Source organism: Eubalaena glacialis, chromosome X (assembly GCF_028564815.1).
Source record: "Eubalaena glacialis isolate mEubGla1 chromosome X, mEubGla1.1.hap2.+ XY, whole genome shotgun sequence".
NCBI classification, from domain to species: domain Eukaryota; kingdom Metazoa; phylum Chordata; class Mammalia; order Artiodactyla; family Balaenidae; genus Eubalaena; species Eubalaena glacialis.
Window position 1 is genome coordinate 136,701,302 of NC_083736.1, and position 60,948 is coordinate 136,762,249.

Genomic DNA, 60,948 nt, shown 5'->3' on the forward strand with positions numbered 1-60,948 from the left:
ACCGTTTCCCTTTGTGGATTGGATATAGTGAGACGTAACAGGCAGCCGAGGGCAGTACCTCGCTACCCCACTTGCCCCTTCACTGGACAGACCCGGGCCGGGCAGCTCCAGGAAACGCTTCACAGCCAGACACGTCTACTTTTGAAAGAAGAAGCAAGAGAGCCCCCAGGAGAGCCAGTCACCCCTAACCCAGCGCAAAGCAATCCTTGGAAACACACCACAGAGACAGAAGGGCCGTCGGTGAACTGGTTTCAAAATGCTTAATTTTTTTTTAATTAGGCAAATTGATCATTAGAGAACTGATTAAGCTGGAGCCACTGTTAGAATAAAAGGTGGAAATAAGTTCCTTCATTTGAATTCCAAATTCAGGCTTGGAGGTGACCTGGTAATTAGGCGAAGTGGTGAACTGGTCGTTAGGTAAACTGGCTGTGGGCAGGGTGGCAAATGGATCCGGTGGGCGGAGGTAACCTTGACCCTTCCCTCCTCCCAGAGCAGGGGTGCTGGGCCCTTGCACAGCAGAGGCGGTTCCAATGTTCCTCGCACTCGACCTGGGGTGGGGGGCGCCCGGGCATGCGGGCCGGGCGAGAGCAGGGTCTCAGGGGGCCTTTGCTGGGCCTGGCACAAGCTCTAGTTACAGGATCAAGATGGGGGCAGGGAAGCAGCAGGCAGGGAGCATCTGAGCTACGGTTTACTGATGGGTGCAGCAGTCCTTCAGCACTTTAACCGCGGGTACCGCCTTACCCGGGGTTCCAGCTGCTGTGACCAGGACTGCAGGGTCAGAGCACCGGGCCCTCCTCCCTGGGAAGACGCCAGGGCCTGAGGGCGGCTTCTGAGGTTTCCAGCCAGGACAGGATCCCGGTGCCTCGCCAGAGGTAATTCAGCACAACTCTTAGTCTTTAAAATCATTTCTATTAGATGTAGAGAAGACACAAAAGAATATTGACAAAACGTGTGTGAGTAGGAAGAACGATGCCACCAGCCCCTGCGTACTCACTCTCTTGCGGGACTAACCTCCACCCGTTGCGTCCCATTGTCAGCTTAATGGACGGTGGGGTTGATTCCACCTTTCATGCTGTTACAAACAGGGCTGCTCTGCACATTTGTGGACAGGCGTCCTTATGCTCAGCACAGGTTTCTCTGGTGATCACATGCAGGTGGAGGCCCCTGGGCCACAGGCCACATGCGTCCTCCACTCTGCTAAGGAAGGACGAATCGCATTCCCAAGGCTTGCACCGATTGCCAGGCCGACCTGCAGTATCTGACTTTGCTCGTGGCTCCCCAGGCTTGCCAACGCCTGATGTTGTCAGACTTTATTCTCCACGTGGATAGCCAATTGTCCCAGGATTATTCATTGAAAAACATCTCCCCTCTCCACTGACCTGCAATGCCAGCTTTGTCATACATTGAATTTCTCCACGTGGCTCGTCTGCTTCCACTTTCTCTATTCTGCCCCCTTGGTCTGTTTGTCCCTCCTTTTGCTAACACCGCAGCGGCTTAAACGCTGTACCTTTAGAATCCGTCTCAGAATCTGCTAAGGCAGCTCCCTCCACCTCCTTCTTCGGGAGCGTCTCAGCTCTGCCTGGCCATTTGCTCTTAAGAACTACCTTGTCAAGCTCCATTTTAAAAATAGCATTTAGTTTTTATTTTTTTAATGGCATTTAGGTTACTACTGTATTCGATCTATAAATCAAATGGGAAAGGGCTGGCATACTCAAAACATTGATTTTTTTGGAGCATTCTGGGTAGCCAAGATAATGGCAGAGGAGTCCATATATCTGGAACTCTCAGCATAGCTTCCAAACAAAAATCAATTAAAAAAACAAGAACAAATAAAACCACACAAAACCCATGCCCTCAGCATAACTAGAAGACAGACAGCATCCAAACTTCAAATTACCTAAAATAAATAAAATCACAAGGACGGGGGGGAAATATCCTAAAAATGAAATACAAACAAAATCCAATGAACCAAACCATACATCAAACAACGTATAACCACACTGGAGGGGAAGAAACGAACTAAGCCAGGTAACCTTTGAACGGAGTCCTTGGCCTATCTGCCCTTAAGCTAAAGACAAAGAACTAGAAACAAATATTGAACTCCAGAGGGTAGTTTTCTTGTTTGCAGAGACATGAGTTGACGATTCTGAAACTGCTTTCTGAGTATTCGAGGGTTGAGCAAATACATAAATGAATTGTGGATGATGGGAGCCAGCTTTCTCAATGATAGAAAGAAGTTACAAGTAAGCATGTGGGAAGAAGGCTAGAATGAATCTGGAATTAGAGATGTCAGTATGAACTCGTGGAGAGAGAGAGAGAGAGAGAGACAGATAGGTAATTGATAGAGAGATAGACAGATAGATAGACATTAAATGATGATAGATGATAGATAATAAATACAGATGTGTGGAAGTGTACATATACCCATAGCTATACATCTACATATATGCATGAATGTGTGCATATATACTTATATGCACGTGGGGTATGTGTGTGTGTAATTTCCTAATAGGTTTCTAATTGCAATAATTATCCACTCAAAATGAAGTGAGGATCGTAGGATAAATGACTGATTGTAAGAATGGGCGCCAGGGAAGGTCTGGAAGAGCTTAGGACATCTTGTCCCTCCAGAAGGTAAGGAATCCATGAGTCCACGTTGATATAAATAAATAAGTAAATGGGGAGAAGGGAAGCTCTTCCTTGCAGTAGAAGCCAAAGAATAAATGTAGAAGGAATGATAGAACTGGAAAGGCACCATTTGGCAACCATCGTAGTAATGATTGATTCAAGCAAGAATGATCAATGACTGAAAAAACTAGTGGGTGAAAGCTTGACAAGGACCAGGATGTTTAAGTAGTCTCAAAATGTCCCCTCCACACACACACACAAATGGAAAATAATAGCAACTCACCAGGGGAGAAACCTGGCAGACACCACCTTAACGAAGTCATCAGAGTTACCTTCACCAGTAATGGGACAAACCACCACTGTGTGCCTCCAGATTTAGCAAAAGTGCAAAACCTAAATCTGACGACGAGGAAACATCAGACCAACCAAAACAGAGGATATTCTACCAAATACTTGACCTACGCCCTTGAAAAATGTCAATGCCGTAAAACACAAAGACCAAAGAACTGCTCCAGGGATATGGCAACCGAATGCAATTCGTGATCAGAGATGCTCCTTTTCTAGAAAAGGCATTATTGGGACAATTGGCAAACTCTGGACAAGGAAAAGATTATAGTGTTGTATCAATGTTAATTTCCTGATTTTTATAATTGTACTGTGCTTAGAGAATGTTCTTTGTTCTTAGGAAATACACACTGAAGTATTTAGAGATAAAGGACCATTGTGTCTTTTTTTTTTTTTTTTTTAATTTATTTATTTATGGCTGTGTTGGGTCTTCGTTTCTGTGCGAGGGCTTTCTCTAGTTGCAGCAAGTGGGGGCCACTCTTCATCGCGGTGCGCGGGCCTCTCACTATCGTGGCCTCTCTTGTTGTGGAGCACAGGCTCCAGATGCGCAGGCTCAGCAATTGTGGCTCACGGGCTTAGTCGCTCCGCGGCATGTGGGATCTTCCCAGACCAGGGCTCGAACCCGTGTGCCCTGCATTGGCAGGCAGATTCTCAACCACTGCGCCACCAGGGAAGCCCCGACCATCGTGTCTTAATTGATTTGAAAGATTCAGAAAATGTGTGTGTGTGGATGTGTGTGTATGTGTGTAGATGTAAGAGACAAGAATAAAGCAAAGAGAGTAAAATGTCAGCATTTGGGGAATCTACACAAAAGGTATAGAAGAAATCTCTCTACTATTCTTTGTTTGTTTGTTTGTTTGGCTGCGTTGGGTCTTCGTTGCTGACCGCAGGGCTTTCTCTCGTTGCGGTGAGCTAGGGCTACTCTTCGTTGCGGTGCGTGCACGGGCTTCTCATTGCAGTGGCTTCTCTTGTTGCAGAGCACGGGCTCTAGGCACGTGGGCTTCAGTAGTTGTGACACGCTGGCTCAGTAGTTGTGGCGCACGGGCTTAGTTGCTCCGCGGCATGCGGGATCTTCCCGGACAAGGGCTCAAACCCGTGTCCCCTGCATTGGCAGGCGGATTCTTAACTACTGTGCCACCAGGCAAGCCCTACTATTCTTTTTTTAACAGCTATAGTGAGATATAATTCACATGCCATACAAGTTACCTATTGGGACTATACTTTGGGGTAAAATTGCTGGGTCATATGGTAACTCTATGTTCAATATTTTGAGAAGCTGCCAAACTTCCAAAGCAGCTGCACAACTTTTACCTTTCCATCAGCAGTGCAATGTATGAGGGTTTCAATTTCTCCACTTTCTCACTAACATGTTTTGTTCGTCTTTTTTTCTTTTTTTTTTCTTTTGGCTGCACTGCGCGGCATGTGGGATCTTAGTTCTCTGACCAGGGATCGAACCTGTGCCCCCTGCATTGGAAACAAGGAATCTTAACCACTGGACCACCAAGGAAGCCCCTGTTCATCTTTTTGATTCCAGGCATTCTAGTGGGTATGGAGTGGTATCTCATGATAATTTTGATTTGCATTTCCCTGATGATTAATGATGTTGAGCATCTTTCATGTGCTCATTGGCCACTTGTACATCTTCTCTGGAGAAATATCTATTCAAATTCTTTGCCATTTTTAGATTTGAGTAATTTGTCTTTTTATTGTGGAGTTGTAAGATTTCTTTTTGTATTCTAGACACAAGTCCTTTATCTAATATATGCAGTCAAATGCTCTGCCCCTGAGCTATACCCCCTTTTATCCAATATATGATTTGCAAACATTTTCCCTCATTCTGTGGATTGTCTTTTCACTTTCTTGATAGTATCATTTGCAGCACACAACTATTTAAAAGAAGTTCAGTTTACGTATTTTATCTTTTGTCACTCCTGCTTTTGGTGTCATGTCTAAGGAACCATTGCCTGACCCAAGGTCATGAAGATTTACACCTATGTTTTCTTCTGAGTTTTATAGTCTTGGCTCTCATATTCAGGTCTCTGATCCATTTTGAGTTACTTTTTGTGTATGGTGTGAGGTAGGAATCCAACTTTATTTTTTGGCAGGTGGATATCCAGTTGTCCTAGCACCATTTGTTGTAAGCACATTTTTTTCTCCCATTGAATTGTCTTGGCTTCCTTGTCGAAAAATTAATTCACCATAAATGTAAGGGTTTATTTCTGGACTCTTGATTCTATTACATTAATTTATAAGTTTATCCCTATGCCAGTACCATACAGTCTTGATTCCTGAAGCTTTGTTAGAAGTTTTGAAATAAGGAAGTGTGAGTGTTCTAACTTTGTTCTTCTTTTTCAAGATGCTTGTTTTGGCTGTTCTGGATCCCTTGCATTTCCATGTGAGTTTTAGGGTCGGCTTGTCAATTTCTGCGACAATCCCAGCTGGAATTTTGATAAGCATTGTATTGAATCTGTAGATCAATTCGAAGAGTACTGCCACTTTAATATCAGTCCTTTGATCCATGAACATAGGATGTCTTTCTACTTATTTAGATATTCTTTAATGTCCTTCAACAAAATACTGTTGTACAAGCTTTGCCCTTGTGTTGTTAAATTTATTCCTAAGTATTTTATTCTTTTTTGTGATTTATAAATAAAACGTTTTCTTAATTTCATTTCCATTATTTATTGCTGTGTATAGAAACACAATTGATTTTTGTACCTTGACCTTGTATCCTACAACCTTGCTCAACTCATTTATTCGTTCTAACAGTTTTTTAGTGGATTCCTTAGGAGTCTTTAGGATACGAAATCATGTCATCTGTGACTAGAGATAGTTTTACTTCTTCCTTTCCAATCTGGATGCCTTGTATTTCTTTTTCTTGCATAATTTCCTTGGCTAGAACCTCCAGCACAATGTTGACTGGAAGTGACAAGAGCAGACAACTTTGTATTGTTCCTGATTTTAGGGGGAAAGTTTTCAGTATTTCACCATAAAGTATAATGTTAGCTCTGGGTTTTTCCTACATGCCCTTCATCAGGTTGAAGATGTTCCCCCTCCATTTATTTCTACTATTCTTGTAATCTTTCATAAATTTGAAATTACGTTTAAAAAAAAGTTAAAGGGAAAAAATTATGTGTTCTAATCCATGAACATAGCATATATTTCTATTGGTTTATTAAATCTTTCCTTCAATGTCTTTCAAATGATTGTAAATTTCTACATAATTTAGAAATTATTGCATGCCTTTTTTTATATTTATTCCTAGATAGATATTTTATGCTATTGTAAATGTTATGTTTCTTTTGTTTATAAATTCTGTCCCTGTTTATGTTTAGATATTAATTTTTGTATCCAGAAACTGTGCTAAATTTTCTTATTAATTTGAATAATTTATCTGTAGAATCTTCAGGTTTTTTACATAAACTATCACACCATCTGCAAATAATTTCTAAATCTTCTTTTTTTAAAATTTGGCTTGCCCTACTGCACTAGCCAGGAACTCAAGTACAATGTCAAATAGAATTAGCTGGTAATCTTATCTTGTACCTGATCTCAAACGTAATGCTTTCAACATTTCATAATTCAGTAATTTGGCTTTTAGCTATTTTACCCTGATATCCCTGAGTGTGCATTTCTCTTCGTATATTCTGCATGTAGTTTCTAAGCCCTCTTTAATTTGTGGTTTGACGTTCTCCCCGCCCCCCCCCCCATTTTTAGAAAGTTCTCAGCTATTATGCCTTTTAATACTGGTTATGCCCCCTTCGTCTCTCCTCTTCTAATTACACATATGTTGAGCTCTCACATATCCTGTCTCTTTCTCCCTCTTTTTAGTTTCCGTCCATTTGTCTCTCCCTGCTTTATTCTGCATAGTTCCTTCTCACTTATCTTCCAGTCCATTGATACTCTCTTTAGCTGTATTCTGCTATTATGCCCATCCATTTGTTTATTAATTTTGGTTAGTGTCATTTTTAGTTCTAGAATTTTTAAGTAGCTCCTTTTTATAGCTTCAGTTCTCTGCCATAATTATCAATGCTGTCATTTATATCTTTGAACAGCGTATGCTTAGTTATTTTAAAGTTTATATTTGATCATTCCAATATCTGGAGTCACAATCTATGAGACCATGAAAACTCAAGGTCAAGGTCAAGGTCACCAGGGTCCACAAATGCTCTCAAGATTGGCCTCAGTGTTCTGTTTACCTCTCTGGGTTTCTGTCTTGATTGAATTTTTGGAGTCTGGGATTCCTTACTTTTTCACCATCTAATTGGTTCATTTAAAAGGATGATTTTTAAATCTTTTATTCAGCAATTTTAGTTATTTTCATCAGAAAGGTCATGCAGAGCATCTAGTTTATAATGCTGAAAGAAACAGAAATAAATGTGTACGTTTTGAAAGGTCACAAACCTTGCATCCACACTGACATAAAAACGGCTTCCTTCTTGGTTTTCTGATTGCAAAAATCTGGATACATTCATCTAAGATGAATTTCTCTTTCTCTCATTGGTTTTTTGTTGAGAGGTGGCCTTGTGTTTTTCTTTAATAGATAGTTTTGCAATAATAATAATAATAATAATAATGTGCCATCAAATGGCTGTCCCCACAATAGATAATAACAGGGACCACATCTGTTTTGTTTTCTCCTCTGTCAGTTAGGATTAGGTTCAGCTACACTTATGAGAAAAAACTCATAATAATAGTGGCTTAACCAAGAGACATTTATTTGTCTCGTGTGTTAATGAAGTCCAGAGGTAAAACGCTCAGGACTAGTATGGTTATTCCAGAAAATCACTAGGGATCAAGAGTCCTTCCAGAGGGACTTCCCTGGTGGCGCAGTGGTTAAGAATCCGCCTGCCAATGCAGGGGACACAGGTTCGAGCCCTGGTCCGGGAAGATCCCACATGCCGCGGAGCAACTAAGCCCGTGCGCCACAACTACTGAGCCTGTGCTCTAGAGCCCACGAGCCACAACTACTGAGCCCGTGAGCCGCATCTACTGAAGTCCACGTGCTCTACAGCCCGTGCTCCACAACAAGAGAAGCCACCGCAATGAGAAGCCCACACACCGCAACAAAGAGTAGCCCCCGCTCGTTGCAACTAGAGAAAGCCCGCACGCAGCAACGAAGACCCAACACAGCCAAAAATAATAAATAAATAAAAATAAAATAAATTTTAAATAAAAAATATTCCTTCCAGGTCATTCCAACTCACTGCTCCATAATTCCTAGAGTGTGGCCTTCATTGCCTTGATCCAAGATGGCAGGCAGAGATCCAGCCATAGCACCAGAACGGAGATGAGGAAGAAAATAGGGGAAGGGGTGAACAAGGAGAATACCAGCATCTCTGAAAAGTGTCTCCCAGAAGGAGCTATACAAGACTCCCAGTTAATCTCACTGGCCAGAACTGGCCACGTGGCCACACCCAGTTGTAAAGGAGGCTCAGAAGTGTAGTCTTTACTCAGGCGGTCATGGGCCCAGCTAAGGATCTGTCAACAGAGAAGCAACCAGTGGTCTCCACCATAATCACTGCATCCAGAGAGCCAACTAGAAAATGCAGGAAGAATTATAGAATCAGAAAATCACTGTTCGTAACCCAAAATAATGGCCCTAGATGGAGATCATCAATGCCTACTAAAACTGCTAGGTGTACATTTGCTGTATCAGGCTGACCCCACGTGCACCTACCAATCCATCTTGACTTTGAAAGTGGGCAACTGGATGAGGTGTGTCTCCTGGCATAGGATGGGAAGCCCTCAGCCCCACCTGAGGAGTCGTCTTACCAACAAAATTTAACCTGAATCTGATCACGCCTCTCTCTCTAACTACCATTTTATAGGAAATGCAGGGGAAAAAGGAACATAGTAGACACCACAAGGATGCCATCAGCCACATCTAGGCTGTAGGGAATGCTTCAGGAAGGAGTTGGCTTCTTCAAGATTTTAAAAGACATGAGGGGCGAATCAACCCCAAGCTAAGTGGGCACCTTGCTAGCGTTCATACCTGAACAAACCAGCTATAAGAAGGCATCCTTGAGACAATCAAGGAAAGTGTGTATTAAGTGACATTAAGGACTATTTCTAATATCAGTCATTAGGTGTGATCACGATTTGTGGGGTTGTTTTTAGAAGCCCTTATCTGTTAGAAATCCATAGGTATGTCTTTATGTGTGAAATGACATGATGTCTACAATTTATTTTCTTTTTTCTTTTTTATAAATTTATTTATTTTATTTATTTATTTTTGGTTTCATTGGGTCTTCGTTGCTGCACACGGGCTTTCTCTAGTTGCAGCGAGCGGGGTCTACTCTTCTTCGTGGTGCGCAGGCTTCTCATTGCGGTGGCTTCTCTTGCTGCGGAGCACGGACTCTAGGTGTGCAGGTTTCAGTAGTTGTAGCACGCGGGCTCAGTAGTTGTGGCTCGCAAGCTCTAGAGTGCAGGCTCAGTAGTTGTGGCACACGGGCTTAGTTGCTCCGCGGCATGTGGGATCTTCCCGGACCAGGGCTCGAACCCTTGTCCCCTGCATTGGCAGGCGGATTCTTAACCCCTGGGCCACCAGGGAAGCCCTACAATTTATTTTCAAATGCTCCAGACTAAAAACAATGTGGGATCCTGGATGGGATCCTGGAACAGAAAAGGACATGAGTAGAAAAACTGGCGAAATCTAAATGAAGTCTGGAGTTTAGTTACTGGTATTGTACCAATGTTCATTTCTCAGTTTTGACAAACGTACCTTGGGAAGGCCAGGTGTTAACATTAAGGGAAGCCGAGTGCAGAGCACCCAGGAGCTTCTGTACTATCTTTGCAACTTTTGCGTAAAAGTAAAATTATTCCACAGTCAAAAGTTCACTTTAGGGGAACCCTCCTACACCTTTGGTGGGAATGTAAGTTGGTGCAACCACTATGGAGAACAGTATGGAGGTTCCTTGAAAAACTAAAAATAGAGCTACCATATGATGCAGCAATCCTACTCCTGGGTACATACTTGGAGAAAACTCTAATTCAAAAAGATACATGCACCCCAATGTTCATAGCATCAGTATTCACAATGACCAAGACATGGAAGCAACCTAAATGTCCATCGACAGATGAATGAATAAAGAAGACATGGTACATATATACAATGGAATATTATTCAGCCATAAAAAGAAGGAAATAACGCCATTTGCAGCAACGTGGATGCAACCAGAGATTATCATACTAAGTGAAGTAAGTCATAGAGAGAAAGACAAATACCATATGATATCACTTCTGTGTGGAATCTAAAATATGACACAAAGGACCTTATCGAGGAAACAAACAGACATAGAGAATAGACCTGTGGTTGCCAAAGGGGAGAGGGGTGGGGGAGGGATGGGGTGGCAGTTTGGGATTAGCAGATGCAAACTAGTATATACAGAATGGATAAACAACAAGGTCCTACTGTAGAGCACAGGGAGCTATATTCAATATCCTGTGATAAAGCATAATGGAAAAGAATATATATATATATATATATATATATATATATATATATATATACACACACATATAACTGAGTCACTTTGCTGTACAGCAGAAATCAACACAGAACTGGGGAGTGGGACACCGGCCTCCTGTCCGTTTCTTTGCAACTTCCTGTGAATCTAATTATTTCAAAATAATAAAGTCCCCATAATACTCCATGAAAAAAAGAAGGGTCTAAAGGAAAAATACAAGCCAGTTGATAACTGTTGACACTGGCTGGTCAGTCCCCAGGGCCTCATTAACGATTCTCTCCACCTTTGCTTAACGGCTGATATTTTCCGCAATAAACAGTTTTCTCAAGAGTCACTGCTAAACCAATGTCTGTTGAATGAATACATGAAGGATTAATGAATAACCACAGTCAAAACCTGCGGTTCTATAGATCATGGAAGCAAGACTCAGGGAGGCCTACTCAAGGCCACATGGGATCGCAGAGGGCAGGCCTCAAAGCCAGGGCTTCTGATCTCCAGTCTCACTCTTTTAAAATATATTTTTTAAACTTTACACAAGCAGTACATAAACACGCGCTTGTTATTAAAAAAAAAAAAAAAAAAGGAAGGTGGGGGGAATTGACCATAAACTGAGGACTGCAACATGGGGGGCTTCCCAGGAGACAGCAAAGGGAAACCCTGGGTGCTGTGCCGCAAGAGATTTTCTTTGAGATGAAATCACTTGAATGCATGGTGTGTTTGAACGTCTTGAGAGAACATTTACACACCAGGACGAGTCTAGGGTTGAATTAGTGATAAGTGCATGGGAAGCTAAGCAAACAGTCAGCCAGAGGACAATTATTAACTCCTGGGAAAACAAAATGCTGTGCAGAGAAGAAAAGTAACCATGGCTTGCTTGGCTTAACTGTGAATGGCATTTACGTGGCCGCATAATTTTCAAGGCTGGTGGGATTGGAGCGGGGGGGTGGGGGGGTGGGGGGGTGGAGAGCAGAACCCTCGTCCTGCAGAGAAGCCCTGAAGCAGGCAGGGGGTGCAAGGGCGCAGGGCCTCGGGATCGGGCGACCTCGTGAGCAAAGGTTTGGGGGCAGGACGGCGGGAAGCCTACGAGAAGGTTCTCAAGATGTAGCTGGCCCCTCTTCCAAAAGGCTTGCTCTTCCCCCACCCTGGCCATCTCCGTGACCCATATTGCCCTTCACTCCCTCCCGTGCCTCCAGATGGCCTGTCCTTGCTCCCATGCGAGGCCAGCCCCTCCGCGGGGCACCGGGCCCCTCCCCACTGGCCTTCCCTCAGTCACACGCTGAGACCGCTCCGACAGCAAACTGTGCACGTGCCCAGCTGCAGACACACCAGGCCCCTCTGGGGGCTGAACTCCCATCCGGCTACGTGCAGTGGCTAGGTGACAGCCCCCCATAGAGCGCAGCATAGCCTCACTGAGGCGCCTGCCCTCCAGCCCGGCTGGGGCCACCCGGGAGCCCCGCAAGCCGTTGTCCTCAGAAGGTGGGTGCCCGAGAGTGCGACACGCCATGGGTGTGGCGGGGTGAATGGTAGCCCCCAAAAGATAGGTCCACATCCTGGCCCCTGTGAATGTGCCCTTATTAGGACAAAGGGTCTTTGCAGATGTAATAAAGTTAAGGCTCTGGAGATGAGATCATTCTGGATTATGAGGGTGGGCCCACATCCAATGGCAAGAGTCCTTAGAAGTGACAGAAGAGAAATAGAAGGAAGGTCGTTACCCCGTCGTGGTGCCTGTGAGGGCAGCCCCAGGACACTCCTCCGGGGGAGACAGGGGTGTGAGAAAGAGCCCCTCGAAGCACCGGGGGGTGAGGGCTGCTGGCCCCGGCAAGCCCAGCAGGGCTTCACTCGGGGTGCTGCTCCCAACCAAAGGGCAAGGCCGGCGGCCTTCAAGCAGTGAGGGTCCTGGACCCAGCGCGGCACCCAGTACGCTCCCACGACCACGAGGCTGGGTGACTGGGAGTCAGCACCCGGGAACCCCTGCAGCCACCACCCCCTTGCTCCAAGGCTTCTGCCCATCCAATGGCCACCCACCCCTCTTCTGACACTGCTCTGGCCAAGGTCCTCCGTGTCACCAAACCCACTGGCCTCGGCCCTTTCCTTTCTTTCAGCAATGACCATCCTCCCTGCAGGCCTGATGGCCCATCTATCTGTCTGTCTGCAGCTTTAGCTCCATGGTCTCTGGCCTTGACAGGGGGCGGGGGGAGCAGTAGAGACCCAGGCCGGTTCTCTGAGGCATCCTTGGGTTTACGTGTCAAGACAGGGAGACTGGGGAGACCCGGGGACGGCACCGCAGGCAGGAGTGAACGTCGTACCCAAGTGAGGCAGAATGTTCATTCAACCAGAGGCAAAAGGAGGGGAGAGCCCCAGACGTTCCCCCGCGGGGGCGGCGTGCCAGCCTGAGCCCAGCCCCCTCCCTTCACAGCTGCTGGGCCACTGCCACCCAGGGCCCGCCAGTCACCAGAGGGGACCTGCCACAGGTACACCCTGAGCTTTGGGAAACGTGCCTTTCATGCGGGTAACCATCCGGCTGCCCTGCTTGAATGTCAGCGCCTTAACAACTGTCACCTGGCTTTGTTCCCTTTTCTACCAGCGCCTAGCACAGCACGTGACACGTCAGAGGTGCTTCACTAGTTTTTCAATGAATGAAGAGGCCCATCACTCCCTACCAGAGCAGGGAGCAGAGGGTGGTCTGGGCAGGCCTTGCCCTGGGCCACTGTCATCGGGAAGGGCTCCTGCGCCCTCTCCCTCCTTGAGGGGTGGCCTGGGGATCGGAGCCGTGGCTGACAGTACCCCCAGGGGCAAGGGGCCTCCTGCTCAAACCCACACAGCCTGGCCCCCGGGGACACATCACCAAAGCCCTGTGCCAGGTCCTCACTGCCCCTGGATCCAGGTCTCTTCCCCACAGGAGGGTCTCTGGCCACCTGCCAGGCCACTGGCCTCTGAGCTAATGCTCACCAGGCACGGAGGCCACGTGCCAAGGGGCCATGGCCCGACAGGCCGGCAGTCCCGAAGGAGGGGAAGGAGCTGGGGCAGGGAGAGGGGCAGGGGGAGGTTGCCCCTGGCCCCCCTGGCTGGCGCTGTCCCCATCCTGTCTCCCCGTGTCTGAGGCTGGCCCAGGACAGGCAGTCAAGGCAGTTGAGGCACGGGGGTGCGGGCGCTTGGGGCACTGGCTAGACCGGAGGCAGCTTCCTCCTGGGGGCAGGTCCCCGGGACCCCAGTGGGGAAGCAACCTAGAGAAAGGGTTCAGGGGGAAGCCAAGCCATCAGTGGGAAGTGAGCCAGCCCCTTGGGAAGGAGGGAGAGTCGGAGCCAGCAGTGGGAGGCCAGGCCCAAGGAGGCCATGGGCCGACTTTGCAGAGGGCAGGAAGTGGACGTCGGTGCCACGTGGGCTGGGCGGTAGAAAGAGAGTGGGGGTACTGCCGAAAGTCCGTGGATGCACCAGCCAGCTCCATGCAGGGCTGTCCTGTTCCATCTCTGCTCCGTCCGCCTCCCCTTATTGTGGCCTCTGAGAGAGGTGGCCTCACCCGCTGCAGGCAGGGACGGCACCCCCTGGGAACTTCGGCCCATGCCTTTGCCAGCCAGGGCAGGGGCCTGGCCCTCAGGGGTGCCCTAAGCTGGGCTCCGGCTGCCGAGTGGGGGGTGCCCAGGAACTCTGAGTTCACAAATCAGCCCCTGGTGCCCCATGGGTGGGACCAGATCAAAGCCGGTGAGGGTGGGAGGTGTCTGCCAGGGCTGCATGCGGAAAGCAGGGTCCTGGGATGGGAGTGGCCCAGACAGCAATCACCCCAGGCGTTTGCCCTCACAAGGAGGGAGAGTCAAGGGGAAACAGGTCATAACCAGAAGAGAGAGAATGTGCGTCAACTCAGTGCAAAGGTCAGGTGTGACCGGAGCCGGAGCCTCGAGGGGCGGGCAGGAAGGGGGCCAGGTGCACCGAGCCTGGGGTGCTCCCCCCACTGTCCACGACCTGCTGTGCCTGGCCCAGGCTTGCCACCAAGCCCCAGATCCGCGGGCCCAACCGCCCAGCCACCATGTCTGATGCAGCTCTAGGTGCAATCGCTTCTTCCTCCTGGATATCTTCCTGGCCTGTCCACCTCTCTTCCTTCCAGACCCGCCCACGAGCATACACGCAGGCCTCCTGCCTGGAGGCTGGGTGATGGCCATGGTGCCCCAAAGGCTCGCTCCCTTTAGTACAAATACAGGCTGTTTGGGGGTTCTGAAAGGCTCTGGCCCTTTCCCCTCCAGCAGTCCTCTGAGGGGCTGAGTGAAGGTTCACACACACACGCACGCACGCACGCACACCTGCCTTTGCCTTGCGCATACGGGTGAAAATCATTGGATCCCCCGGGCAGGCCAGCCAAGAGGCTGGGCCCTGCAGCCCCGAGGCTCTGCACAGCCAGATCTTGGAAGAGTAGCACATCAAGGGGTCTGTCCAGTGGTCACCTTTCTGTTGGCCCGGGAAGGTGGCTGGTCCCAGAGGTGAGCTTCCCAGGTGAGGACTCAGCTGGCAGGGCCGCAGCAGGCACTGCTGTGGGTCGGTGGAAGCCTCCCTCCCTCCCTCCATCCCCCAGTAGGCCCACCCCTGCCACTCCATCAAGACCAGGCCTGCTGGGTCTGCCCTGCCCCGCCCAGCCTCCCCTCTCCCACCACTGGGAGGGTACAGAGAACCAGGAGCTGGCATAAGAGGGGGAAGGGGAAGGCTCGGCTTGAGGCAGCTAGCTAAAAGGGGCACCTCCAAGGACAACCATGGCTGCTTTCCACTCAGCGGAGGCCAAGAGCTGTGTGTGTGTGTGTGTGTGTGTGTGTGTGTGTTTGTCCCAGGGGCTCTGGAAGACAAGCTGGCATCCGGGAAGCACCTCTGGGCTCTTGAACAAAGGGGGCAGCCTTGGCCATTGGCCTCCCCATAGCCCCCTTCCCTGATGAGGCAGCCGTGTGGCTGTGCACGTCCGGTTCTTCTACGCCTCCAGCTTCATTTTTATCCCAAATAGACAGACATGCATACGTGCCACAGGGAGTCTTTCTGGGTCCCTGAAGAGGTGAAGCATTTTCATGACTCCACGCTCTCACCCATGCTGTGCCCGCATGGTACCACTTTCTTCCCTGCTCCACCTGGTGAAGTCCTACTTCAAGACTCAGCTCCAGGGACTTCCCTGGTGGCGCAGTGGTTAAGAATCCACCTGCCAGTGCAGGGGACACGGGTTCGAGCCCTGGTCCGGGAAGATCCCACATGCTGTGGAGCAACTAAGCCCATGTGCCACAACTACTGAGCCTGCGCTCTAGAGCCCGTGAGCCACAACTACTGAGCCCGAGTGCCACAACCACTGAGCCTGCGCTCTAGAGCCCACGAGCCACAACTACTGAGCCCAAGTGCCACAACTACTGAGCCTGTGCTCTAGAGCCCGTGCTCTAGAGCCCATTCTCCGCAACAAGAGAAGCCACCGCGATGAGAAGCCCACACACCGTAACGAAGAGTAGCCCCCACTCGCTGTAACTAGAGAAAGCCCCCATGCAGCAACGAAGACCCAACGCAGCCATAAATAAATAAATAAATAAATTTATTAAAGAACAAAAAAAAGACTTAGCTCCAGGGCCCACCCTCTACAGAGCTTTCCCTGGTCCTCCGCAATCTGTGGATTTTGTTGGCCACCAGTTGAAGGCAGTCCACTTCCTCCTGGGTTCTCAGCTGCCATCTCAGTAACTACTACCAGACCTAGATTACTCCCGGAAACCAATCAAATTGGTTCATTCATTCATTCCACAGAGATTTGTTAGATGCCAACTAAATTATGCTTCCTCCCTAAAGATAAGCTCTTAGCTAACATAACTAATTATCAATTACTAGGTTGGGATGCATATTTAGGAAAAGCTATAATTTAGAGCAGGGTTTAAAGGAATGCCATTAATCAAGAATAAACTAAGGGGACTTCCCTGGCGCTCCAGTGGTTAACACTCCGCACTTCCACTGCAGGGGGCGCGGGTTCGATCCCTGGTCGGGGAACTAAGATCCCGCATGCTGCACAGCGTGGCCAATAACTAAATAAATGTCCCCTTTTCATAAGGACACCAGTCATAGTGAATCAGAGGCTCACCCCACTCCGGTATGACCTCATCTTAATTACATCTACAATGGCCCTATTTCCAGATAAGGTCACATTCACAAGTACAGGGAGGTTAGGACTTCAACATGTGAGTGGGGTGGCAGGTGGGGAAGACAATCCAACCCATAACCAGGTCTACACTAATCTTGTATTAGAATAGTTTGGTCTTTTTGATTTTTGTCCCTTTTGTTGGCTGCAGCTTATGTGGTCCAATGAAATCTTAGTTGGATATGCATGAGTGTGTGCATGTGTGCGTGTGTTTCAACCTTGGCAGACTCCCTGCCAACGTGCCTGGATGGCTGGAGAGGTGAATTTATGCCACGTGAAGGCTCGTGCACATTCACGTGTGGACACCACGTGACTACCCCAGGTCTGGATCTGCGCTGCCATAGCACTGCTGATGGAGCAAGTTTTAGCGCCGACGCAGGGAGCTAGCAGGTGCACCCAGCCTTCTCAGCCAGGCTCTCGGTGCACATCTTTGGGGCCGTCCAGTGGGATACTGTGCAGCCTCGTGGGCGCCCTGTCCCTCATCCCTTGATGGCGAGCACTCACACGAGGCTCTGGTTTCCACAGTAATCAAGGCCTGTGGCTGACTGGTCACGGAACCTGCAGCAGAGGTGCCCCAGGGATGCCAATGGGACGACATGGCAGCTCGTCCCCTTCCCGCCCTGCCCACCATTCCTCTTCAGTGTATGCCCAGCCAGCACCTCGGAGCGGGGCAGGGATGGCCAGCCCTGTCCTCGGAAAGCACCCACTCGGCCCTCTGAGGGATGGCTGGGCAGGTGAGGGGCAGTGGGAGAGAAGGCTGGGGGGCTCTCTGATGGTGCCTGCAGGCTGTGGGGTACACCTGAGCACACAGAAGGAATCGAGGCAGTCATCCAAGCTCAGCCCCAGGAATTCACAGTCCTCGTTTGGAGGCTGCGCGACGCATATGCCAAAAGTGAAGGACAACCCTGGGCAGGGAGGGGCCCTGGGGAGGAACAGCAGCCACAGGAGCCCGCCGCGTGCTCAGACGGCTGTGGGCCAGTGCGGGGGCGCCAGGATGCGCCTGGAGTCCCACACGTGGGCAGGGGTCTCCCAGAGGCTGGCCAGGGCCCTGTCCTCTCTGTGCCCTAACAGAGTGCGGTGCCTGGAAGGTCCATGCGGGGTTACACAGCTGCCCTGACTCGACATCGTTCACTCAGGAGACGTCGGTGGAGTGCCTGTGGTGCCCGGGCCCGATGCCAGGCGAGCTGGAGCCCAGAGGCATCCGCAGTGTTGCTGGGCTCGCCAGCTGCCGGGCACAGAAGGAGACGACAAACAGGGAAGCCCTGCAACGCATGAGGGCAGGCGGCTGACACCTGAGGGATGTGCTCTGAGTTGTATGCCCGAGCCAAGAAGCAGCTTGGGGCGGGTGCAGGTCATGTGGAGGCAGCGCCTCAGCGACAACACGCAGGGCCTGAGTGGCCCCCTCAGTGTGCCCCACACCACAGCCCATCAGGGACCCAGGCCGGCCCCTCCGCTGGGTCCCGAACCCTCTCCTTCATGGTGCCCCGCACCCCCTCCCTGGCCTGCTCACGACCAGATGCCCAGTGAGGCCAAGAGCCAGGAAGGGGGTGGGGGACGATGGGGGATAAGATGGGGGGCGGGCCTGCCACCACGTGCAACACGATGAAAGTGCTCCCCCCGTGCCACCCACAGGCGCAGCCACATGGGCCCTTCTGGGGGCCGCCAGGGCAGGGGTCCCGGGCAGCAGTCCCCAGGCCAGCCCCTTGCCCTCTGGCCGCACGGATGGATGGCAGGGTCGGAGGGGCTCCTGCTCCGCTCCGCTCCCCGGGACAGAGGTGTCTGTGAGAAAGAGCCCGGCCACGGGCCGTGGCGCTGTGGGCCGTGCAGCCAGGGGCCCAGGAGGGATGGATCAGGTGGGCGGGGGGAGGCACCCAGGATGGCCGGCGCCTGCGTCCCAGCCCCTCCCTCCGGGCCTGCTGCGGGCACTGGGCCACATCAGCCGGGAGCCTCCCTTGGCGGCAGGGCCGCCCGCTCGCAGGGCAGCGCTCGGGAACCCAGCACCGAGGGGCCCGGACTGCCGGGCCCCGGGCCACGTGCCTCCCTCCCAGGCCCCTGGCTCCAAACCAAGATGGGACGCTTTGCCCAGCTTCTTCCAGGAGGAACAGAGCTGAGGCCCGGAAGTGGGGAGGGGGTGCCAGGGAAGATTCCCCCGGGCCTGGCGTGGCAGGTGGAGTCCCGCTCACGGCGGGGAAACGGGCGCCTGGCCCTCCCCACGCTGTGCACCGCCGCCACCGAGGGCGCCCAGCGCTTGCGGTCGGGGGCTGGTCCTTTCGCGGAGAAGGGCCCTCCCTGCGCGGTGGCCACCATCGTGCCCAGTGATCGTGTGCATGGACGTTCGGCAGGGAGGCCACCACCGCTCCCCGGTCTGGGGTTTGTGTCAGGACGCAGGCGTGCCGGGATTCCCAGCGTCCTGTGGCCTGGGGGGCTGAGGGCGTTCCCAGGCCGGTCGGGAAGAAGTGCTCGCAGCGGCCCGGTGGCATCCACCTTCGTTCAGGGCCGGCCAGAGAGGTGACCCCAAAGCACAGCACGAGGACCAAAGCCCCGCGCTCTGAGGTCCACCGCGGCCGGGATGGAGATGGCCGGCAGTGACGCCTGCATCTCCTTGCCCCTCCCTTGCTTGCCGGCTTTGTTTTCCTGCTTCTTAATCAGGAGGGTCCAGCGATCCTGTTCCGTTGTCTAGCAATTCTAGCCAGGCTCTTGGATCTGTTTGCTCCTGGGGTCTAGACACATTACTGGAGCCCCATCCCAGAGCCAGGCTGGGTGGTAAGCATTGGACAGAGACACCAACGTAACGTGGACCCTGTCCTCCAAACGTTCTGTCAACCCAAAGAGATGGCTTCCCGTCCAAGAGCTGCAGTGGTCCAGGCCTGGGAGTACACAGCCCACCCGTGCCAGGTGGTCCCAGAGAAGGGAAGAAAGAGGGTGTGACCTCACCAGGCAGATGGTGGGCTGTGACAGTAAGTGGCGGTGGTATGGCAGGTGAAGACTTTAGGGGATGGCGGGGTGGCGGGAATGTATTTTGCACGTGAGCTGACGTGAATTGGGAGTGGGGGCTGGCCATAGCGGACTGAAGAGTGGCCCCGAAAAGTGTGTGTGCGGGAGCCTCAGGGTGTGAGCTTATCTTGAATAAGGCAAATGGACACGAGGCAGCTGGTACATTCTGGCGACTGCCAGTAGTGCGATGGGGCTGGAGGCGTCTCCTGGGAGAGAGGGGCTGGGAGGCGGCAGGAGCTGGTCACACAGGACCGTGCGAGCCGGCTGAAGTGCTTGGACTTTGTCCTCAGGGTCACTCGGGGCCATCGAAGGGTGCTGAGGGGAGGCGCGCCAATAGCCTCCGCTTTAGGACCATCACCACGTCCACCATGTGGGGGACGAGGGGAGGACTGAGCCCGGAGGCTGCGGACAGTGAAGAGGGGGCAGGACCTGGCCAGGGATAGGAGGGAAACTCAGCAGAAACCAGCAATGCGAAGGGGTGGTGGAGAGAAAGGGGAACTGAGTGCCACGCCCGAGGCCAGGATTTGGACAGCTGAGGGGAGACAGTGAGTTTCCCTGTGGCACACAATGCATCTGAGGGGCCATGGGTCACCCAGGTGGCAGTGGAGACACTGGCGTCACAGTCATCACCCAGGAGAGCAGCTGAGGTCGTCCGGGGGAACACACAGAGGGAGAAGAGGACCTCAGAGCCTGAGACGTACTTGAGAGAAATGGCCAGAGTGCTGGGAAGCAAACCGGGAGGGCAGAGGGGGGCGGGTTTCCAGGGTCTGAGGGAGAGCAAGGCAAGAGGGCACCTCGGCCGGCGGCACCTGGGGCGGTGGCTGAGGGGATGGGATAGCGGGCCGACTTGGGAGGGAAGACGACCCCACCTCTTCTGAGCCTGGACGCCAGGCGACTGGGGCTACAACTGTTGGTGGCTTTGACTCAGGAAGGGCAGGAAGTCCAGGGAGCTCTCACTGACTGGTCTGAACATGCCTGGTCGCTTGGGTGGCAAAGGCACCCGCTGGGAGGGTGAGGCCTCAGCTGGGCTCCAGGAGGCTGATGGAGCTTGGGACTGTCCGCTGAGGATCGTGGGAAGGAAGGTAGCCAGGTGCAAGTAAGGGATTCGACAGGTGGAAAGCAGGGTACCAAGTGGAGAAGGGGCCGGGGTCACCAGAGCAGCACTGAGAAGCAGAGGCAAATGGGCCCCTGGAGTGACTCTAACTGAGCCGCGACCCTCTGTGCCCCACCCAGGCCCTGCCTTTTCTCTCCGTGATAATGAAATGGCGCTGGCAGGGGGAGGGGGCACCCAGCTGGGAGGTACTGAGCGCTAACCACCTGCTAGGTACCGGGCGAGGCCCCACAGGAGAAGGGACCCGCCACAATGCCCAGGCACATGGTGACGGAGGGAGGCAGCTCTGAGGACCCCTGCAAGGAACTGCCGACTCCTCACAGCCTCCGGCCAAGAGGGCCAGCTTCAAGTGCAGGTCTGCGGCTTTCCCCTTCCTGCTCTGCTGCCACCGGGCCCTGGCCTTCCCCTCCCTCTTCTCCCCATCTCTCTGCCTGGGGGTGCTCTCCTCTCTGTGGGAAGCAGGTACTGAGGGGTAATAGCTACTCTCTAAATTTAGAGGGGGAAAACCCCCGCAGACTTGGCTGAAGTATCCTGCGCCTTCCTTGTGGAAAGCCTCTCAAGCATGAAAGTTGGGAGGGGGCAGCGAGGGGGGCTGCATGGGGACAGCAGTGAGGCTAAGGGACAGTGACGGAAGAGGAGTCCTCACCTGGGCCGGGGCGCACCTGGGGCCACAGCCTGGGGCTCCACCTTGCACTGTGTGGACGGCTCCCCAGGGCCCCTCTGCAGCTGGGAGCTTTGTCCTTCCTTGCTCTGGCTGGTCGCTGGCCCCGCTCCTGCCGCCCCCAAACCTGTGAGAAAGAGCGACCTGGACCCGAGCCCCGACAGCAGAGGCAGTGCCCGCTCTGGAGGCTGGGGCCCGGCTGGGGTCCTCCGCCTCGTCTCTCTGTGCCTCGGTTTCCTCATACGGAAGGCTCGTGGCCCTCGTTCCTGGCACGGTGACCAGGAGCTACTGTTTTCATTATTTAAGGGTCCCTCGAGGGGGCCTTCCTGGCGAGCAAGGAGGGACGGCTCCAGACTCTGTGATCTGTGAGCTGGAGACTTCGGCGACAGCAGGGCTTCAAAGGGCGGCAAGTTGGCTGTGTGACTTCACGTGGCGGGGCGCCACCCGAGTCTCCCTGCCAGCGGCCAAGTGGCTCTGTGAGCTGGCCTGAGCAGCACCGTCCTGAGGCCTGGGCCCTGGGGGCCCACCCACAGTGCCTGCTCTGCCGCCGCCGCCTGCCCTGGACGGCGGTTCCTGCGTCCTGCAGCTTTGCCGCCGCCGCCGCCGCCGCCATAGGGCCATGGGCGAGTCCCCGGCCTGGGCCTCGGTCCCTCCTGTCTTCACTTAGCCCAGTCACTGTCAGGGGCTGACTAGGGCTTCTGGGCCGGAGCTGGGCCTGCAGAAGTGCTCCCAGACCAGAGCAGAGGGTGGCAAGCTCCTGCAGTGGGAGGAGAGGTGCCGAGAAGTGCTCAGTGGCCCTGACCCCCGAGTGGCAGTGACCCAGCCGGCCTTGCAGTGTTGGAGGAGGAGCGGGAAGCAAGGTGCTCAGTCTGTCACACAGGGAGGCGACCCCTGAGGATGCAGACGAGAAGAGCCCTCAGCATCCCCGGGACCCCCTCCCCGCCCCCCAAAGACAAGCGAGCCAGGGCCAGGGTCTGGCCGCACTGCCTGTGTCACGCATTCCTTCCTGTGACGAGATGGCCTAACTCAAGAGGCACATTCCTGGTGGGGGAACGGAGAGATGTGGCCAGGGAGCTGGGTGGGCCACTCACAGAGGCCTTCACTGGCGCGATCGGCTCCCAACCTCCTGGCCTATCCTTCCACCCGTGGTGGCTCCCCTCTCCTGGCCCCGTTCAGCCTTCTCTCTCCTCCCCTTCCACCGCTCTCCCCCCTCTTCCCTCTCGCCTCCCTTTGCCTGTCCAGCCAATGGGCGTGGGTGTCTGGCTCTCTCCCGGTAAAAGGATTATATCATCTGTAATGTATATCCAGACACACGCGCGCTGCTTCTTGGGAGGACAAGACAAGGAGAGGGAGCCCGCGCAGCTGGCCGGAGGGGGTTTATAACCAGGTTATTGAACCTGAACCTGAGCCCTCCCGGAATGGGGCTGTTAATGGCTCCCGAGGTCCCGGACCCTCGGAAATCAATCGCTGCTGCGCTACACAAGCTGCCTCTTGGCCCTGCCCCCCCCCCCGTCCCCTCCCCTCAGCTCCCTCCTGCCCCCGCCTGGCTCTCACCCTCACCCTTTCACCTGGGCTGCAAGTGCCGATCTGAGAGCAGCCACTGGGCCATTTGGTTTCAAATGTCCGGATGCGGTTCTGTCCGGGGCTGCTGCAGGCAGGTGGGGTGCTGTGGAACAGGGCCTAGAATGTGTTCCTGAAGGCATGGCAACTGGTAGCGAGATGCGTCTAAAAGATGCTGGCTAAAGCGCCTCTGATGGGGGAGGGGCAGAGTGAGGCCTGTTACCCAGTGGTGGAGGGACGACGGCGGCACACGGCTTCAGCGGCGGATGCTGCTCTCAGTGGGGCCCAATGGTTGCCCAGGAATAACGCCTCACGTGTGTGCACCCAAATGCCGGTGCCCAGGGGGAGCAGGGTCTCCATGCAAGGACCAGGTGGGATGCGCCTCTCCTCAAAGCTCCAATTGCCTGGAAAGGGACCCAGAATCGGACCGGAAAAAGCTGCAGCTGCGCAGCTATGGCCGCCTTCAGCCCAAGGCCCACAGTGGCACACCCCTGGCACATTCGGCGCACGGCCCAGCCTTCTGCCCCTCCGCCCTGCGCAGGCAGCTCCTGCTGAGTGCCTGGCCGCCGGCGCAGGTTCTGGTGGGAGAGGGGGCAGGGCCACGGAGGAGAGGGTGAGGGCTGGAGCTGGCCCGTCAGCCCACCCTGAGATTTCCGTTCGGAGCAGGCACGTGGGCTTGGCTGCTTCGGAGACGGAGGCCCAGCCGCGTCTTCAGAACAACCTCGATTCCAGCACGGTTGGCCTCTCAGTCGAGCACTCTTCGAGAAGATTCTCCATTTTATTCCTCAACAGGGAACAGGTCAGGCCTGGCTACCTAAGACAAGTCCCTGGGGACGAGGAGGGAGGCACCGTTTCCCGAGGCGGAGCAGACCTGTGCCTTGGGAGCTCCCAGGACTGGCCTGGCAGTTTGTGTTAGTTTCTTCTCTTCCAGAGCTGGGTGGGTCTTGTTGCCTGGAGAGCAGGGGCCCTGTGGGAGGGCTGGGGTAGGAGCTTTGCAGGGGTGGGGGGCAGCATCATTCAATCCAAATGTTCCTCCTCCAGCCGTTCAGCCCTGAGTCACTAAAGCACAGGATTGCGGGGGGGAGGGGGGGCTGGTTATTCAACCTTTCCAGATACTCCTCTGTGAGTCAGCTCACCGAGCCTTTGCAGGGGGCCAACGGAGTGCCCAGGGCCACGACACGGCCGCCATATGTCTTCCCCAAATGGGAGGATCGCCAGGGGAGCCAGCCCCATCTTTTTTGGTTTCCATGTATTTTCACGTTTTGACAGATAAAATGGTCCTATTGATGAACGGCACGGCTTTTGGCACATGTTGATTTCTTAGCAAAGGCCCCCTGACTTCAGGACAGCTGGCACCGTGGAGTGTCACAGAAGCACGTCGTCGAGCGGCACGACTCACACACAGTTTCGTTTGGTCGCCCGTGTGGTGTCGTTTTGGCAGTTCAGTTCCACGCTGGACCCTGGGGCCCTGATGCTGAAGAGGAGGTGAAAGGTCAGCCTAATCCGGGGCACCTTAGGCCTGCCTGTCAGATGCACCTGCCAGCGGGTGCAGCCCAGAAAGGCCCAGGGGCTCGAGCAGGGGGAGGGTTGTAAGGGTGGGCATCTGCTGAGGCTGGAAGGGGGCAAAGGGCAGGGTGGGCATGCCAAGCTCCCACAACCTGGAGAGAAACTGCAGCAAAGCTTAGGAGGGCCCTTGGAGCTCCTGAGGTCTGCCCCTTTCCCCAAATGTACGGGTTAGGAAACAAAGCAGCCCCTCTCCTCTCTTTTCCAGGGGTGCTGACTCAGGGGAATTCACGGCTGCTGCAGACACTAGCCAGGCAGCCTGGCCTCCCTCGGCTGCCCCTCATCCGTGGGGCGGCTGGCAACCCAGCTCTGCCTGCCTTCTCCTCCATGTTCTCCCGGCCTTGAGCCCGCTCGGGCCCTGTCACTGCACTACTGTGTGATCGCCAGGAAACCACGGCCTCGGTTTCCCTACTTATAGCATGGGAACGGTCTCCTCCGACTCCCAGACTGCTATAAGGACCAAATGAGGTCCTGGTGGCCTTGGGTCTAGAGGAAAGCAAACCGGGCCTGGCGACAGCACCCCCTCCCAGCCCCACCCCCGATGTCCTGGCTCCACCCCTTCCAGGCACTGAAGCCCAAATGCTATGACCATTAGCCAGAATCCGATACATGAAAAAGGGAGAAGATAGTGCCAGGGGGACCGGTGGTCGGGGGCACTTGCAGTGCCGTCAGCTGGACCTTATGCCCTATCCCCTGTGGCGGCAGGAGGTGGCTCTGGGGGCCAAGCTGTGCCTGGTCCTCGACGGGTCCCTTCGCTTCTCTTGAGGGTAGCAGGGGTGCCAGCAGAGACTCTTCTGTGCAACCGTCTCCCAGCCCAGGCCCTACCTAGGTCAGGGCCCCCCACCCTACTCCGTCGCCCCAAGCTCGGAGACCCCAGGCAGCGGGGCCGTTGGGGGCCGGGGGCTGCAGGGGACATCCCGGAGAGGGGCCACATTGGGCAGAGCGGGCAGAGGCTTGCAGGTGGGAGGAAGGCGGACGGGGGAGGTGGAGGGAGACGCCGGGCAGGCCGCGGCCCCTCCCCGCTCCCTCCCTGCGCGCCGCCGGCGACATTGCCCCTCCTGGGCAGGGGGCGGAGAAGACGGCGACGGGAGAGGAGGAGGCGGCGGCGGAGGCGGGATTTGGAGTTTCCCTCCGCAGCGGCGGCGGCGGCGGCGGCCCCTCGGCTCCAAGCGAGGCCGCCGCCCGAGGCTCCGGTGGCGCTCGGCGGCAGAGGCTGTGGCGCTTCCCGCCGCCCGGGCTTCGGAAACTTCCCGGCCGCGACGCGCGGAGCCGGCGCAGGAAGCCGAGTGGAACGGAGGTGAGCGGAGGTGAGCGGAGCACGCGGCGCCCGGGCACCCACCCCACCCCCACCCTGCCTGGCCGCCCCCCGACGTGCGCTCCTCCACCCTGCACCCCCAAAGTCTTGCCAGAGCGCACCCCACAGGGCCAACGCACGCGCCCCTGGGAGACCCACTCAGTGCTACCACCGCACACCCCCCGCATCCCGCCCGTGCACCTCCCGTGTCCATGGCCACGCACACCCCCTGACACACGCGCGTGCACAAACCATGCACCGCGGACCCAGGTCCCTGCAGTGCACACACCAGCAGCCGCTAAGTCACCATCCACTACTGTCCCCAACTCAGGCCAGCACCCATCCCAGACGCTGCCACGCCTCAGTACACACCCAGGCGCGCGAGCGCGCGCGCGTTCACACACACACACACACGCACACACGCCAAACACATCCCTGCGATGTCTGCACTAACATAGCTCTCCTCACCGTGCCCCACCATCTCCAACTCCCCATATGCTCATTACAGACACCCCACCCACGTTCCCAGCCCAGAGACACTGCAATCCGCCCAGCCCTGAACAAACCCCAACACTAACCCCCACCCCAGAGGCCGACCCTCCCCACTCCCCGAAGCCAGGCCCGCTCCCCAGGCACACACCTCTAGCATCCCCAGCACGCACTCCCATACACCCCAACATGTATGCACACCTGCTGGATTCATGCTCTCCAGCACCCTGCCCCGCCCCCATCGCAAATAGCCCTCAACATCCCCCAGCACATCCCGAGTCCCTCCCACCACCACCCCCCAACACCTGGCACGCGGGCTCTAGAGGCTGCAGCATTTGGTGGCATCTCTGCCAGGCGCCTCTGGCTCGCCTTCGCAGCAGCGGCTCACCATCCTGAGACCCCCCCCAGGTGCCTCCCTAAACAGACCTTGAGGCTCCCCAGCGACTGGCTTGGCCTCTTCCCTAAGAGATAAGGAAGGCACTTGGGGTGCAAGGTACCGTACTTAGATGGGGGGGAGGGGGGCGGGGAAGAGGAAGGGAGAGGCAGGCACTGAAATGGAGGCGGCCCAGCTGGGACCAAAGGGGCCCCAGTTGCTGGCACGCACGTAGTAGGTGGGTTTCCTGGGGGCAGGAGTCGGAGTGCCGCGTGTGCCCGTCTGCCTGTGCGGTGGGGGGAGGGCCGTGTGCGCACGTGTGCTTGTGCGTGTCTGGTGGGGGCGAGTGTGTGACCCGCTGAGGAAAAAAGCAGGAGCGGTCCCCTCCTGGGCTCCCTCACGCAACAATTGGTTTCATTCATTCATGCCTTCTTTTGTTAACGAGCATTTCTTCCGTGAGCGCCGCGTGCCAGGCCCTTCACTGGGGGCTGGGGCCAGCTTGGGGCCGGGCACACACCCGCTCCTGCCTTGGAGGAACTCCCAGTCCCGCGAGGAGACCGACCGGGAAAAGCAGAAAGCCATCCCCAGCGGAAAGTGGATTTGGTGGGAAAGACAGTGGATTTGGCAGGAACGCTGTCGCTGGGAGTTCTGCTCCTGGCCATGTGACCCGGCCGCGACAGCCGAAATTCTGCCACTCGGCCCGGCGGGAACCGTGTGTTTCGGGGAGGCGGGGGGGGGGGGGGTGTGGATGGAGGGGGAGGCGGGGCGCCGCTCTCGGGAGGCTCCAGGGACCAGAAGGCGCACGCGGCGCGCGCGAGGCCTACGGGCAGCAGCGTTTCCGCGGCCTCCGAGGGGCACTGGCTGGGCCGGGCGGGGGCCGGGAGCGCCCGGCGGGAGCTGGGGCGGCGGGCGCAGCGTCCACCCTACGGGAAGCGCGCGGCCTGGCTCCGCCCGCCGGAGGGGGCCTGCCGAGGCCCCGGCGCGCGGCGCTGCCTCCCCCTGCCCGGCGCGCCCGGGGAGCGGGTGCGGGGCGGGGCCGGCGCTGCGGGGGCCCGAGCGCGGGCGGGCCGGGCGAGGGTCGGGGGAGGGGGGAGGGGGGCTTGGCTGCGCTCAGCCCTGCAGTGCGGAGGTGGCAACAGGTTCCAGTCTGTCCTGCTGCTGGCGCAGCGGGCGCTGCTGGCGCCGGGCAGCGAGCGCTCACTTTCGAGATTGAATCCCCCTCCTGAGCGCTCTCTCCCGGCGGGAGGGCTGGCCGGCAGGGGTCCGGAGCCAGGCGCAGGGGAGCCCCTCCTCGGGCGTTGCGAGGCGCAGGCCCCGCAGAACCCCAGCCCGGGGGCTGGGGTTAGGGTTTCTTGGAGCCTAGCTTCCTCTCCCCTCACCCTTGCAGAAGTTGCCTCCCTTCTCATCCTCAGCTTCCCAGCCCGGCTCCGGTCACCTCCCCCAGGGAGCCCTCTCCAGAAAGCAGGCCTAGGCACCTCAGGAGCTCCTACCTCCAGCGGGGTTGGCGACCGTCTCTCCAACTACACTGAGCCCTCAGGACAGGGCGGGTGGGGGCACGTATCTCTCCACCTCCCTGTCGGGTGCTGCCACCCCCACTGCCCACGACTCTGCCAAGCCAGACACCCCAGGCTGGCACATTGCAGAACCCCTTGGTGCCTTCAACCCCTGCCCACCCTAGGCTCCTGCCCACAGCTGCGGCAGGCCTGGAGGGAGCCCCCAGGCTTGGGGCCCATGGGCAGGTGGCAGCCAACCTCTGTCTCTGGGAGCTAGGATGTGAGGGAAAGGAAATGCCCCCCACTCCGCTCCGGCCCAGCTGGCAACCTCGGGGAACTGAGCCCTGGAGCACAGAGGAGGGAGACAGAAACCTTGGTGGGGGGCGGGGGGGGGGCTGAAGAAGGAACAGAATCAGGACAGGCTGCAGAGGAGGAGGCCGGGACTAGGGGCAAGGCGACCCAGCCCAGCTGCCTGAGGCCCCTGGGTGCATGTGGTGGGACTCAGCCCAGAGACCTAGACATGTCCCAGGCTGGTGGCCCACTGGGCCCGGAAGGGAGGGAGAGAAGGAGGGAGGGAGGAAGGGGGCAACTGGAGGCCCCTTCGAGGCAACCTGGCTCTCTGTAAGCTGCCCTCTCCCCAGCATTACCTCCCAAGTTTTCTCATCTTACTTTGTGGTCCGTGAGAGGAGTCTTTGGCAGTCACACTGGACTGAACCGTCCTAAACAGTGGCCCTCCGGTGGCTTGGCACCCTTCACTCCTTAGTTACCTGTCTTGTGGTGCCCATCCTGTGTGCATAGCTCTGCCTTCTTTTACTTAGTTCCTTGGGGTAGATGCCCAAAAGTGGCCAGAGGGTGTGGTGTTCTTCCCAGCTCTGGATGCATATTACCAAGTTAATTTCCAAAAGGGCCATACCAACAGAGAACCCTCTAGCAACCAGCAATAGAGCAGCAAGCCAGTTTCACAGCACCCTTGCCAGCACTGGGAGCTCTCATTTTGAGAACATTTTACTAATGTGACAGGTGGGAAGTGTTACCTTGTTTTCTGTCGTCGTTACCTTGTTTTTTTTTTAATTTGCTTTCCTTCCATGCCTGAGGTTGAACCTTCCCCCAAACGCCTTGGACCGATTGCATTTCCTCCTTCATGCAGCCTTTTCTGGTTCCTTGCCCATTTATCTATAGGAGTCTTAACCTTTTGATTAAGCTGTATGAGCTTTATCTTATCTGCTGTACATTTTCCTTCAACTCTGCTATTTGCTTTAGATGGGCTTTAAGCAGAGAAGGGACACAGACCAGACTTTTCAGAAACCTCCCCCACCTCATTTCATTGTCTCAGCACTTATCACACCTGGTATTATCTTGTTCGGTCCCTCGGTTTATTACGGACCTGTCCTGCAGGCCTGGGAGTGCCGTGCAAGCAGGGGCCCGGTGTGTCCTGCCTGTTCACCATCCTGTGTCCATGGAAGGTATGGAGGCCACCGTGGGCCTTTGCTGCAGGGCAGGGCTGAGGGGTGTTGAGGCAGACAGGCCTGGAGGTAGGGAGAGGCCTTTGGAAGCTATGATGCTGACCCAGGCCGGTGCAGGGGGCGGAGGGGAATGTCCAGATGTGAGAGACATTTAAGTGGAAATGACTTGGCTCTTGACAAAACGAGGAGCCAGGGGTGACTCCCAGGATCAATAATGTGGTAAGAGCAGAGCACCCCGCTTCAGGGCTGAGAGCACAGGGCTGCTGGGGCCTTTGGCCTGGCCTGTACGAAGGAAGCCATTGTGGTGCCCAGAAGCTGCCCTCTGCCTGCCCAGCCCTCCAGCTAGCCTTGGGCAGAGTTCTGGCCAGAAGGCAGCAGCGGGTTTCTGGTCCCGCTTCCCCCTCCCCTCCGTGATTTCACCGTCATCCCATGGTAGCCCAAGGCGGTGCCTATCAGGAGCCTGTCATATAGATGGGGCCGCTGAAGTCCAGTCAGGGGACGCGATGGTCACCCCAAATGAGTAGGGCTGGAGGCAGCCTCTGGGGCAGGGCCACTGGGCTCTTGTCCCCACCCCTCCCCCTGCCTCCAGGGGCCCGACTGGCGCCGGCCAGGGGAGCTGCAGCTGGTCCCCTGCTGGGCCCCTGACCTGCCCTTGGCCTCTGCCCTGGCCCAGTCCCGCTTCGGTGGAAGCCCCGGCTCAGCGCGCCACTTGCAGGGCCCACTCAACTGCTTTCGAGGGCACCCGTTGGCTCGCTGGCCCCCCCTGAGCCCGCCCCCGCCGCCCCGCCCCTCCAAACGGCAACTCCACGTCCAAAGGCAGCAGCTTCCAAGGTGGAAGCTGGGTCCCACTGCCAGGAAGCGGCCGGTGCGCGGGCGGCAGTGGACTCGGCCTCCACGTGCGCGCCTGCCCCGCTGCCCCGCCCTCTTCCCGGTGGCCGGGCCCGGGGACTCCCTGCCCGCGGACGGCGCCCCTCGTCCCGCGGTGGCCGTGGCTGGGACGTCCGCGCGCGGCCGCTCGCCGCGGGATCACGCTCCAGGTCTCTCTCCTTTTGTTTTCTACGGGGGGAGGAGGGCAGCTCCGAGAGGTCCGGCCGGCCGAGGTCCAGCACCTCGGCACCACCTCTATTACCCGGGCCCGCCTGGCCATGGGGGAGATCTCGGCCTGGACCCCCTCTCACGCGCACACGCCCCCCAAGTCGGAAGCTCGAACGTGGGGAGTGACTGCGGGCAGGCAGAGTGAGAGACGCAGAAAGGGGGTGTGGGGGGAGATGGCCGCGGCCTTGGGCCCCCAGGAGGGGCCAGGAAGGGACCCACGGCGGCTCTCGAAGGGGCCGTTGGACGCCCAGCCTTCCTCTTCTGGGGGACCTCTCACACTTCCCTTCCCGGGACGGGAAGCAACGCCGAGTGGCTGCCTGGGGCGTTTTTCTTGGGGCGCAGGGGGCGCCTTTCTGCACATCCTTACTGTAGGAGGGGTACGAGAAGAGAATCAGGCAGTAGAGGGGCGTCCCTGCGGGACCCTCGGCGCCCGCCTTCAGGACCCGGGCCTGGCTTCCCGCTTGGCCCCCGGGCCCGCGCCCGTTGGCGGCCGGGCGCGAAGGACGCGGGCTCACGTCGCGCGCCTTCCCTCTCTCTGCAGCTCTCGGGGCCCGACGTGCCAGGAGCCGCGAGCCCATGGAGGGTCTGGGCCGCTCGTGCCTGTGGCTGCGCCGGGAGCTGTCGCCCCCGCGGCCGCGGCTGCTGCTCCTGGACTGCCGCAGCCGCGAGCTGTACGAGTCGGCGCGCATCGGCGGGGCGCTGAGCGTGGCCCTGCCCGCGCTGCTGCTGCGCCGCCTGCGGCGGGGGAGCCTGTCGGTGCGCGCGCTCCTGCCTGGGCCGCCGCTGCAGCCGCCCCCGCCCGCCCCGGTGCTCCTGTACGACCAGGGCGGGGGCCGGCACCGGCGCGGGGAGGCCGAGGCCGAGGTCGAGGAGTGGGAGGCCGAGTCGGTGCTGGGCACCCTGCTCCAGAAGCTGCGGGAGGAAGGCTACCTGGCCTACTACCTACAGGGTAGGTGCGGGTGGTGGCCCGCGGGCAGCAGCCTGGGGAGGACCCCAGCCCAGGGAGGGCCGGGCCCCACCTTCTGAGGACATTCATGATTCATTTGACCTTGGGCAAGCCCGGCCTCATTTTGTCTAAAGTGGAGGTGAGATTCCCCTCCCCTGAGCATGACCTTGGGGAAGTCCTTCACTCTTGGGAGCCCCAGTTTCTGAGTCTGGAAAATGGGGAGAATCTGCCCTGACCTGGCTCCCTGGATGCTCAAGGATGGAATACCCAGTTCGGGCTCCCAGCCCCCATCCCATCATATCACCCCCTCCCCCAGCTGCTCAGCCATGGGTGAAGGAGGCTGGAGCCACAAGAGGACAAATCCCGCTCAGCAAAGGGTCTGGAAGGGGGAGGGGAAGAGAGAGGGAGAGAAGCAGTGAAGGCAGGAGGAGGCAGGGACCTCCCCCCCTCCCCCGCCTGCCATGGTCATGGCAGGGCTTGGGGGTGGAGGGGAGATGGGCTGATACAGGCATGTTGGCTCCTTGCCAAGCCAAACACCCCCCAGAGATCCAGGGTAGGGACGGGATTCCCATGAACCTACAGAGCCAGCTGTCCCCACCTCCCCATCCAGGAGGGTCATTGGCCTGTCGTCCCTTGCTCCATTCTGAATGTACAGGGACATAGAAATACATAAAATGTCAAATTTCCAGGCCCCCACCCCCATCCCCAGGGAAATAGTAGCTGTTTGTAGATGGAGATGTTCACTTCTCGGGACTTTGGGACCATCCAGGTGGAATGCTGCACTCTCTCCCAGGCTCTCTGCCTCTTGGGGTCCACCTCATCCCTGAAGAGAGCACAGACATGGCTGTGACCTGGCCCCTGACCTCGGGGTGCTCCTGGTCGACCTGGATCGGGAGACACCCAGGCAGAGAACTCACATCTGAACCTTTCCTCTCCTTTAACTGATGGCCGCTGTCCTCCCCAAGGCTGGCAATACATCTAAACTCTGTTGAGCCCTCATGCCTGCCTTGGCTTGGCCCTGGGGGGTGTAAGATCCTCTTTGGGTGGCTCTGCCCCAGCCTGGTGTCTTGCCGTTCGGAGGAGCAGCCACCAGTGCTGAGCACACCACACGGGAGACCAGTATAGGTCAGACTGCTGGCTTTCGAGTTCCCTTTGGAGACATCTGCCAGCCCCCTCAGGCATCGGGATTGTCCAGGGTCGGGGTCCCTATCCCCAGCCAGGGCACTCGGCTACCCAGGAGGCCAGATCAATGGGATCCTCCGCTTGCCCCCTCCCAGGTGGCTTCAGCAGATTCCAGGCCGAGTGCCCTCACCTATGTGAGACCAGCCTTGACAGCCGTGGGGGCCCAAGCGCAGCCCCGGTGCCCAGCCCAGTGGTGGGGCTGGGCGGCCTGTGCCTGGGCTCCGACGCGGAATCCGAGCCCGACCGTGACTCCATGAGCTGCGGCCTGGATTCGGAGGGTGCCACGCCCCCCCCAGCGGGGCTGCTGCCGTCCTTCCCCGTCCAGATCCTGCCCAACCTCTACCTGGGCAGTGCCCGGGATTCGGCCAACGTGGAGAGCTTGGCCAAGCTGGGCATCCGCTACATCCTCAATGTCACCCCAAACCTGCCTAACCTCTTCGAGAAGAACGGCGACTTTCACTACAAGCAGATCCCCATCTCGGACCACTGGAGCCAGAACTTGTCCCAGTTCTTTCCGGAGGCCATCGCATTCATTGGTGAGTCCGCTCTGCGCTCCCCCTCTCCCTCCCCACCCCCGGGCCTGGCTGCTGGCCTCTCCCACGTCTTCCCTCTCCCTCACCTGGGCTCCTCCTCCAGGCTCAGCTGCCTCCCCAGAGCCCCCGAGCCGGGACGGCCCTGCGGGGGCCGGGCAGCGCTGGGGCAGCTCCCCAGCTCGGAGGACCCCCCGGAAGGCCACCACCCGCACCTCACGCGGGCCCCCTCTGCCCCTACCTAGATGAGGCCTTGTCCCAGAACTGCGGGGTGCTCGTTCACTGCCTGGCGGGCGTCAGCCGCTCCGTCACCGTCACCGTGGCCTACCTCATGCAGAAGCTCCACCTCTCGCTCAACGACGCCTACGACCTGGTCAAGCGGAAGAAGTCCAACATCTCGCCCAATTTCAACTTCATGGGGCAGCTGCTGGACTTCGAGCGCAGCCTGCGGCTGGAGGAGCGGCGCGCCCGGGATGGGGGCAGCGGCGGGCAGGAGTCGGCCGCCTCCGACCCGCCCTCCTTCTTCACCACGCCGACCAGCGATGGCGTCTTTGAGCTGGACGCCACATAGGGCCCCGGGCCGCCCCCCAGCGGGTGCGCCCAGCCCAGCCACCCGCGTGCTGGGGAAGAGGCGGGAGGGGGCTCAGCCTGGGGGGGGCAGCGAGAGCACAATACCTCATGTGGAGCTGTGGGACGAGGCAGGAGCCGGGAGCCCCTCCTGGGGGGCGGCGGGGACAGACCTGTCCTACCCACTTGGAACATCCACGGGAATCCTATTAAACGTGCCTATGGGCCGGGCCTGGGGCCGCCGGCCTGACCCGCGCTGCTTGCGGGCGGAACCTGCCTCTTCTGCGACTGTTACTTTTTCCTTCGGGGGGCGGGGGTGGGGATTCCCATCCCCAGGGACCCTTCCAGGTGGCTGCCGGTTCCCAGGGCCCAGGCCGTGTGCGCTCGGCCAGGCCCCGAGCCCCCTGTGGTTTCCCCTTTCAGGGGGGCCGTGGGCCTGTTCCGGCCACCTCGTTTGCCCCCCAGGGACCGACTCCCAGTCCCACCCCTCTTCCCAAATGGCTACTTATGGGGAGGGGTGCACCGCCACCACCAGCGTAGTCACCCCCTGCTCCTCCGCAGAGGGCTTGGGCCTCCTGGGACTGGGGGCCTCCCCGGGGACATGGCCTTGGAGGCGCAGCAGCCACCCAGCGTCCGCAGGGACAGCCCCTTTCTGGGTGGCTCCTTGCTGGGCAGCGCTAGAGGGGAGGGCGCCGGCCTGGGAGCCGCTGGGCGGTTCCCGGCCGCACATCTGGCGCCCTGACTGTTTATCCACTTGACATTTGAAAAGATGCTTTTTTTCCTCTTCCCCCAGATGTCTTGACAGGATCACTGGGGCTCTTTGTGACTGAGGGTGGTCAAACTGCCGCCGGAGGAGATGGGGTCTCAAAGCAAGAGCTGGGGGTGGGGGAGGGGAAGAAGAAGGCCTGGATTTTGCTGCTGTGGGTCCCACACAGCCGTGGTTGGTTTGGGGGGCGGGGAAGGGGCCGAGCCGCACACACACGGTCATTCATTGCAGTGCATACCCCTCATGGGCGGCGTGTGTGCGTGTGTGTGTGTCTATGTGTCAACACTCACACACACAGCAGCCCGCTTACGGACCCGGCCCAGGGCCATCTCAGCCTTGGGAATCCACACCACGGTTCTTTCTTTAATTGTTCCTGAATAAATGGTTTCTGTAAGATCCTAAACAGAGGGAAGCGGCTTCCTGAGCACCTTGGAGAGTTTGGGGGAGAAGCAGGGAGGGAGGGAGGCCTGGGGAGGCGGTGCGCTGGGCTGCTCGGGGACTCGCGCACGGCCCCGCCCCTGTGTCACTTCCCATCTGGCATCCACACTGCCTGTCGGCCCAACCTCTGGCTGAGCCGCCCATTCACTCACCGCCCATTGGGCTCCTACTCTGTGCCCCGTGGCTCAGGACTAGGACCCTGTGAAGCAGCAAATGACGCCGGGTATCCGGTGTGGCAGAGAGGGGAGCAGGGACCCAGAAGTGACCATGGGGGGTTGGTAGCTGAGCCCTGAGACTCAGCGCAGAGTCCAACCCAAGCCCCAGTATGAGGAGATGGAGCTGCGGAAGGACCCGAGCTGGTGAGGGACACGGGAAAACTGCACATCCAAGCATGTGTCCCTCTGGCTGACACTGTGGAATTTGGCCTCCGAAGGCCTGGGTTGGGGGCAGGGAGAGCCTGCGGAGGCCACTGGGCCGCCTGAAGTGACAGCAGGGACTTGCTCCTTCCTGGCCTCCCAGCCTCAGCTCTGGCCGCCTCCAGTGCCCTCTGCACACCGTAGCCGGAGCGGTCGTTCTAAAGCCATGATTCCCGGTGATGGAGACACGGCAGGAAGTGACGGGAAGCTGGAGGGTGGGTGGAAGTAAGCGCAGTGCGAGAAGGCAGTGAAGGCTTTGTGAGCAACGTGGACCACGTGTCCAGGGCAACCCTCCTGGTCCAGAACCTCTAAAACGTAGGATGAAGTCTAAAAACATGTTTGAATGAATGGCTGAGCTCATGGGAAAATAAGAGAAAGTCTCCAGTGTCAGAGACAATGAGGATACTCGAGATGGGGAAGTAGTCCTGGATTCTCCAGGTGGGCCCTAAATGCCATCATATGCATCTTTATAAGGGAAAGAGAGAGGCGGGAGAGTGAGATGAGATGTGGTAATGGACACAGGGGTCGGAGCCAGAGAGATTTGAAGATACTACACTGCGTGGAGGTTCTGCCAGGACAAGGCAGCTCATGAAGGCCAGCAGCTTCTCTGCCTAGGTTTGCAGGTGGCTAAGTCCATTTGGAGTGGTGGGCAATATCCACACCAGGGGGCATTGTCAATTGAAGTAACTTCTCAGGGGCAGACAACAGGGAAGGGCCAACAGCTCAGCTCTACTAGACAGGTTGTGAAAGTGGTTCGCTGGGGCAAGGATATTCCTGCCTAGTTGGAGAAAGGAGAGGTCCCAAGCCATCCACGCTCTCCTGACCACCTTGAGGCTGCGCACATGTATGTAGGAGACTCAAAAGGGTCAGTGGAAAAATAACCCTGGGAAGGCCTGAAAATAGCCTGAACATTGAAAGAACTGCCCTTCCCACACACAGATCCATCAGCGGAGCGCACAAGCCTTAGTGGCTTGAGATGTTTGAGTACAGTTTCTGTCCAATCATTGGCCACTAAGCTAGGCAGATACAGGGGCAGCCCCTAGAAAACCAGGCTTAAATTTTAAACTGGACTATTTTTTTTTAACTCAGCGGAGACACCACTGACTGCCCACTGTGGGGCGGGGAGGGGACAGATTTCACAGACTTAGTCCAGAAAAGTCACACAACAAAGAAACAAACAAGTTACACACACACACACACACACACACACACACACGCCAAAACAACTACTTCTAGGGGGAAAGGGAATATCAGAATCCAGAGTTGATGAAAAATATTATCTAAAATGTTCAATTTTCAGACTTCCCTGGTGGCGCAGTGGTTAAGAATCCACCTGCCAACGCAGGGGACACGGGTTCGAGCCCTGGTTTGGGAAGATCCCACAGACCGCGGAGCTACTAAGCCCATGCGCCGCAACTACTGAGCCTGCACCCTAGAGCCCGCGAGCCACAACTACTGAAGCCCCCGCACCTACAGCCCATCCTCTGCAACAAGAGAAGCCACCGCAATGAGAAGCCCGCACACCACAACGAAGAGTAGCCCCCGCTCGCCACAGCTAGAGTAAGCCCGCGCACAGCAACAAAGACCCAACGCAGCCAAAAATAAATTAATTCATTAATTAATTTCTAAAAACTATGAAATGGTTTTTAAAAAATAAAAAATAAAATAAAATAAAATGTTCAGTTTTCAGCAAAAAAAAATTACAAGACATGCAAAGAAACAGCAAAGTGTGACCCACATTAGGAAAAACAGTCAATAGAAACTGTTTGTCTCTGGGGACTTCCTTGGTGGTCCAGTGGCTAAGACTCCACGCTCCCAATACAGGGGGCCCGGGTTCAATCCCTGGTCAGGGAACTAGATCCCACACGCTGCAACTAAAGATCCTGCATGCCTCAAAGAAGATCCTGCACGTAGCAACGAAGATCCCGCATGCCACAACTAAGACCCGGCGCAGCCAAATAAATAAATAAATACATATTTTTTTAAAAAAGAAAGAAAGAAAAGAAACTGTCTCTGAGTGTTCCCAGATGTTGGAATTAACAGATGAAAACTTCAAAGCACTTATTATAAATACGTTCAAAGTACTAACAGAAACCATGTTTAAAGAGTTAAAGGAAAATGGGATTTCCCTGGTGGTCCAGTGGTAAAGAATCTGCCTTCCAATGCAGGGGACATGGGTCTGATCCCTGGTCAGGGAACTAAGATCCCACATGCCGCGGGGCAACTAAGCCCACGTGCCACAACTACTGAGCTAGTGCGCCTCAACAAGAGAGCCCGCGTGCCGCAAACTACAGAGCCCACACACCCTGGAGCCCATGCACCACAACTAGAGAGAGAAAACCCGCACGCCACAACGCAGAGCCCGTACCACAATGAAAGATCCCGCATGCCTCAACAAAGATCCCACATGCCGCAACTAAGACCCGATGCAGCCAAAAAAATAAAGAAAATAAATATTTTTTAAAGAGTTAAAGGAAAGTAGGACAACAAAGAATCAACAAATAGAGATTCTCAATAGGGATACAGAAATTATGAAACGATAACTAAAGGGAAACAATGGATTTGAAGAGTACAATAACTGAAATGAAAACTCCTCTAGAAGTATTAAAGAGTAGGTTCAAGATGTCATAAGAAATTATTACTGAACTTGAAGATAGATCAATAATATAAATTATCCAATCGGAGAAAAGAGAGAAAAATGATTGAGCTTCAGAGACCTGTGGCACAACGTCAAACATTCTAAAATACATGTAATGGGAGGTTTTGAAGAAGAGGACAGAAAGGCTCAGAATAAATATTTGAAGAAACAATGACAGAAATGTCCAAAATTTTATGAGAAACATTAATCAGGTCCAAGAAGTTCACTGAACCCCAAATAAGATAAAAACAAAGAGAGTTAGTCATAGACACTTCACAGTCAAATTGTTGAAAGCCAAAGATAGAAAATTTTGAAAGCAATAGGAGAAAAATGACCCATGTTGAAGAAAACCACAATAAAATTAACATCAGAAACAATGAAGGCCAAAAGACAGTGAAATGACATAATCAAAGAGCTGAAAGAAAAAAACACTGTCCATTAAAAATTCTATATCTAGCAAAACTATCCTTTAAAAAAACTGAAGGTTTAAAAAAGACGTTTCCAGATAAACAAAGACTAGGAGAATTCATTGCTAGTATACTTCTTTACAAGAAATACTAAAAGAAGTCCTTCAGGCTGACACCAGTTAGTAACTTGAATTCACAAGAAGAAATGAAGAGCGGCAAAAATGATTAATATCTGGGTTAATAAAAATGTCTCTCTTAATATATTTTTCCTTATTTCTTCTCTTAACTTCTTTAGGAGACATAAGATTGTATAAAGCAATAGCTATAACACTGTACGGTTGAGTTTATATTATAACAGATATAGATGTAATATACATGACATTAATAGCACAAAAGAGGAAGGAAGGAATGGAGCTATACTGGAGCAAAGTCTCTACATTTTACCAAAAATTAAATGAGTAGTAATATGAAGTAGATTGTGATTAGTTAAGATCCATATTGTAATGCAATTGTTCTTTGTGGGTTTTTTAAATATTTATTTTATTTATTTATTTTCCTTATTTTTTTTTTGGCTGCATCAGGTCTTAGTTGCTGCACACAGGATCTTTGTTGAGGCATGCGAGATCTTTTTCATTACAGCGCACAGTCTGCTCGGGCTTCTCTCTAGTTGTGGCCTGTGGGTGTTCTCTCTCTAGTTGTGGTGCATGGGCTCCAGGGTGCGTGGGCTCTGTAGTTGTGGCACGTGGGCTCCAGAGCGCATGGGCCCTGTAGTTTGCAGCACGTGGGCTCTCTTGTTGAGGCGTGTGAGCTCAGTAGTTGTGGTGTGCGGGCTTAGTTGCCCCACGGCATGTGGGATCTTAGCTCCCCGGCCAGAGATTGAACCCACGTCCCCTGCATTGGAAGGAGGATTCTTTACCACTAGACCACCAGGGGGGTCCCTGTAATGCAACTGTAATTCAAAAATATATAGTTAAAAAATCAGCAGCAGAAATAAAATGGTACACTAAAAAGTATTTAACACAAGAGAAGACAGTCAAGGAGGAAGAGAGGAACGAAAAGACAGGCAATATAGAGAAACCAATAGCAAAATGGCAAATGTAAATCCAACCATATCAATCACTACATTAAATATGCAGGGTCTAAACACCCCAATCAAAAATCAGAGATTCAAAAAAGCAAGATTCAGCTAACTATATATTGTTTACAAGAGAAATTTATCTTTAAATGCCTATATCAACAACAACAAGAAAAGGTCTCAAATCAATGGCCAAATGATATACCTTAATAAACTAGAAAAAGAAAAGCAAACTAAATGCAAAGCAAGCAGATGGAAGATTAGTGCAGAAATGAATGAAATAGAAAACAGGAAAACAATACAGAAGATCAGTGAAAAGTTGGTTCTTTGAAAAGACCAGCAAAGTTGATCTTACTTAGACTGATCAAGAAAAAAAGATTACCTGTTCTTTTCTCTAGCGGTCCAGTGGTTAGGACTCAGTGCTTTCACTGCCGTGGGCCAGGGCTCAATCCCTGGTAGGGGAACTAAGACCCCACAAGCTGCACAACACGGCCAAAAAAAAAAAAAAAAAAAAAAGATTACCAAGATCAAGAATGAAAAGAGGGGACTTCCCTGGTGGCTCTGCAGTGATTAAGAATCCACCTGCCTTGGGCTTCCCTGGTGGCGCAGTGGTTGAGAGTCTGCCTGCCAATGCAGGGGACACGGGTTCGAGCCCTGGTCTGGGAAGATCCCACATGCCGCGGAGCAACTAAGCCCGTGCGCCACAATTACTGAGCCTGCGCGTCTGGAGCCTGTGCTCCACAATAGGAGAGGCCGCGATAGTGAGAGGCCCGCGCACCGCGATGAAGAGTGGCCCCCGCTTGCCGCAACTAGAGAAAGCCCTCGTACAGAAACGAAGACCCAACACAGCCATAAATAAATAAATAAAAACCCAAAGTTTAAAAAAAAAAAGAATCCGCCTGCCAATGCAAGGGACATGGGTTCGAGTCCTGGTCCAGGAAGATCCCACATGCTGTGGAGCAACTAAGCCCGTGCGCTACAACTACTGAGCCTGCGCTCTAGAGCCCACAAGCCACAACTACTGAGCCCGCATGCCACAACTACTGAAGCCTGCGCACCTAGAGCCCGTGCTCCGCAACAAGAGACACCACCGTAATGAGAGGCCCGCGCACCGCAACGGAAGAGTAGCCCCCACTCGCCGCACCTAGAGAAAGCCCGCGCGCAACAACGAAGACCCAATGCAGCCAAATATAAATAAATAAAATAAATAAATTTAAAAATAATAATACTGTAAAAAAAAAAAGAAAGAAAGAAAAAAAGATTACCTGTTAATTCTCTGGCGGTCCAGTGGTTAGGACTCAGTGCTTTCACTGCCGTGGGCCCGGGTTCAATCCCTGGTCGGGGAACTAAGACCCCACAAGCTGCACGGCACAGTCAAAAAAAAACAAAAAGATTACCAAGATCAAGAATGAAATGAGGGGACTTTCCTGGTGGTGCAGTGGTTAAGAATCCGCCTGCCAATGCAGGGGATACGGGTTCGAGCCCTGGGCCGGGAAGATCCCACATGCTGCGGAGCAACTAAGCCCGTGCACCACAACTACTGAACCTGCACTCTAGAGCCCGCGAGCCACAACTACTGAGCCCATGTGCCACAACTACTGAAGCCCGTGAGCCTAGAGCCCATGCTCCACAACAAGAGAAGCCTGCGCACCGCAATGAAGAGTAGCCTCCTCTCGCCACAACTAGAGGAAGCCCGCGCACAGCAACAAAGACCCAACGCAGCCATAAATAAATAAATTTATTTTTTTAAAAAAAGAATGAAAAGAGGGACATTACTACTGACCTATAAAAATGTTAAGGGTTATAAGGCAATGTTTTGAACAAGTTTACGCCAACAAATTAGACAATTCAGATGAAATGGACAAACTCCTGGAAAGACAAAAATGACCACAATTGACTTTAAAAGAAATAGAAAATCTGAATAGACTTATAACAAGCAAATAAGTTGAATTAGTAATTGAAAATCTTCCCACAAAGAAAATCCAAACCCAGAAGTCTTCACTGGTGAATTCTATCAAATAATGCAACTGAAAAGGTATGTCCACACAAAAACTTGCACAGAAATGATCATAGCAGCATTATTCACAATAGCCAAAAGGTGGTAACAACCCAAATGTCCATCAATGGATGCATGGATAGATAGAACATGGTCTATCCATACAATGGAACATTGTTCAGCTATAAAATGAAGTACTGATACATGCTACAACATGGATGAACCTTCATTATGCTTAATGAAATAAGCCAGACACAAAGAGCCACATGTTGTGATTCCATTTATGTAAAATAGCAGAATAAGGAAGTCCACAGAGACAGAAGGTAAATTAGTGGTTGCCAGGGGCTGGGGGGTGGGGGCCGGATGGGGAGTTACCGCTAACGGGTACAGGGTTTTCCTTTGGGGTGATGAAAATATTCTGGAATTAGATCGTGATGACGTAAACTGTAAACACAGATCTTCCTCAACTTCTGATGGGGTTACATCCCAATAAACCCATCATAAGTTGAAAATATCCTAAGTCGAAAATGCATGTAATACACTTAACTTACCAAACATCATAGCTTAGCCTAGCCTGCCTTCAGCATGCTCAGAACAGTCATATTAGCCTACAGTTTGACAAAATCATCTAACACAAAGCCTATTTTATAATAAAGTGTTGAATATGTCATGTACTTGAATACTGTACTGAAAGTGAAAAACAGAATGGCTGTCTGGGTATAGAATGGTCGTAAGTGTATCCATTGTTTACCCTCGTGATCAAGTGGCTGAGTGGGAGCTTCGGGTGGCTGCCACTGCCCAGCATCACGAGAGAGGACTGCACCACATATTGCTAACCCGGAAAAAGATCAAAATCCAAAATCTGAAGCACAGTTTCTACTGAATGCGTATTGCTTTCGCACCATTGTAAAAGTCGAAAAATCGCAAGTCAAACCATTGTTAAGTCAGGGACCTCTGTATACCAAAATAACAATAAATTGTACATTTTAAAGGGTGAGGTTTATGGCGTGTGAATTATATCTCAGTAAAAAAAATTTAAGTTTGAGAGAAAAAGAATTGAACAAGATATGCCAGGCAAGTATTCACCAAAAGAAAGATATAGTTGCTATGCTACTATCACTGTATAAGTCAACTATAAGGCAAAAGCATTACTAGTATTAATGCATGTTGCTCCATTTTGACCAAATGTGTAACTTACGAAATACGTAGCAATCCTAAACTCATCTGCACTTAATAACCTAACTTAGAAATACATAAGGCAATAATTGAAAGAACTAGAAGGATAAACTGAGAAAAAACAACTGGGCCTCTACTCAGGGCATCACTTGAGGCAGGCTGGGCTCTCTGGCATGAGGGGAACTATTGAAATCTCCATGGGGCTTGGGTGGGGCGGCATCTAGAGATGAGATTTTTATATTTATCAAGAGGGGCCAGATAGGGTTGAAAAATACTTGAAAACTGTCTTAAAGCAAAAATCTCATCTTGCCACCATCCTCCCTACAGCCCTCCAGTGGCTCCCCAGTGCCCTCTTGAGAAAGTTCACTTTTCTGGGCACTCTCTAACCACTTGTCCCAACAACCTTCAATCAACCAAATTGGGTTATTCGGTTTTTTCCCAAACACTCCGTACTTCGTGTCTTGCCCACCTGAAGAGACAGGGATGGAGACAGGGGTGCCTGGGCAGAGGTGGGGTTGGGCGGAGAACATGGCTGCCATGGGCCCTGAATAGGCCTGCTTCTCTCCTAGACTCCCTCACAGCCCCCCTGTTCAGTCCGCCACGACCAGCGTCCACCTTTCCAGTCCCTCTTCAGCTCCCTCCGTCAGCACATCTCTCTCACCTTGCCCTCCGACACGGCCCCCAGACGTGTCCCTGCCGTCAGCCCAGTCCCTCACACTGAACCCCAGAGGGGTTCGCCCCATCACCCAGGCTCCCATTTCACAGGGAATTGACTCAATGAGCTAGAGGCACAGGGAGTGTTAAAGGCGACAAAACCACCTGCAAGGCTGAAACTCAAATCCAGGGTGCCCCCCACCCAGCCCAGTTTGCACTCACCAAGAGAAGGGTGGAGAAGAGCTCCCCTGCCTTCTCCCCAAGCCCCCACACGACCTTCACGTTCCCAGCGAGCCCTCCTCACTTGCACAGAGACCGGCAGGAGGTAGAGCCCAAGGCTGCGTGGCCTTGGCTCAGTTATGCGGCCTCTATGCCCCCGTCTCCCAGTATCCAAAGTGGGGGTGATGATCATGAGAGTCGCTACCTCATAGTCGAGGCTGGAGTTAATACGGGTGCCTGGCACACAGTAAGTGCTCAATAAAGACTCACCACTAGGACTTCCCTGGCGGTGCAGTGGTTAAGACTCCGCGCTTCCACTGCAGGGGGCAGGGTTTCAATCCCTGGTCTGGGAACTGAGATTCTGCGTGCCAGGCGGCTCAGCCAAAACATTTTTAAAAAGACTCACCACTGAGCTAATCCTTCTGACACCCACAGATTCGCTCCAGGACAGAGCGTGTGACCCACCCTGTGTGGCCCAGAATGAGGGAGACAGCTTCATCTCGTGACGCCCACAGGGGCTCCCCCCTCAAATCCAGTCTGGTCCCTGACACCTGGGAAGGCCAGTCCTCTGGCCCCGGCTCCAGACTCACAGCAGCTCAGCGCCTCCCCAGCCCGGACGAGGGCGCTCTCGGGCTCCCACCCCACCAGCGGCTCATCGCAGCTCAGAGACTAAGGCCCGGCTCTCACCTCACCGGGCTCCAGTCTGACCCGTCCCTCCGGCGCAGCCTCAGTACATGAGCACCTGCTCTTCCCTGAGCCCGCAATGCTCCCACAGCCTGGGTCACCCAAAGCTTTCTTCTCGTAAACTGCCCCCCCAGATGGGAAGGGCTCAGAGGGATGAACGGTGACGCCACTGCCCAACCTGGGGTTCCCCCGTCTCCCTGCTCCCAGATGGGCAGGGTAGGCCTCTCCCCCAGGCGAGGACGTCCCTGGGGCAGCATTTGGGGGGCGGGGGTGGGATGGAGGAGAAATGGTTTTGAGCAGCTGCCCCAGGTGCTGAAGAAGCAGCAGGTGGCTGATGAACGTGGAAAACTGTGACTGTGGCGCCTCCTGCTGGCGGAAGGTCAAATTGCACCCTGTGTCACTGCGGCCGGAGCTGGGCCCCGACCCTGACTCCGCAGCGAGGATGGGGCTGCAGCCTGGGCTGGAAGAGCTGGCTGTCTCCGAAGGAGTGTGATTCCTTCTGGAAGGCTGGCTCTGGTGCTCCTGCTGAGGCCTCCCTGAGCACCAGCTGCTACCTTCCCCGGGCGGATCATTCCCACTGGCCGAGTAAGCCCACCCCCTCCACTGCAGGACCTCCTGCATGACGGTGGGCACCTTGGCCGGTGGGCTCGGCGCCTGGCACAGAGTAGAGGCCCAATCAATCTTGATGGCAAAGCGAGAAAACGTGAGTGTGCTGGGAGGCCAACGTGAACAACCAAAAGAGGGGAGGAGAGCCAGTGAAGGGGACGTCTGAGGTGGCAGGACAGGACATGACAAGGCCCCAAGTGGGGGGCTAAGGGGAGGCAGGACAGGTCGTTGGAGGTGAAGAGGCCAAGCTGTAGAGACCCGGCCAAGGTTATGGCAGCCTGAGGTCCCCCGGGCTATGGACAGAGAAAGGGGAGCTGGCGTGGTGGGACCGCATTGTGTGACACCAAAGCCTAGAGCAAAGGATGGCCTAGAACTGGCCGTGGGGACAGAGGGGGAAGCTGCTTACCCCCTCGGGACTTGCCCCGGGCTCAGGGGCCTGTGCGGGTGTGCATGGAAGGGGGTGGGAGGATGCCGGGAGGAGGAGAACTCCGGAGAGGGACTTGTGCGTGGCTACCCTCCTCGGTGGAAGCCCGGCCCCTGCCCCAGCCCCACCCCCGAGACCCAGGCCAGCCCTGCTCTGGGCCTCGCTGTCTCCCTTCAGGTCCCAAAGGTCGACATGGAGAAGTGTCTTCTCCAGCAGGCTCTGCGATGCAGGCTGGCAGGGGCCAGTGGGCGGGGGTGACGGTGGGACAAAGGGGCGGCCAGCTCAGCCAGAACCCCGAGGGTGCTCCCTCTGCCCTGACCGGGGCCGAAGAGAGGCCCTAGGAGCCCTCCCCTCGTGGGCGCGGGACAAAGGCCGAGCAGAGCCAGTAAAGGCCTGGGGCCCAGCAAGGCCGGGCTCTGGAGCCCTACCCGATCCAGAATGGGGGTGTGAGGGGCAGGGGCTGCACAGACCAGAAGACCAGCCACCGTTCTTCACACCGGAAGCCACGACCCACCCAGCCCGGTCCCCCAGGGCCTGGAGCCCAGCGGTGCCAAAGCCACGACCCAGCACAGGGGTTGAGGCCCCAGCAGCGCCCTCTCCTGGCCGAGGGGCCCCTCCTCCAGCCTCAGAGACAGGGGCTGCAGAGCCTTTCGGTGCAAGGCGTGCCCTGGGAATGCTCTGTCTGGCCACGGCCACCGGAAGCAGGGGAAGAAAGGGAGATGGGGGGGAGGGAGCGGGGGGGGGGGGCGCGGGGGCGGCGGGGTGGGTAGAAGACAGTCCGGGACTCTGGTTGCCCTCCCAGCTACAGCACCCGCGCCTCCACTCGCCCCTGAGCCCGGTCCAGGGCCCCAGAGCCACACGCAGGCCAACCTCGAGGGTGGCAGAGCTGGCCGGCACGTCGGGAGTGGGGAGAGGAAGTTCTTGGACGACCCGGAGCTTGTCTGCCGTGATGGGAGGCAGCAGAAGTTCGGGTGGTGAGGGCGAGGTGGCCTGCCTCCTTGGTTTCCTTCCCAGCCCTCATCCCTCCCCGCGGCTCACCACTGCCCATTGCTCTGTCTGTCTTTATTGATTTGGGGAAGACTGGAGGGAGGCTGGAGGGCCACGACACAAGCAGGACCACCCACAGTCAGCAAAGCACAGAACAGCACGGGAAGGACAGCCCCCGGGCCTCTTGGTTTCTAGAGGGGGTGTGGCAGCGACAGGGGAGGGAAGTCTGTGGACGCGCCCCAGCAGCGCCCACCCCAGCGCCCTGCACCACACCCACAGGGCTCAAGCTCTCCCGCAGAGGTGCCCCGGGGCGGGAGGGGGAGGTGGGGGGGGACTGAAAGGGTCCATTGGAAGGGAATCTGGGGGTCCGTGCACTCAGCCTGGGGTGGAGAAGAAGAGAGAAGCACAGGGAAGGGGACAGTCAGGAGGCACCCCTGGCCTGCCCTGTGCCCCCTGCTCCCAGCCCAGGCTCTCAGCAGAGGCACTCACTGGGTCTTGGCACTGGGCCCCTCGAGAACCCTCACGGTCCCCGCCAGCGGCATGGCCTGCCCCCCACCTCTCTCTCTCATCCACTTCTTGGGGACCCCGGCTCCTCCCCTGTCTGTGCTCTCTGCCCTCAGCCCGCTACTCTGTGGGGTCGACCCTGCTGAGCTCTTGGCCACGTGGGGCCTGCCACCCCCTGAGCTCAGCGAGGAGCCAGCTCCCAGCGGGTGCAGGGCTCACCCCCACGCACCTGGGGGTCACCACTTGGGGGGCTGGCCAGTGTGGAGGCCCGGGTGGCTGTGGCTCATCACCCTCCGTCCCGAGGCCTCCTCACCCTCTGGGCTCTGCCCTAGCTTGCGGATGTGGCGCAGGAAGGAGGTGGCATTGAACGCTCGCTGCAGGGAGAGAGGGGTGTCAGGCCATGTCCCGGCCCTGGTCCCAAGACTTTGAGGACCGTAGAGACCACCGGCGGCCCAGACCATCCTCCTGAGGCTGACGGATGGGGCGGGCAGCCTTGAGCCGGGTCCCCAGGCCCCTCCCCACACTGACCTTCCAGTGGGTCCGGGCAAAATTCTTCTGGATCTGCTCACTGACTGAGCCCAGGATGTCCTTGTCAAAGGCTGTATCCCCGGAGATCCTAGGGCGAGGCCAAAGGTCAGTGAGGGGTGGGGGTCTCTGAGGGTGTGGACCCTCTGGTCCCAGGACAGCTCAGCAGGGGTCCCGCTCACCAAAGATGCTGTAAGGCCTGCTGGCAGGTGAACCTTTTCTGGGGATCTCGCTCCAGAAGGTGCCGGATGAAGTCTTTGGCTGGAACAGGGAAACCAGGTCAGCCCACCCCGTCCCCACAGCCCCTCGTCCCTCCCTGCTCCCTGAGCTTGGGGTCAGCCTCAAGTTCACCTGATTCTGAGATGTCATCCCAAAAGGGAGAGTCAAACTCGTAGCTGGCCCTCAGGATCTGGCTGAAGAGTTCGGGGTCGCTCTCATCGTAGAAGGGGGGGTACCCACACAGCCTGGCACCCACAGATGAATCACCCGGCTGTCCAAACCTCCCCAACCCAGCAGGGGGCAGGCAGGCAGAAGAAGAGCCTTCCCAGTGGTCACTCACAGGATGTAGGAGATGACACCCAGGGCCCACACATCTACGGCCTTCCCGTAGGGTTTCTGCTCCAAGAGCTCCGGGGCTGGGGGCCAGAGACAGACAGACGCACACCCGCGCACACGCACACCACGCCTTCAGTGCTGCCCGGCTCAGCCTAGTTCACCCCAGGAGTGGCCCACCGCCTGCCCTGCCCCTGGCACCACGGCTCCCACAGGGTCCCCCGGCCCCCAGGCCCCCGGCGAGCCTCGGGGCGCCCCCCTCACTTACCCACATAGCCCGGGGTCCCACAGGCGGTGCCTAGCATGTTGCCAGCCTGGATTTTGGAGAGGCCAAAGTCAGAGACCATGATCTTGGAGTCCTCGAAGGGCGTGGCATAGAGGAGGTTTTCAGGCTGCGACACACGGATGCCAGAGAGGACACCGGGTCAGCCCCGGCGTGGTCCCCGGGGCTGGGCACGCTCAAGTCCCCCAGACCCGTGGTGCACAGGGACTCGGGGCGAGGCCTGGGTGGGCGGGCAGGAGGGCAGGCACCTTGAGGTCTCGGTGCACGATGCCCAGGCTGTGCAGGTAGGAGACGGCACCAAGGACCTGGCCCACCAGGTGGCTGGCGTCCTTCTCCGTGTAGGAGCCGCGCTCCATGATGCGATCGAACAGCTCGCCCCCCGTCACCCTGGGGGGAGCAGGGGCTCAGCTGACCCGGGCCCCCCGGCCCCAGCCCACCCCCGCCTGACCCCGCCCTCCTCACAGCTCCATGGCCAGATAGAGGTGGGAAGGGCTCTCGTGGACGTCCTCCAGAGCCACGATGTTGGGGTGGCTGACCCTGCAACGGCAAGAAAAAGCCCCTTACGGGCCGCCACGGCCCCCTCTGGACCCCCAGGGAAGCCCATCACCCTCTTCTCTTCCTCCCGCCCCTGCCCCCTACCCTACCACGGGCCGCCCTGCCGGTCCAGCAAGGCAGAGCCCCCGGCCAGGCCTTTCTGGGGACACGGAGGAGGCAGGGCGCTCCACCCCAGGAGGCTCCCAGCCACTGCGGGGAGCACACCTGCGGAGCACCGCGATCTCGTTCTCCACCAGGGCCTCCTTGCCTCGAAGGGCCTTCTTGGGGATGCACTTGAGGGCGACAAGGTGTGAGGAGCCCCGCTCCTGGGCCAGCACCACCTCGGAGAAAGCGCCCCTGCGGCAGAGGGGGAGGCAGGAAGGGAGGGGAAAGGCGAGGAGGAGGGCGGGGCGAGAGCAGAGGCGGGGAGGGAGAAGGGCCCCCTTAGCCGAAGGAGATGTGGAAGCCCTCCCCGTCCCATGCCACCCATCCCCCCACACAGATACACACACTCACTGTCACTCACGCGCGCACACGCACACACACACACACACACACTCACACACACACACTCACGAGCCGAGCTTCTCCCGGATCTCATAGACGCTGCTGATGTCCTCCGTCTGTTTCTTGAGCAGCAGCATGTCTGGGGGTGCAGGGAGAGGTGGAGGGAAGCTCCCTGGGCGAGGGGCAGCCCCGTCCCCCGAACCCCAGATCCGGCAGTGCCTCAGCCACCCTCAGCCACAGCCCCACTCAGGAACACAGGTCCCACACACCCTCCCCCAGCCCGTTACACCTCGCCCCTCCCCCACTGTCCAGGTCCGCACTCCCAGGTGGACGCCTCCAGCGAGGCCACCGCATACACTCCTCCCCCTCCCAGATACGGCCACGATCCGACGCCCCGAGACCTGGCACCCCGACGGCGATCAGCGCCCAGAGACCCCCTCTCCACCCCCACACAACCTAGTCAGCCGCGATTGGCCGCCTTCCAGAAGGCTCCGTGCCCCCACCCCGGGCCCCTCCAGGCTCACCCCCATCCGCAGCGCCCAGAGGCGCCCCCGGCCGCCCCCAGGCCTAGACCTGCCACCCACGGCCCAGCGCCCACAGGCACGCGCCCCCCAGGCCACCGACCCGCCCGAGATGCACCTGCGACCCCCGCGCACAGCCGCCCGCCACGGCCACCCACGCGGCCGCCCGGCTCAGCCCAGCCCTCGGCGCCTCGCGGCGGGAGGGACTCGGCAGCCCGGGCCTCCCGCGTCCCAAGCTGCGTGGGCCGCGCGCGTGCCGGCCGGGGGCGCGCCGGGCGTGACAGGTGTGCGCGGGGCCTGCCGTGGCCCGGGACACTGCACGCCCCCGCCAGCGCGCGCCCGCGCCCCGGAGCGCCGGGTGCGGACCTGGAGCCGAAGCGAAGCGGCAGCGTCGCCTAGCGCAGTAGCCACCGCGCCGAGCCCCCCGCCCGCGCCCAGGCGGCCCCGCCCCCCTCCGCGCGCGCCCCCGCCGCCCGCTGGCGGCCGAGCACGCGGTGGCCGAGCGCGGCCGCGGCACTGCAGGGCGCCTTGTAAGGCAATCGGCCGGCGCCGGCCGCCCCCGCCTCCCTCCTTTGTCATTCGTGCGGGTTCCCGCCGGCTCCAGCTCCCCCCGGCGGCCTGACTGGGCCGGCCCCAGGGCCTTTGCACCACCGGTGTCCTCCACACAGAAGTCTCTTCACCCACATGTTGACCTGGCTCTCTGGGTGCCTTCGGGTCTCTGCTCTAATGTCTCTCCGCAGACAGGGCATCCAGGCCACTTGACCTGAAACAGCCTCCTTCCCTAGCCCCAGCCCTGCCACTGCCGCTTCTGCCACCTTGGCCTGAGCCCCCATCAGCACTCAGTTGGAGGACAGCAACAGCCTCGTCGCTGGGCTCCCCCTGCCCTCTGCCTGCACCCTTAACCTCTCCAACCGGCAGTTTCTTCCCCACCGAGCAGCCAGAGCATTCCTTTTATTGAGATCATGTCACCCCTGAGCTCCAAACCCTCCCACGGCTCTTCATGTCACTCCAAACCAAAGCATGAGTCCTTACAGGGACCTAAGAGCTCTGCATGATTGGCCCCTCTTCCCCATCACTGCTTTGGCCCCTCTCCACCCACTCCCCCCCGCCTTGCTCAAGCAGCTCCAGCCACACTGGCTTCTTAACTGGTCCTCAAGCACGCCACACATGCACCCGCCCCAGGGCCTTTGCACTCGCTGCCTCTCTGCCTGGAACACTCTTCACTCAGGTATCTGTTTGGCTTGCTCCCTCACTCCATCAGGTCTCAGCTCAAATGTCACCTCCTCAAAGAGGCCTCAGCTGTCCTCCTCCAACACATTCTATATAGTAATCACCCCGCCTGCCCTGTCTGAAGAGCATGCATCTCTGCAAACTCACCTCCTTTGGCTTGTCTTCCTCAGCAAAGCATCCACTCCCAGAGAGTGTCTCTGTCGACTTGGCCCAGGAGAATCACTCAGGAAATAAGTGCTTGGTGAATGAATCCAATCCTTCATCCAACAATTAGTGGATTTGTCCCATCCAGTCTCATCTCGGTTCTGGCGCCCCTCCCAGGGGGTGCAGGTCCCACCAAGGATGGGGGTAACAGGTGTCCTGGCTGTTGCCAAGAGCACATCCACACAGGCCACTGTTGCAGGGGCTCCATGGAATCTCAGGGCCCGGGAGTAACCTGCTGAATCTCTCTTTGCAGGGGTCTATAGGCCCCCGGCCTGACACAAAGTCTTCAAGAGGGTCCACGGGGCAGGCAAAGGTTTTTAAACAGACCTCAGCTCCTACATGTCCTCTGTTCAAAATTGCGGGTCTGAGAAGGCCCCCTCAGTTTCCCTTTCCCAACCGCCCCTCCCAGTTCCCTCGAGAAGGCTCCAGGGACCTCAGCACTCGGAAGCATGGGCCCCACTCCCAACTGCTCAAATCTGTGAGCAGGATTTGCTAGATTTTACATCTAAAAGAGAAAAAAAATAGGAATGGAACCGACAGTGAACCCCATCTCATGCTGGCGGTAAGTCCTATTTGTTATGGACACTTGGACAAATTGACACAAACCAAAGCCCCATCTTACTTGCTTGTTTCATAATTATGCATCCACATGTCTAATCCACTGCCCTGTGGTCACAGGTCCTAACAAGAAATGTAATTGGTGTTTTGGAGAAGTACGATGATGCATGAGTAATAAAAGGCTTCCCACGTGGAGAAGGACAGCAAAGGAGACTGCTCTGGGGGGCAGCAGATGGAAAGTGGAGGCAGGAAGAAAAGGACCCACTTCCAAAGTGAGCCTGTGGCATCACAATCAGGAAGTGGAAGTGTAAAAAGTGATCTCACAGTTTTTGTTTTAAATCAGTATTTACAATACACTGGAAATGACACCCTTCACGACTGTTGAAACATCCGTTGAAAGACTGTAGATGTCAACTTCGAAAAACACATGTGTGTGTGTTAGATGGTGGTGGATACAGAGCTTTTCAAAATCCTTTCAGGGGATGCCTTACAGAAAAATGAACGCAAAGTGGATCACAGACCTAAATGTAAAATGCCAAACTTCTAGAAGAAAACATAGGAGAAAATCTGTCTTACCTTGGGCTTGGTGATGAGTTTGGGGATGCAATATGAAAAGCATGGTTCATGAAAGAAGAAATGATAAATTGGACTGTATCACAATGTGACATGTTTGCTCTGTAAACAACACTGTTAAGAGAATGAGAAAAAAAAAGAGAGAATGAGAAGACAAGCCACAGCTTGGGGGAAAATCTTTGCAAAACACATATCTGATATAGGACTGGCATCTAAAATATATAAGGAATTCCTAAAACTCAATAAGAACACAAACAACCCAATTTAAAAATGGGCCAAAGCAATCAGAGAAGAAAAAGAAATAAAAGGAATACAGGGCTTCCCTGGTGGCGCAGTGGTTGAGAATCCGCCTGCCAATGCAGGGGACACGGGTTCGATCCCTGGTCCGGGAGGATCCCACATGCCGCAGAGCAACTAAGCCCATGTGCCACAACTGCTGAGCCTGTGCTCTGGAGCCCGTGAGCCACAACTACTGAGCCCATGTGCCGCAACTGCTGAGGCCCACGCGCCTAGAGCCCGTGCTCCGCGATGAGAAGCCACCGCAATGAGAAGCCTGTGCACTGCAACGAAGAGTGGCCCCTGCTCACCGCAACTAGAGAAAGCCCGCATGCAGCAGCGAAGATCCAACACAGCCAAAAATAAATAAATAAAATAAATTAAAAAAAAAAAAAAGGAATACAAATTGGAAAAGAAGAAGTAAAACTGTCACTGTTTGCAGATGACATGATACTACACATAGACCAGAAAACTACTAGAGCTAATCAATGAATTTGGTAAAGTTGCAGGATACAAAATTAATGCACAGAAATCTCTTGCATTCCTATACACTAACAACAAAAGATCAGAAAGAGAAATTAAGGAAACAATCCCATTCACCATTGCAACAAAAAGAATAAAATACCTAGGAATAAACTTACCTAAGGAGGTAAAAGACCTGTACTCAGAAAACTATAAGACACTGATGAAAGAAATCAAAGATGATGCAAACAGCTGGAGAGATAGTCCATGTTCTTGGATTGGAAGAATCAATATTGTGAAAATGACTATACTACCCAAAGCAATCTACAGATTTAATGCAATCCCTATCAAATTACCAGTGGATTTTTTACAGAACTAGAACAAAAAATCTTAAAATTTGTATGGAGACACAAAAGACCCCAAATAGCCAAAGCAGTCTTGAGGGAAAAAAACAGAGCTGGAGGAATCAGACTCCCTGACTTCAGACTATACTGCAAAGCTACAGTCATCAGGACAATATGGTACTGGCACAAACACAGAAATATACATCAATGGAACAGGATAGAAAGCCCAGAGATAAACCCACACACATATGGTCACCTTACCTTTGATAAAGGAGGCAAGAATATACAATGGAGAAAAGACAGCCTCTTCAATAAGTGGTGCTGGGAAAACTGGACAGCTACATGTAAAAGAATGAAATTAGAACACTCCCTAAACACCATGAACAAAAATAAACTCAAAATGGATTAAAGACCTAAATGTAAGACATGACACTATAAAACTCTTAGAGGAAAACATGGGCAGAACACTCTATGACATAAATCACAGCAAGATCTTTTTTGATCCACGTCCTAGAGTAATGGAAATAAAAACAAAAATAAACAAATGGGACCTAATGAAACTTCAAAGCTTTTGCAAAGCAAAGGAAACTCCAAACAAGACGAAAAGACAACCCTCAGAATGGGAGAAAATATTTGCAAATGAATCAACGGACAAAGGATTAATCTCCAAAATATAAAAACAGCTCATGCAGCTCAATATTAAAAAAACAAACAACCCAATCCAAAAATGGGCAGAAGACCTAAATAGACATTTCTCCAAAGAAGACTTACAGATGGCAAAGAAGCACATGAAAAGCTGCCCAACATCACTAATTATTAGAGAAATGCAAATCAAAACTACAATGAGGTATCACCTCACACCAGTTAGAATGGGCATCATCAGAAAATCTACAAAAAACAAATGCTGGAGAGGGTGTGAAGAAAAGGGAACCCTCTTGCACTGTTGGTGGATATGTAAATTGATACAGCCACTATGGAGAACAGTATGGAGGTTCCTTAAAAAACTAAAAAATAGAATTACCATATGACCCAGCAATCCCACTACTGGGCATATACCCAGAGAAAACCATAATTCAAAAAGACACACGCACCCCAATGTTCATTGCAGCACTATTTACAATAGCCAGGTCATGGAAGCAACCTAAATGCCCATCGACAGACAAATGGATAAAGATGATGTGGTACATATATACAATGGAATATTACTCGGCCATAAAAAGGAACAAAATTGGGTCATTTGTAAAGACGTGGATGGGTCTAGAGACTGTCATACAGAGTGACGTAAGTCAGAAAGGGAAAAACAAATATCGTATAGTAACGCATATATGTGGAACCTAGAAAAATGGTACAGATGAACCAGTTTGCAGGGCAGAAATAGAGACACAGATGTAGAGAACGAATGTATGGACACCAAGGCATGAAAGTGGCGGAGCGTGAGTGGTGGTGGGATGAATTGGGAGATCGGGATTGACATATACACACTAATATGTATAAAATGGATAACTAATAAGAACCTGCTGTGTAAAAAAATAAATAAAATAAAATTTAAAAATTAAAAAAAAAGGGGCCAAAGATCTGAACAGATACCTGACCAAAGAAGAAATACAGAGAGCAAATAAGCATATGAAAAGATGTTTAACATCATATGTCATTAGGGAATTGCAAATTAAAACAACGATGAGACACCACTACACACCTCTGAGAATGGCCAAAATCTGGACCACTGACAACACCAAATGCTGGCGAGGATGTGGAGCAACAGGAACTTTCATTCATTGCTGGAGGGAATGCAAAATGGTACAGCCACTTTGGAAGACAGTTTGGCAGTTTCTTCCAGAACTAAACATACTCTTACCATACAATCCAGCAACCGCACTCCTTGGTATTTTACTCAAAGGATTTGAAAACTTATGTCCACAGAAAAACCAGCACAAAATTGTTCATAGCAGCTTTATTCAGAATGGGCAAAAACTGGAAGCAACCAAGATGTCCTTCATTAGGTGAATGTGTTAGTTTCTGCTACTCAAAGTGTGCATTTTAAAAAGATGGCAGAGATATGGGTTCCTGGAGAAGACCAGGTAGAGCATTTGTATCTCAAAGGCGTGAGGAGCAAGGCAGGTTCCTTCTAGGATGACTTTGTTCCCTTAAGGCCAGAAAAATAATTTTTTCCCTCCATACTTACAAGCCTCTTAAGATAAGTAGGGGAGGTTTGAGGAGTGGTAAAGGATTGGTGGGATTTGGATGATCTCTGGAGCTACACCTTTGATCCTGTAAAGACTAGATTTATAAAACAAGGAGTTTTTTTTTTCCTCAAAGGATTGGGTGGCCACCTCAATGATATCAAAGGACTGACACACTCATTCACTTCATTCACCTATGTTGGAATGTTTTACTTGCCCTCATCTAGCTTAGGGGAGAAGGCCTCCCTCACCCCAAATTCCTATCAGCAATGGTTAGTTTAGTCAGACCGGTGGCCTCCCACTTTGGTAATTTATTTATAAACACTTTTGAGGATCCTCCCTGGGTTTAAGAAGTTCTCTGATCATGGCCCTCGAGGCTGGCCTACAGCCTCACGTGGTCCCATTTCTAAAGGTAGCCTGACGATAGCAGCTCCGCCAGGGACCTCTGTGTCCCAGGCAGCGGGGTTCACTTGAGAAACAACCTGGGGTGGAGAGCAGACCCCCTCTGGCTTGGGATTGAGGCAGGCTCCCACGGGCAAGAGCAATCCTTTTTCTTGGTGGGTGCCTTCTCCGTGAGGGTCTCCAGCTCGGACTATTGTCTGGAATTTAGTGAGCAAGTCCCTTCCCAGCAAGGGGACGGGGCACTCAGGCATGAGCAGAACTGCTGTGTGAAGGTCCAACTTCCTAGCAAGCAGCTGCTGGGAGGGGCGCTGAATTGCTTGGTCTTATCATACACGATGGGGAGGACGCGGGGCCGAGCCATCAGTCAGCACAGACTAGGCGGCCCCCATAGCTGGTAAGAAAATAACGTTCCTACCGGCCGCGTCGAGGGTTCCCAGAGGCTCTTTACCGAAAGCTCGGCCTCTGTGCACCGGTGCCCAATCAAATCTTGGAGACAGAGTTTTGGGGGAAGTAGAAAAGGATAGCTTTATTGCTCTGCCAGACAAAGGGGGGCACAGCGGGCTCCTGCCTCGAAAAACTATGTGTCCCCTACCCAGGAGGATTTGAGGAGGGGTTTTATAACAATGGTTCAAAGTCGGGGTTCCTCACAAGATCGGGGTGTGTGTAGGGCTTTCACGCCCTTAATCTCGCCTCAGGTGGTGTGTCCTAATCTTGATGAGCTTCTCTGGTCCCTTTAATCTCGCCTCAGGTGGTTTCCTGGCTGCGCCTCCCTTGATTAGCAACTGTTCCGATCTGCCCTTTGGAACTCAGGGAAGGTCATGGAGGCTGGAGTCTTGCCTACAAGAAACGGGGGACAAAAGGGCCTCCGTGCCCGGGAGCCCCACAGGGCCCCGCTCGGTTTCAGCTCCTCCGGAGAAAGGACCAGGTATCCTTGGGGAGCCAGGGAAGGTCCCGGGCCCCATCAGTCTTCGGTCCTCTCGGCCATCATCGGTTTGGGGGCCCAGAGTCCCCATCGGGACTGGGGGCAGTCCCGCTTCCAGCGGCCCTCTCGTTTGCATGTCGGGCGGGATCCCAGTGGACTTTTCCCATACAGGGAGCATTTGTCCTTCCAGTGGCCCTCTTGGCCACACTTAAAGCATATCCTCTCTTGGCGAGACAGTGGCTCTGATCCAGGCTTCCTGAATCCTGTCCCCGCCATGGGCTTTTGTAAGGGAGGGTGACCCTGAGGTGGTGCAGGGGTTAGGGCTGCCGCCAATAACTGTGCTTTTCGCTGTTGTCCCTGAATCCTTTTTGCCTCTTCAACCTTATCTCTATTGTTGAATACTCCAAAGGCCAAATCCGTGGGCTGATTCAGGGGTGTTTGGGGTCCCATAGCTGCCCAGATGGGGCGTTAGGGGTAAACAGTCCGGAAGACTGTCCCTCCTCAGAATTGGTGGGGGGGGGGGTAGGAGTTCCCGGTTGTGCACCTCAGGGAGGCGGACTCATAAGGGATCATCTAAAACATCAGGCTCCTGTGGGGGAAGAAGGCACTTTGAAGGGATGTGAGCCAGGCACACCTGGCAGGAGTTCTTTAGACCTGGATCTTAGAATAGCGTCATGAACATTTGAACATATGGGGTTCCCACCCCATCTACCTTTCCTTTTACAGAACAGGTCCAGCTGCAAGATGGTATTGTAATTCAATGACCCATTTTCTGGCCAGATCTTTTGGTCCCCTAGTTTGTATGGGGCCATGCAATATTGCAAAAGAAAATTAATTTTTTTTCTTAAACCATCCTGTCTAAATTTTCCCCAATTATCTAATATGCATCTTAGTGGGGAGTTCTTTGGGAGTGGGAGGATTATCCCAACTATTTTGGAGAAGGGGTGGAGACCAACAGGAACAGGGCCATCGCCCTCTTTTTGGCCTTTTATGGTCAGCCTGGGGACTGTCATGGCACCTGTGGGTGTGTCATTTAGCATGTTAATGCATTACAATGAGGCTCAAGGTCTCCTGGAAGTGGAATCTTCCACCATCTTGGGCCTAATCGGTTCTAACCAGTTTTTGTCGTATCCTGTTTTTCTCAATGGCTGTGTCATTCTTTAAGGGTTGTGCCTTGCCCCCTGGTCTCAGGAGCATAGCCGCCACTTAAGTGTGGGCCATGGAGAGTGACTTTGTTCCCAAGAGGACAGGATGGAAAGGGGGAAGATTCAATTCAAAGTGGAGGCACCTGATGAACAAACCGGACCTCAGCCAGGTGACCCAGGTCGACACGGACCGTGGGAGTCGTGTTGAAAGCATGGAGTCTTGCTGGGATGTGATGAGAAGGGCACTTCACTTCCGTGGTCCTCCTCTCAGTAACCATCACCCTGTCTACTCATGACTGAAAACCCCAGAAAAACCCTGAGGGGTCCTGCAGGACCTCCGCCACAACACCAAAAACGAGGACAGTCACGGCCCAGAGGAGCCTAAGACGCAACGCCGAGGCAGTGTGGGATCCTGGGGCAGAGAAAAGAGGTGAGGGGAAAGTCAAGGACATATGAATAAGACTCTGGACTTTAACCCTCCTTTTCTTGGCAGAGATCAGGCGTGCGGTCTTGGTCCACGTAATGTAAGGACTCTGGCCCCCTCGGTGTCATGTCTTCGGTACTGGCAGCTTCCAAGCTCCAGGACACAGGGCAAAAACAAAAAAAGACTCTGGATTTTAGCTGGTGACAATGTACAATATTGGTTGATTATTTTAACAAACGGACCACACAATGGAGAGTGTTAGTAACAGGGGAAGCTGGGTGTGGGTGTGTGGGAACTCTCACTCCTATCTCTGCAGTTTGTCTGTGCATCTAAAGCTATTCTGTTAGAAAAAGTTTATTTAAAACATAAAAACGGGGACTTCCCTGGCGGTCCAGTGGTTAAGACTTCGCCTTCCAATGCAGGGGGTGCGGCTTTGATCCCTGGTCGGGGAGCTAAGATCCCACATGCCTCGCGGCTGAAAAACTAAAACATAAAAAACAAAAACAAAAACAAAAACCAGAAGCAATATTGTAATAAATTCAATAAAAACTTTAAAATGGTCCGCATCAAAAAAAGTCTTAAAAAAGAAAAACACAAAAACGAATTTCAGAAATCCTGTTGGGGGTTCTGCGTGGATGAACACAGCTGGCGGACCAAGGGTGCTGTGCAGGGGCGGGGGTGAGCAGGCCCCGGGCCTCTCAGGTTGCCCTCCCCCCAGCCTCCCGGGCAGCCTGCGCCTTTCTCCCCTTCCCGGCGGCTGGAAGCACAAAGCCCTGCAAGGTAGACTCCAGCCGTCCCTTTGTTCCCAGCTAATTCTAATTGCAAAGCTCCCCGTGCCTGGCAGCCTCCAAAGAGGAGGGCCCCCCCCCATTTCCAGCTGCGAGGTCCTCTAGGCATAACCAGTCGACCCGGGGCCAGACGCCCTCCCACCCCGCCCACTCCGAGGTCCACGGTCGCTGCGGGCTCTGGGTCCAATCCCCAGCCCGAATCCCCAGGCCTCCCTGGACAATGGGGGCCCCGGGCTCGCCCTCCCTCCACCGTCCCCCTTCCAGCTCGCCCCTCCTCCCCTCCCCTTCCTCCTCAGCCCCTGCTCTCACCCCCAGCCTAACTGAGGCTTCTGCCTGGGGAACGCTTTGCTGCTCGCCCGGGAGCGGTGGTAGCGCACACCCACCCCCTCGTGCACGTGCTTGGGAACCGGCCTCGAAGGGCCATCAATACCAGGGCCCGGCGGGGGGCAGCCTCCTGCCCTCAGCTGAGGTTCTGCCGCAGGGGGAGGGGGTGTTGGCAAATACACCTTTGCGAAGAAGCCCTGAGAACCCACCAAGGGCTGGAAACCCCTCTGCCTCTGTTCGAACACTGTAGACGTCCCCATCAGTTGGGACACTCCTAAGGGCTGCTCGGGTCAACACATCAGAGGCCAGAGCTCCGACCCCAGCTCGCACTTTGAGAAACTCCTGCCTGATCATCCCGCCAGAGGCGAGGATGGGCTCGTGATCCTCATGCATCTCCAAAGCCCAGCTCACCCCGGCTGGACACGGGAGGCGGTGCCGCTGTGTGCAGGGGTCGAGGGCTCCCGAGCCTCCCTCTTTAGCCTCCTGGGCCAGGTGGCAGCTGAGCTGAATCCCACAGGATCGGAAGGAGGTGCGGGGAGGCGCAGCGCCCTCCAGCGCTGGAAAGCCCGTGGGCCAGCTCGTGCCCGATCTCGCACGCCTCAGAGGAGAATGTAGGTTGATCTTCAGCATAGAGGAAAGCACAGGGAAGAGCAGATGGGGAGGGACCGGTCAGATCTGTGCTGCTGAGAGAAGCACGTGGTGCTCGGGCCTCAAGGAGGAGACCACACGGGGTCTGGGGAGGCAGGGGGTGGTCTCATTACCCACAGGGGAAGACTGGCGAGGGGGAGGGAGCTGGGGGGAGGGTGCGGCCCTGTCGAGTCTGGTCTGGGGGCCTCTGCAGCCGGCTCGCCCTTCGCAGCTCTCTTCAGCCACCTCCGGCCCAGCCACCTCGCTCTTAGCAGCCTCTGACCCCACAGAGACAATGGCAGCCGCAGGTGGCAGCTCCCTCCCTGTCCTGCCACTGGCCTTGGAACACGTCCCCTCCCCTCCTGGGCACGGCAGCCGAGGTCCCCACCCTTGGCTCTGGCCACGCTTCCCAGGCTCCCTCGGCCTTGCTCGGTTCACCCTCTGCCCTCTTCAAAAGTGCCATTCCCGAAGGGCAATCAGCTCACCACATCCTTCTCCAGCCCCTGCCTTCTCTCCCCACCAAGCTCCTCGGACCAGCAAGCTCTTAAATTCTTGAGTCTCCTGCCCCCGGCCACGGCCTCACTTCCCTGAGCTTCCCCTGGCGCCATCCGGCCTCTCCATCGAAGCAGCCCTCACCCAGGTCACCGCCACAGCTAACGAACGCCCTCCCCTCGCAGG

General features: G+C 55.2%; 3 protein-coding genes and 1 non-coding gene across 6 annotated transcripts; 3 read left to right on the forward strand and 1 right to left on the reverse strand.

The window, feature by feature from the left end:
- Positions 1 to 25,551: 25,551 nt before the first annotated feature.
- DUSP9 (dual specificity phosphatase 9) lies at positions 25,552 to 34,171 on the forward strand. Of its 3 annotated transcripts, none has more exons than XM_061178440.1 (4): positions 25,552 to 25,764; positions 31,216 to 31,623; positions 32,898 to 33,338; positions 33,578 to 34,171. In XM_061178440.1, exons 2-4 carry the CDS (start codon positions 31,251 to 31,253, stop codon positions 33,901 to 33,903), a joined length of 1,140 nt encoding a protein of 379 aa, XP_061034423.1. In that variant the 5' UTR covers positions 25,552 to 25,764; positions 31,216 to 31,250; the 3' UTR covers positions 33,904 to 34,171. The 3 variants fall into 3 exon arrangements, with proteins under 3 accessions (XP_061034423.1, XP_061034422.1, XP_061034421.1); XM_061178439.1 differs by having other exon boundaries at positions 25,553 to 25,774; XM_061178438.1 differs by lacking the exon at positions 25,552 to 25,764 and adding an exon at positions 30,340 to 30,616.
- A 12,208-nt stretch (positions 34,172 to 46,379) lies between these two features.
- PNCK (pregnancy up-regulated nonubiquitous CaM kinase) lies at positions 46,380 to 49,427 on the reverse strand. The gene is made up of 11 exons (XM_061178005.1): positions 49,360 to 49,427; positions 49,009 to 49,140; positions 48,712 to 48,786; positions 48,498 to 48,636; positions 48,235 to 48,358; positions 47,974 to 48,049; positions 47,766 to 47,878; positions 47,597 to 47,675; positions 47,418 to 47,505; positions 47,119 to 47,263; positions 46,380 to 46,765 (listed from the first exon to the last, which is right to left on the reverse strand). Exons 1-10 carry the CDS (start codon positions 49,425 to 49,427, stop codon positions 47,126 to 47,128), a joined length of 1,032 nt encoding a protein of 343 aa, XP_061033988.1. The 3' UTR covers positions 46,380 to 46,765; positions 47,119 to 47,125.
- On the forward strand, positions 49,426 to 50,433 carry LOC133081949 (uncharacterized). The gene has a single exon (XM_061178255.1). It carries the CDS (start codon positions 49,426 to 49,428, stop codon positions 50,431 to 50,433), a length of 1,008 nt encoding a protein of 335 aa, XP_061034238.1.
- An 8,150-nt stretch (positions 50,434 to 58,583) lies between these two features.
- LOC133082794 (small nucleolar RNA SNORA57) lies at positions 58,584 to 58,697 on the forward strand. Its single transcript, XR_009699015.1, has one exon. It is a non-coding gene; the product is annotated as a small nucleolar RNA SNORA57 (small nucleolar RNA).
- The last annotated feature ends 2,251 nt before the right edge of the window (positions 58,698 to 60,948 follow it).

Excerpts from the sequence above, each read along its gene's own strand:
- DUSP9 (XM_061178440.1), top strand. The coding sequence starts at position 31,251 with ATGGAGGGTCTGGGCCGCTCGTGCCTGTGGCTGCGCCGGGAGCTGTCG. Across the intron at positions 31,624-32,897 it reads CCTGGCCTACTACCTACAGG|GTGGCTTCAGCAGATTCCAG; the intron begins GTAGGTGCGGGT and ends GCCCCCTCCCAG. Across the intron at positions 33,339-33,577 it reads GGAGGCCATCGCATTCATTG|ATGAGGCCTTGTCCCAGAAC; the intron begins GTGAGTCCGCTC and ends GCCCCTACCTAG.
- LOC133081949 (XM_061178255.1), top strand. The coding sequence starts at position 49,426 with ATGTCTGGGGGTGCAGGGAGAGGTGGAGGGAAGCTCCCTGGGCGAGGG.
- PNCK (XM_061178005.1), bottom strand. The coding sequence starts at position 49,427 with ATGCTGCTGCTCAAGAAACAGACGGAGGACATCAGCAGCGTCTATGAG. Across the intron at positions 47,879-47,973 it reads GGTGTCATCTCCTACATCCT|GCTGTGTGGGTACCCCCCCT; the intron begins GTGAGTGACCAC and ends TGTGGGTGCCAG. Across the intron at positions 47,264-47,417 it reads TTGCCCGGACCCACTGGAAG|CGAGCGTTCAATGCCACCTC; the intron begins GTCAGTGTGGGG and ends CTCTCCCTGCAG.